This window comes from Gymnodraco acuticeps, unplaced genomic scaffold, assembly GCF_902827175.1.
Source record: "Gymnodraco acuticeps unplaced genomic scaffold, fGymAcu1.1, whole genome shotgun sequence".
Classification (NCBI taxonomy): domain Eukaryota; kingdom Metazoa; phylum Chordata; class Actinopteri; order Perciformes; family Bathydraconidae; genus Gymnodraco; species Gymnodraco acuticeps.
This window is the reverse complement of record NW_022990701.1, coordinates 303,639-364,586: the sequence shown is the minus strand read 5'-3', so window position 1 is coordinate 364,586 and position 60,948 is coordinate 303,639. Positions and strand designations below refer to the sequence as shown.

The 60,948-nt window shown below is 39.9% G+C and overlaps 4 protein-coding genes across 4 annotated transcripts; 3 read left to right on the top strand and 1 right to left on the bottom strand.

Moving 5' to 3' along the window:
• Nucleotides 1-1,465: 1,465 nt before the first annotated feature.
• On the top strand, nt 1,466-32,936 carry tbc1d9 (TBC1 domain family, member 9 (with GRAM domain)). Its single transcript, XM_034231398.1, has 21 exons — nt 1,466-2,193; nt 11,369-11,479; nt 15,097-15,215; nt 16,198-16,426; nt 17,352-17,613; nt 19,359-19,566; nt 20,590-20,796; nt 20,896-21,060; nt 21,638-21,788; nt 23,497-23,711; nt 23,804-23,921; nt 24,369-24,654; nt 24,812-24,941; nt 25,271-25,369; nt 25,621-25,689; nt 25,946-26,186; nt 27,321-27,386; nt 27,781-27,861; nt 29,429-29,497; nt 30,303-30,406; nt 31,187-32,936. Exons 1-21 carry the CDS (start codon nt 2,073-2,075, stop codon nt 31,976-31,978), a joined length of 3,843 nt encoding a protein of 1,280 aa, XP_034087289.1. The 5' UTR covers nt 1,466-2,072; the 3' UTR covers nt 31,979-32,936.
• Nucleotides 32,937-38,975: 6,039 nt separating this feature from the next.
• Nucleotides 38,976-43,983, top strand: ucp1 (uncoupling protein 1). Its single transcript, XM_034231463.1, has 7 exons — nt 38,976-39,136; nt 39,284-39,420; nt 40,252-40,450; nt 41,606-41,803; nt 42,414-42,515; nt 43,194-43,374; nt 43,662-43,983. The coding sequence occupies exons 2-7, from the start codon at nt 39,295-39,297 to the stop codon at nt 43,774-43,776; spliced, it is 921 nt and encodes a 306-aa protein (XP_034087354.1). The 5' UTR covers nt 38,976-39,136; nt 39,284-39,294; the 3' UTR covers nt 43,777-43,983.
• A 975-nt stretch (nt 43,984-44,958) lies between these two features.
• Nucleotides 44,959-51,355, bottom strand: elmod2 (ELMO/CED-12 domain containing 2). The gene is made up of 9 exons (XM_034231465.1): nt 51,216-51,355; nt 49,987-50,134; nt 49,870-49,898; nt 48,551-48,648; nt 48,306-48,435; nt 47,915-48,048; nt 46,099-46,167; nt 45,886-46,019; nt 44,959-45,741 (listed from the first exon to the last, which is right to left on the bottom strand). Exons 2-9 carry the CDS (start codon nt 50,129-50,131, stop codon nt 45,584-45,586), a joined length of 897 nt encoding a protein of 298 aa, XP_034087356.1. The 5' UTR covers nt 50,132-50,134; nt 51,216-51,355; the 3' UTR covers nt 44,959-45,583.
• Nucleotides 51,356-53,530: 2,175 nt separating this feature from the next.
• On the top strand, nt 53,531-58,913 carry gprin3 (GPRIN family member 3). The gene is made up of 2 exons (XM_034231501.1): nt 53,531-53,842; nt 55,702-58,913. The coding sequence occupies exon 2, from the start codon at nt 55,778-55,780 to the stop codon at nt 58,151-58,153; it is 2,376 nt and encodes a 791-aa protein (XP_034087392.1). The 5' UTR covers nt 53,531-53,842; nt 55,702-55,777; the 3' UTR covers nt 58,154-58,913.
• The last annotated feature ends 2,035 nt before the right edge of the window (nt 58,914-60,948 follow it).

Sequence of the window (60,948 nt, the reverse complement as noted above, 5' to 3'; positions counted from 1 at the left end):
GTGTGTTGATATTAACGTCATGTTATCCCCCACCCACCTATAGTACAATCTAAGCACAACCCCACAGAGGAAACCATACTGGAGTGAATGGAGTTACTGTAATGGTTCACCGCTCGCTTCTGTCTCCGTCTGCCATAACAAAGGGCTGCAGAGGAGTGCTGCCTGCAAGCTGCTGCAGCCTGTCGACTCGGAGCGGTTTACCGAGAGGGGAAAGTTTGTAAACAATCACCTGAAGCCACGTTTCGGTTGAGCTGAGTCAACACATGAATGCAGTGCTGCTCCCCCTCTCCCTGCATCCTGTTTTTGAGAGCCTACAAAGTGCAGGAAACCCAACTCTCTCTTCACAGCTCACAATCTCAATGTGTTCGTGTGGTTTTTAGAAGTCATATGATTATTTGTTCCTAATCTCTCATCGGATCCCTTGCCTATAGTAATACAATCATGTATATAAAAGGTATAGGCTCCATCCCTCCACGTTCTTATACAATTATAGGCCAATAATGTTGCTGTAGTGCTCTGAATTGAGGTTGTTGTTCAAAGTGAGATAGTTCCAAATAGCCCAAGGATGTTCATTTTATTTTTAACAGCCTAATATTACAAAATACCTCAAGGGGCTTTACAATCTGTACACCATAAGAAACCCTCTGTCCTCCTCGACTCTTGCTTTGCGTGGAGAAAAAATTGCACAAACAAAACCCCTTTAACAGAATTTATATTTAAAGATTCCTCACAAAGAGCAACTGGAGGGACGGAAAGACTTGCAATTAATTATGTGTGTTCAGAATAAACTACAAAATAACACAACGTGCACTGAATATGACAAAATGATGTGTGAACATGAAAAGGATTTATCAATATGGCAAAAACCTAGTGGTTTTGAACAAAATAGTTAGTTACACTTAAATCAAACTTTTGACTAAATTGTAAGGCCTTTTACTCAATACTCAGTAACTCAATAGCAAAATTATTTGGAAGCAATACTTGGCTGCACAGCATAAGCAATGACTGTCCTGTTAGTGGGTTTTAAACACATTATTGTGAAAGCTCTTTAAACAAACTGACATCTGAACGTGTTGTATTCCAGCACAAAAAAACAAGATAATCTTTTTTTAAATATTGGCAAAACGTGTTGGGGAAATGTTATTTAAAAGACTAAATGGATACAAAACAACAGGAAATCTTTATGTGGCATGAATTGTGTTTCCAACCACCATATTTATTACAGTAGCCCACGCACTTAGTGACATGATAGTGAAAATAGTGGGCAGACATCAAGTAAACAATCCACTCTATCCACTATGTTCTATTTTAACACAAACTCCAAATTCATAAATGTTTAAATCAAAATGGATAGTTCGAGTTTATTAAAGTTTTAACTAATTCATTACCTCATTATTTGCTCACGTGCCTCACCTCCTGCACGCTGACGTCGCGCGCTGGCCAGTGGGTGACGCGCTTGCTTTATTTTGCGTGCAGCAGAGGAGGAGGAGGCGGCGAAGCAGAAGAAAAGTGCTGCTGTTTGCGGGATCACTCACAAAGTCTCTCCTTTCTGCTTCACTGGCATCGCTGCTGGGAGAGCTAACAGACTGTTTACTGTTTATTTTAATCGGCAGTAACGAGGTCTTCTCTTCCAAACATCAACGCTAACCTCGCTATCGCACCTGCCTCGGAACATGGACAACAAAGACTGATCACACTACGCTTTGCGGCAACACACCGAGACAACCTTACCTAGGAAACCGCAGAGATATTCATTTATTTCAGAGGCTGGGCTGCACACGAGAGGCTGGTGCTGCAGAAGGGGGTTTATGTGCTCGACATTTGCTGGTGGACCTCCATATTGCAGGCCTATCGGAGCCTGGAGGGTTTAATTATAGCAACACTTGGATGCGCGCTCGGACATCCAGCAGGAGAGACATTTTCAAGGGTCGAGGCGGAGAATCTCAGGCCTACATCAGTGTTTTAATTATTTAACAATCCCTGCAGGACAGTACCAAGCATCCGACCATTTTTGATTGGTCTCCGTCTGCAATCCTGTGTGTTCAATGTTTCCTTAAAAACACAGGAGCATAATGTGGGTCATTCCCGAAGATGTGTTACTGGCGGGCGCATTGTGGATCACCGAGAGAGCCAATCCATATTTCATACTCCAGAAACGGAAGGGCCACGGGAATGGAGGCGGAGGACTGGCTGGTGAGTCCTGTTATTAAAGCCTACTGTCATAGATCAACAGCCAAAAAACTATTTATAGTTTTAAATCCAGATCATGAAATGGGGATTTGGTGTCAAGTGAAATGTTTGTTATGAGGAAACGCATGCACAGGACAACGTGAGGTGGATCACATGACCAATCAGCTGGCACAGGTGGCCTTTCACCTGGATGTGACGAGTTAAATGTTTAATTATTCTCAGGTGTTAATTTAAGGATAAACCTTGATAAAACAAGATTGCTGCCATCAAAGTCCACCACAGAAATAATGGTACACTATCTTGTCACTAACTGTCCCTGCAAGATAAATGCATATGTCAGCCATTACAACAATGCAAACGACTGTTCTTGTGCTAATAGCTGTGGAGTCTCAACAACAGTGAATCTATTTAAGACACGGTCTGTTTTGCTTGTTCATGCTGAATCATTCCCCTTCCTCCTTCTCTCACTCCTCCTCCTCCTCCTCCTCTCTCTCTTACTTATTCTATCCAAAATGGGTCAAGCAGCAGCAGCAGGAGAGGAGAAGGAGGAAGTTCAGGTTTTGGAAATGACTGGTTTGAGGTTCACAGTTGAACAGTCCACTGTCCTGGTTTCTCTGAATTTTAAATGTTGGCTCGTGTTTTGACGTTTGAATTCCGCTGGTTGTGTATTTCCCCACAAAGTATTGCACTTCCCCGTGTTTAAGAGGTGTGCTTTAGTTTAGCATCTTTGAGATATTAATTTATCATACTTGTTTAAGAACCTGAACACCTTTTTATGGGATTGTTTTGGTCCTGATTCTAACATTGACTATAATCTAATACAACCATTGGAAGGATTACTGGAGATTATGGGCCCCTCTAAACCCTTATTCTTTGTGTTATTTACAACACTGAACTATGACATGGCCCTATATGACCTGTTTTGTAGATTGTTTAAACAATGGTTTCATATAGGATTGGTTTTTGTTTAAAATAAATAAAATTTGAAGGTGGTTATGCTACATGTCCTCAAGATCAGTCATTAAGCAGGACAACATTGAAGGCCCTTGTTCCAAAATAAAGGACAATTCATTGTTCAAACCAATTACTGGTGATGTCCTTTAGGAAAACTGCCTATGGTAATCCAGTTTTAGGTTAAAACAATTCCTTTCCATGCTATATATGCAGTTAAGTGTTCCACATTGTGTCAATTAGGATTGTTTGAAGGCATTTTGATTTAAATCTAAAGAGGCAATGCTGCCATTACCATAGATTGATCCGTGTTTATTAGGGGTGCACCGAATGGGAAATTCTTGGCCGAAACCGATACCGAAAATAGGAAACAATTGGCCGAATGCCGAAAGGCCGAAAATGATTAATAGAAATATATATATATATAATGTATACATTTTTTACCAATGTTGTTCAGCTACCTGATTATGGAAATAGACATGATTATGGCAAAACTTAACTTAAATAATAATCACTATTATGGGTCCATAAAACATTTATTCAGCACTTTTGAATGCATACAGTACATTTATATATGTCATGTATTATTGCTAAAAAACATTATATCGCAGTCTTAGTGTCGCCAACTCGTTTCTAATATGCAAAGACAACAAATGCGTCTATGATGTATTTTCGATCAGAGGAGATCTCTCTCCCCCGTCTGTGTGCGAGGGGGCGGGGCAGTTTACACACACGCAGCTGCTACATGCAGCGGAGCACACTGCGGAGATGGCGGAGAGAACGCGCTCCGAGGTGTGGTTAAACGTTACCCGTCTCGATGTGGAGAATACTTGTTACCATAAGTGCAATAAGAGTTTAGCATGTAAGCAAGAGCAATTTGTCTAAACATTTAGCAAAAGTGCACCGCATGCAGACGGAGGAATGTACCGGGTTCGACCGTCTTTCTAGCAGCTCTGTAGCCCCATCCACGAGTAACGTTTCCACGTCAGGTGTTATGTATGCTAGCAGCAACACACGGAGTTAACTTCATGATACAAACATGGGTTAATGATTAGAGGTAACTGAGTTATTTAGTTTGTTAAAATGTCAGCTATTCTGTTTACAGTCTGTCATCAGATTATTTAATACGATTTGTTAAAGGCTCAGGGCAATCTCGATGACAAAGGTCAATGTTCCCCCCCCTGTGAGCCAGCCGCGAGCATGGTCGCCGCGTCTTTATTACGTCATCACAACAACACGTTAGATTACCAACGTAAGCCTGTTCTGACATTCGGTGATATTTTTTCGGTGCTAAAACCCTTTCGGCCGAAAGGGCCTTTTTAACCATTTTCGGCCGATAATTTTCGGTGGCCGAATATTCGGTGCATCCCTAGTGTTTATCAGCTCAGCGTCTGTTCCCTGCTGAGAGTTTCTCACTGTTAGTAAGTGACGATGATACCACCAGTAACTATATGATGGGAGTAACATCCCTGCCACTGAGGACCACTCTAACTGAGTCAGGAGTGGGCAATGTATATACAAATATAATATTATATCAATCGTTTAATATTATTATTATCATTTTGTGTATAATAATTCTGAATTTCTGTCATATCGGTGCTTGTGTCCTAATATTACTGACCAAAATGCCACCTAGACACTTTTGTCCTACTTTCAATACTGAAGTAGTCCTTACAACAAGAAACGGTGGTACTAAGAAGAGAATTGAGTGTGTTTCAACCAAAGAGTTTTCACTTATTTTGGACTCCTTTGGACGTTTTCATCCTACCTTTTATCTTTGACCGCCTCAATGAACTTTTTGGACGCCCTGGCTCGGGTTGTAAACCACTGAATCTTCATCATGTTGCAAAAGTCTTTTCAATCAAGGATTGGTATAAAGCAGCTACAGATTGAAAGGGATAGCATTGGGGGTATAAAGTAAATGGAATAGTTGATTCCCGTCTCCAAGTATTTTCATATTTCCTAACCTTAGTGTGATTTATAAAGACTTGAATTAAAAATGTTAAATTCAGCCCTGCAGTCTTTCTACAGTCTGTTGTGGCGCTAGGGGATGGCGTCATCATTGTTATGTAAATGCTCACCATGCTGACACCGTGCTGTGTGCCAGTTGGCGCTCGGCACCCACTGACACTGACACTGCCCACTGCGTCCAGGGGGAGGGGAAACCATTCGGCTGCACCATATTACAGGGATGGGCACAAATACACATGTTTAACTTGACTGGGCTTATGATGTTGGAGCTGCCAGAGACTAAATGAACTTGGCTTCACATGTGAACATTAGTTCAACCCGGAGAGACGTGATGTATGGAATACATATTTATTGTTACACGTCATATGAATGAAATGATTGCCATGATAATACAACAGGAGAATGTAATGGTGTTTGGCAATTAGGCCCCGGTTTGCAGGATAATCATTCAGGAGGGAAAGAACCGCTCCGATGAAATCCCCGGGGTCTAGACACTGGTGGTGGTGATAAGTAGGTGGGACCGGTCTGAAGAAGGAAGGTTTAGCTTTGTCCTGGAGGAGACGGGAGGCGAGAGGGGTGGAGGCGGGTTGCGTGTGGTCACCTGAAATGACAACTGACAGGAAGGAAGAGCAGGTATTTAAGGAATTGAACGTGTGCAGCAATTGGCTGCTGAGGGGTGACGCCCACGCATTTAAGGAGGGGGGAAGGGAGCAATAGAGTGACGTGTAAGTGACTCATTGTTAGGTCTTCCTTATTGAACTTGCGCTAAAGCTTTCATTACTGTAGCTGCATGAACAGTATTAATGCAGTTCCTCCAGAGATGAACTAAAAATATAAATTATTAGCCCTAGCATTAATTAGTAAGGGTCTGAGAAGTCAAAGAGACAATATTTTATGAATGATACATCTCCAAATACCTTTAACTACATATTTAAAGCAGTAGTTAACCTCATTTATCTGAGGTATCATTACACAGGGTTAATCTTGAGGAGCATGTAGAGCCCTTGACTATTATGGATTTCCTTAAATAATCAAAAGCATGTAATTAATGGGGTTTGTTAATAATATTTAGAGTATTGGCAGTGCTGTTATTTAAAGCTTCCTGTGGAGATCTTGTACCGTAGTGCTTTAACAATATTTTCACACAGGTCCCAGTTTTGTTTATTTTTGTTGCGCAAGTGACATGACACACATAACTATAACTGATCAACTGGTAGCAGAAATGTGGCAATAGATGCAGCAGTGTGCCGGCAGTGCAGGGAAGACGAAGATTTGAAGCTATCAAACATAAACAATACAGGTTTAAAACTATAAAGAAATCTTTGCTGATGGTTTATTTATATTTGTTTTGCACTCGGCACATTTGTTACAGCTACATCGGTCTGATAAACAGAATCGAGGTGGTCACACACCTTCAGTGGTCTCCTTTGTTGTGCGTTACCCCCAAGTTTCCTGCGTTAACCTCAACGCGTGGTAGGCTGCACCATGATGCTTTACATGCTGTAGAACAATAGTCGTAAATTAGCAGCTTGTCATGAATATCTAACCACAAGGCATCAAGTATGAGCATCGGGTACTCTCATTCGCTGCATCACTTCGGTGTTTTCTACTTAAACTATGTTGTGACACAAGGATAACTGCACATTAAAGCCTTCTCCGAGGTCAATGTGTAGGCAAGTGTTGAACTTTTAGGTTATGACTGTTTTTGAAACTTGGGATTTTCTTTTGAACAGGGGGAAGTTGTCTTCCCATACAACAGATGTTTGTTTGTCACAAAGGGACTTAACCAGAGTGTCATGCACAATTATCTCATTGTTTTCAGTGTCATTAAGACTCCACTTTGTTGTCTCCTTCAGCCCTGTGGAAACTGTTAAAGGGGCCCTGTTGTGCTTATTTTCAAGTTTCATAATTGTATTGTGTGCTTCTACTGTGACTGGCTTTAATGTTAAAAAAATTGCTTAATTTCTCATACGGCCTGTGCTGCAGCACCTCTTTTCACCCTCTGTCTGAAACCAGAGCCCAGTCTGCGCCGATTGGTTAGCTTGTCGACTCTGTTGTGATTTCATTATGTTTCTGAAGTAAACAAAGGAGTCTAATGGAGGCGTTTCAAGGCGGGGGGGGGGGGGGGGGAAGAGAGTGTGTGGAGAGAAACTCCCTCTGTAGGGAACCTATTGATTTGAGCCTTTACAGACCATTTACATTCACAAAAACCTTTATAACACTACAGGACAGGGAATCATCAAAAGCATAATAGTTCCCCTTTTTTAAAGTGGTAACAATTACAAAAGGGGTTTTTATTTCTAGAACAGGAGACGCATGCACAAATGGGTACTTACTGCAAATGAGTTTGTTTACAAGAAAACTCCTCAGGGATATTTGACCTTTCAATAAAGCTGAAAGTAGGCCTACATTAGAAGATATACCCGCTCAATTTTCTGTTAAATGTTATTTGAATAACACGCATTAAACCCGATAAGCTACATGCTTTTAACCGTCACTTACAGTCTTATCTAATGACCGAGTTTGCATGCCGTGTTTTGTGCGACTGTGCAGAGCTGGAGGGACATTTGAAAGGACGTCTTGTATCCTTTGTTGTCTATATGTAGACGCCATCATTATTCATCAGAGAGAAGGCAAAAAGAATAACTCAGAACAAAACCTGCATTCATCAGACTGTAAATAACCTCAGAATCAGGCCATCGTGTCAGTAGTTACACAACTAGACACTTGCGCATAAAACTACACAATAATTTGAGTCATTTTACAAAACCATATTTCACAATCCGGCTGGTGATCTCTTTATTTCATTTCTGACCTTTATTTATGCAGGTGAATCCCATTGAGATCATTGATCTCTTTTTCAAGGGTGACCTGCTGCAAGTAGGTTCCACATGAATACATATAAACTTAAAACATTCTTTATGTTTGGCTGTAAGTGTGTCAGATACTGACCTCGTCCTTATAGGCCACACAGCTGCTTTGACTGGCGAAGTAAAGGAGAAGCTGTAAAAATACATATCATTGCATAATAGCAGCAATGCAACTTGCATGTGATGGTGATGATTCACACTTGTCTCAGGTTTCTGTTATCTGAAGCAGCATTGATTTAGGCCCTAGCCACACGGAAACGGAAACGAAAGCAAACCAAATTCGATATCAAAAAAGTCTTCCATCCACACGCAATAGGCACCAGCAACGTGTCCTTCCACACAAGACCGCTCGATCCGCTGGAGACGCTGTAGTACATATGCCGGGCCTGTAAGTGGCGCTGTACTTCCACCACAAAATACGCCAAAAGCAGCGAAGAAGACTTCCCGAGCATGCATGGTTGCCATGGTTGCCCTTCTGTTTATTCTCCGTGTGGATTTAGCAGCAGAGCCAGAGGTGGGGAGAGGCAGGGGCCAGAACCTCTTTTTCTCCCTCCCCGAGGCAAGCGTTTGCTCCTGCTGTAAATCTCCCCGGTAGTCCACCAGCAGATGAAAAACACCCACCTCTCCGCCTCTTCCAAGGGACGAGGGAACCGTGCGGCAGAGTTTCCGTTAGAATTTGTTTCCGCCGGTCAACATGTCCGTTAAAGTTTAAATCTTCCGGACAAAATTAGAAAAGTGCCGGTCAAAGGTCTTCTTTGTTATTTATTGAGCTTTAAAACAAATGAATAACGACTCTATATAATAATATAAGAATAATACACGGAGCCTCTCTTTTCCTCCCCCTCTCCTGGCAGCCCAGCAGTATTTTCGTTATCAGGAAATGATCGTATAGGCAGGGCGTAATCATGGAGCCGCTTGGCCCCCCAGAGCGGTGCGCCCTCAGATCTACCCACCTTGGGACCCGTTATCGTGATCTGCGTTTCCCTGTCGGCCTCGTGTGGCCGAACCGTCTATAAGATGGAGAACTGTAGCGGATACGACCCGGTCCGTCACCGTGTGGCTAGGGCATTAAAGTGTCAGGGAGATTGTTTTTCTTTTGTTTGCTCAATGCAAACATCCCACACCAGCAGCTACCACATCAAGCTGTTTTTTGCTTAAAGAGGATAAAAACAAAATGGGTATTTTTTTCATATTGTTTGGTCTGCTGCTGTTTCACTGATTGAGAAACAGTAATGATTCAGAGAGGCTGATTTGTTTTGATCCAACAATAAGGAACTGTGCATCACATGATTTGTACTGTAGATAATGTAGGCTTGTTTTTCCACCCCTCAGAAATAACAGGCGGAACATGTAACCATTACAGCTGTCTTTGTGTTGTGTGCACCCACTCACTCGGCATGTGGAAGGAAATTATTTCCATTTGTTCCTACTCACACGTCTTCCTTTCATGGCCTTCAGTGTAATATCACAGACGGAGGCAAGTGATGGGTAAATAAATAACAACTCACGTTCAATCCACACTGGCTAGGAAACATCTGTCTGTTTCACTTTCCTCAGTCTTACTGACGAGGTGGTCGCACACCTTCAGTGATATCTTTTTTTCTTATTTTTAACCCCCAAGTTTCCTGCGTTAAACCTCAACTCACACGTCGCAGGCTGCACAATGCATTACATGCTAAAGAACAAAAGTCACATTTAGCAGCTTTTCATGAATTTTACACCATAGTGCTTTCCGAACACTTTCATTCGCTGCATTACTTGTTTTTCATTTTGAGATCTAAGGCTAACTGCACAAGTGTTAAACTTTTAAGTTATGACGGTTTTATCACCTTGTGACTTTTCACACAGGGGAAAGTTGTTTTGACACAGATGTTTGTTTGTCACCAAGAGACTTAACCAGAGCGTCATGCTTACTTATCTCAGTTGTTTCAGTGTCATTAAGACTCCATTTGAGCTTATTGACTTCAAACACAAGAGTATTTTATTGTTGTATTCATGGTAGTTCTCATGACAGGGCTCTGACATGTGACATTTGGCATGACGATCAATGTCGAACTGTATTGTATGTATGACAAAAAGGTGAGGTACTGATAAAGAGTAATGTAAATGAGGAAGTTAAAGATTTGTGAAGAAAGGACTTGATGTAGTCCAAGGTCTTGTAAACAATGGAGGGTCAGTGAGTTTAGAGCCCACAGATGTACTTGTTTTATTATTTCTGTCAGCTTCGCTCGCTTCTCTCCCCTTCCTCCCCCTCATCTTCTCTCTGTGTGACTCATGCTGTTTGTTCTGATGAGCGGCTGAACAAAAATAACCCATCTCAGTTCAATGTCTACCTATTCTGAACCCGGGAGAGAATCTACAGCTACCAGCAGCTCAGAAAATAATATCACAATAGCAAATTAGCCCACTGTAGGTTTCTAAATGTAAAGTCATTGTTGTACAGCTTTCTAATTAGGATCTTATATAAAAAAAGATTTTTAAGTTGATCCATTATTAAGAAAAGCTTCTTTGGTTTCCAGGTTGTGAAACTCTGGTTTGCATGCGAGTCATTAATAATCAAGTAATTAGTAAAGGCTGAACGGTTTCTAATCTCATAATGAGCCAGCAGCACCTTCCACAATCAAGAAAATACTCCAAATCCTTTTTGCATTATAGGAAAATTAGCAGCATGTATTTATTATGCAAGCTGATTAGTTGATTATACCCCAATTTGGGACCGGCCTCATGTTGTCCTTTCTGGCAGCAATCTTCCATACAAAGAAACACTGATATCTTTTAAAACCAGATGGCTCTTAATTTTTCCATTTGATTAGCCTATTCATCCTTTTCTCAGGTGACTTTTATCCGGTTTAGTTTCACACCAGTGCTTTCATATGAGGTGAGCAGAAAGCCTACACATCTTACATTGCAGATTGAAAACCCATCTGTTTTGACTTGGCCAATAAAATCAACTAAAAACAAAACCTCCTCATTTCTGTATGTAGCACTTAAAATGGTGTTATGGTTAATGGCTAATGTACTTGCTGGATTCTTGCCGTTGTATCCTTATTGTTGATTGCACTTATTGTTAATGGCTTTGGAAAAAAGCCTCGGATTAAGTAATGTATTAGTTGGCTTCAAAGAATAAAACACATTTAATTTGAACACATAGTGAAACATGTTAAGGGCATCTGTCTAACACTCCTCAGCAGTAAACAAATGCATTTGAATTTATGGCATAGTCGACGATAACAACAACAGGATGACATGTGCTCCAATCATGGGATTCATTTCAGATGATGATTTATGGTTGTATTATGTCTGTAAAGGCTTTTGTTTGTTTCACAGCTGAACATGTTTTTATTACGTTTTTTCTCCGTAATATCATGATTTTTGGTCTCTTGCAGGTTTGCTGGTCGGGACCCTGGATGTGGTTTTGGACTCCAGCGCTCGCATGGCCCCGTATAGGATCCTCTACCAGACCCCCGACTCTCTGATTTACTGGATCATCGCTCATGGTACGTGCCCTTTTTCTAAATGTTGGCTCAATGTTAGACTTGGGGTTAATGCATAAGTATACTTTGACAATTCCGTTTTCTGATTTACCTTATAAGCTTAATTCTGCATATTTAAGATGTACAGTTATGGATTTCAAATTCAAGTCATTATTACATTACTTGTTAGACGCTTTTATCCAAAGCGACTTACATACTCAATACTGTGGGCAATCACCACAGGAGCAATTTAGGGTGAAGTGTCTTGCCCAGGGACACAACGACATGCTGACTGCAGTGGGGTTTGAACCTGTGACCATCTGATAGCAGAACAAGGCTCTAACCACTGCGCCACACGCCTCCATTATTGTCATATGCTCCACAGCGCAACTATTGGAAATAAGTCCAAGGCTCATACAAGACAAAAATAGACACAGGATAGTGTAAGAAAACAGTGCAATGGACCAGTGTTGGAAAGTAACCAAGTATTTCTACTCAATTACTGTACTTAAGTAATATTTTGATGTTTACTTGAGTATTTACATGTAATCGTACTGCTTCTTTTACTCCACTGCAATTTGTGAGAAATATAGTACTTTATACTCGTACATTAGCTAATGAATTATAATGTATTTTCATATCTGATCATACCTGGCAGTAAAATAAGTCATTACATTTACCTCAAGCTTTACCAGCTGCTCAATTTGAGTCATTAACACATTAATGCATCACTCATCAAAATCTAGTCGCATAATATATCATTTTCTAAAGAAATGGCCATTGTACATAACAAGTACTTCTAGATGTTGTACTTTAAAGTATGTGTTGATGCTACAGTAATACTTAGCACTTTTTAACTGAGTAAAACAATAATGCAGGGATTTCTACACTGCTTTTACCCGACTACAATATCTGAGTACTTCTTCCCCCTCTGCAATTGACACGATGGTGCAAGTTAAAATACAGGAACACTCATAGGGTTATTCGAGTATAGACCCCTGTGTGTTTTTACATCCCTCCCCCAGCCACCACACTACCCATAATGCTCCAACATCCTGCCTTTTCCCATGTCAGCGGCTGGATGCCAAGCATTACATCATGCCCCAGCGGTTTTAAAGGGAAGGATTACAGGATCAGGTGCAGGAATCAATGCTCAAATACGAGTGGATGTTGTGTTTTTTTGCTAATCACTTGATGGGTTCTTTTATTTTGATTTCACGCCATCTGCTAGTGTCTCACAATAATGCAATCTGCATAATCTGTGTATGCAAAGCTTTACTTATTATCCCCAGTCAGACACATTCATCATGCAGAACAGCTGCCACACTCCACACTGATAAGAAGCAGCACTCTTCTTATCATTTTTTAAGCTATCATTGAATATGAAATCATCCAAGCTGTCTGTGTGATGAGGCGATTCACATTTCCAACACAAAACCATAGCTGCAAATAACAGTTATTTACTTTATGAATAAACTTGCTGATTACTTAGTCACTCAATCAACCAATAGTTTACTTGGCAGCAGTTTCCGTTGACGCACTCAAAATGCTTGTTTTCCCGGACCAATAGCCTGAAACCTAAAAAAGAAAGCAGTTTATTGTCAGAAAAGACAAAGAAAACCTGCAAATAATCGCATTTAAGAAGCTTTAACCAGCATTGCTTTATCACATCACTTTATGTGCATTAATGTGGGACTTTAGTGGCAATAAAATGCAACTAAACTAATTGGAAATGCATAATATAAATCAGGAAGATAAGATAAGATGGACCTTTATTAATCCCCGTGGGGAAATTCAGTTGTTCAAACAGCAACAGGGTAAGGGTGAACAAACGGTTTAATAACATCATAAGAAATGAATAAAAAAATAAATGAGCATATATACATATTGGGTCTTATAAACTATGAATGAAAATGGACCTATATACAAATTGGGTCTCATATATATATATATATATATATATATATATATTAACATGGGTGTGTGTGGAAACAGTGTGAATATGTCCAGTGATTGTTCACATTATTGACCCCTCCGAGGCACTTGGTGCTGTGTCATGGAGGGATGAGTCTGTGGCCGTTTCTCAATGTCGAGTACACATGCTGCAGAGCCACTATTTCAAGTATACTACGTCATCGAGTGACGCAGAATGCTGGGCATTTAACATGCATTTAAACAGTCCTTCGGCTCCACTCGATTACGTAGTATACTTGAAATAGTGGCTCTGCAGCAGGTTTACTCGACATTGAGAAACGGCCTGTGGCTGAACTGAATACATGATAAGATAATGATGTTTCTGTTTAAATGAAGATGGGTCACTACTGAGACATTTGCAGAGATGAGATTAACTTTTGGTATGTGTGCCACCATGTCTTTAATTCAGCTCTCCCTACCAAATGTTCATATGAACTGAGTAGCTGTTCGCCCTATCTTTCTGAAATGGAGGCCTACTTAAGACTAGCCTGGCTTCAAAATGGCAAAACTCTCCCAGTCCTTAATTCTTTCTCCCAGAGATGGAGGGGAGTGGAGCGGTCTGGCAGACGGGGATAATTCAGTGAATATGCACTCACTGAAGGCCTGTTTGCTGTGCTGAGGGATAATGGTCCTCAGGGGCTGCAGCCATTACTGCGATCACTTTCTCCTGCAGCCAAAAAAATCTGTTTTGACCTCACTGATAACAATGTAGTGTTGTTGTTTAAGGAAATAAATGTGTTTATTTTGAAACTTTGCTCTAACACTGATGCTTTAGACTTAATCAGCCCATCATCGAGTTAAAAGAAGATCTCCCAACTTATTGTTAGTATACAAAAATACCCTTTAATATCTTCCATTGTGATTTTCCCACATTTCATTTTTTTCCACTAATTAATTATTATTATTATTATTAATATTATTACAGACAATTGATAGTGTCAAGGTACGAGAACACAGAGTAAGCTGGAGGGCAGAAAGTTTAGCTTGTAAAGAAAGTGAGTTATCCAATTTCAATGTTTCTTGGTCAAAGATCTCAAATATTATGGCATAAGAACTACAATCTTTATTAAGATCAGAATTTATGTCGAAAAAATTACATTTAAGTGTGTATATACGTGTTTCAATTCTAAAGTAGACATTTAACATGGTAATTTACTGGTATTTCATTGGCTGAAATAATCATCATATAACCAGAAAATGAAAAGAAACAAGAAAGAGAGAAAAAACATGTGGGAAAAAATACTTTGCGAAAGGAAAGATATTGAAAGGTCTCTCTCTCTCTGTCTCTCTGTCTCTGTCTCTGTCTCTGTCTCTCTCTGTCTCTGTCTCTCTCTCTCTTCTCTTCTCTCTCTCCTATCTGTCTCTCTCTCTCTCCCTGTCTCTGTCTCTGTCTCTCTCTCTCTCTTCTCTCTGTCTCTCTCTCTGTCTCTCTCTCTCTCTCTCTCTCTGTCTCTCTCTCTCTCTGTCTCTGTTTCTCTCTCTCTCTCTCTCTGTCTCTCTCTCTGTCTCTCTCTCTCTCTCTTTCTCTCTCTCTCTGTCTCTCTCTCTGTCTCTCTCTCTGTCTCTGTTTCTCTCTCTCTCTCTCTCTCTCTCTCTTTCTCTCTCTCTCTGTCTCTCTCTCTCTCTCTCTCTCTGTCTCTGTCTCTCTCTCTCTCTCTCTCCTGCAGGAACGTCTCGTAAAGAGATCACGGAGCACTGGGAGTGGCTGGAGAACAACCTGCTGCAGACGCTCTCCATCTTTGAGAATGAGAACGACATTACCACCTTTGTCAAAGGAAAAGTCCAGGTACCTGCTCACTCTGTTCCCATCAAGATGTTGGTATAGATATCAGATATTCTGTGTGAAACTAAGTGGACACTGTGATTTATTTTCGTTACTTAACAAAGCCTATGACCTTTTATGGCATACCACACAACTTTTTTCTTTTTGTTTGAATTTTATTGGTGAATAATCATGATCCTCAAACTGTGCAATGTTGGGTCCAAGTCTTTGTGAGAGTCTTTCAAAGTGATTGCATTTTTATTTTAAGAAAATGTGGGAACCCTGCTTAACATAAATGTACATTTTGTCTTGCATATAATGTTGTTCCCATATCATGCATTCCTATAATGTTTTATATTTTATAGTAAAAAAAGTGGTACAAGACGAAAAGGAATCGTACAATAAAAAAAATCTACCCATGAAAAAATTGTTTGCCAGTTTACTGCTGGCATGGATCCTATGAAGTATTTAAACCAGATCGCGATCGACTGGTCGATTGCAAAGGTAGTGTGGGTAGATCGCATGGCATTTAAAAAAAAAAAGTTAGCCTATCATCCATCCTTACTATGGCATTTGCCACTTGATTGACGTACAGGTAAGCCAGTCTGAGTTGTATTGTGCCATACGGGTTCATGCCGTTATGAGGGGGCCTCACCTCCTCATCTGAAGCGCAAATGAGGCGCACTATTATGCACTTATGTGGCGCAATTAGTGTAAGCCACAGTTTATCCGCCGTTTAGTCCACTAGCACCGCTCGTGACACAGATGGTGCAGGGGCGGCCCTGTAGGTAGATCATTTGGGCTTGGTCATTTTAAAAGTAGCTCCCAAGCTGAAAAAGTGTGGGCACCCCTGATTTAAACTGTAGCAGCCTGTGCTAGCTGCATTAAACAATGTGGAATTTTAAATGTCAATCACTTAAACTTCTGCTGCTTTTCTTCAAATACCAACTCTATTGTTTCTCGTCCCTCCAGCTCATTACATCTTTCTGTCTCTGTCCATCTTCAGGGCATCATTGCTGAGTACAACAAGAACCACGACGTCAAAGAGGACGACGACACGGACAAGTTCAAGGAGGCGAGCGCTAAGTTTCGTAAACTGTTCGGGATGCCGGAGGAGGAGAAGCTGGTCAACTATTACTCCTGCAGCTACTGGAAGGGAAAAGTGCCGCGACAGGGCTGGCTCTACCTCAGCATCAACCACCTCTGCTTCTACTCGTACCTGCTGGGAAAAGAAGGTTAGAGAGACTCTGAACACAGTTATTTAGTATTTATGTTTCTTCTGTCTGTTTCTATCTATTATATTGTTTTATTGGCAAGACAATATTTAAATGACCTCTAGGTACTAAATCTTAGAGGTACAGTATTTAAATAATTAGCTTTTCCAGTATTTAACATTTTAGTTCCCATTTAATGGTGAGAATAACTTATTCTGTCTGAGTAAATACTGTGTTAATAAACACATTAAAATTAAAGATTATTTTGAGTAGCATTGTGGGGTATCTAGGTTAACCTTGACCTTTTACTTTTTGAGGTACAATTCAGATAATCATCTTTTGTTTTTCTGGCCACCAATTCCATGTTTTTATTTGTTTTTGTTTGTTTTAACAAGTAGCCAAAAGTGTTTTAAAGATATTAAAATGCGTCAACTTATTTGGGATTTGGCGGAGGCACAAAACAGCAATCTGCTTATGCTCCAAATATTTTCAATATCTTTTTGGCAACCATGCCAACATTGTGTAATTTAAAGGGCAAGATGAGATGAAAACAAGAAATCATTTCAACAAGGCTGCTTTGCTTCTGTCCCCTAAGACATGTTTACTTTGGAGCCACATCTATCGCGATTCTCTCTGATATTATTTCAAAGGAATCTCAGACCTGACCTTTTTTTTCTTTAAGGCTTCATTCTTTTGAGACCTCAAACTATTATTACAGGTTATGTTGCGTTTAGTTCTTGCACACTAATATCTAACCATACAGGTCTAACTACATGTCAAACTGTGCATTATCTTAATTTTCTTGCATGCTGTTCAAGCTAATACCTTTTTTGCAAGTCTTGACCAATATCCTGAGGGCAACAGTCAAATGTTAATGTTAATCTATTGTCTACTCTACTGTATGTATACTCGTGTATTTTCCTTAATGTGTTTTCCTTATTTTCAGCCAAACTGGTGATGCGTTGGGCAGATATCACTCAGCTGGAGAAGAGCGCCACCCTCCTGCTGCCCGACGGGATCAAAGTGAGCACCCGCCTCAGCGCGCACGTCTTCTCCGTCTTCCTGAACATCAACGAGACCTTCAAGCTGGCGGAGCAGCTGGCAAACATCGCCATGCGGCAGCTGCTGGACAACAAAGGCTTCGAGCAGGACCGCTCGCTGCCCAAGCTCAAGAAGAAATCCCCCACCAAGGTGTCGGCTCTCAAGAGGTGAGAAATAACCAAAGCTGAGCACTTATTTACGCTCATCAATAATTAAAGTATTAGCATGTTTTATGACATACAATCGATTGAACATTAATGTGTCGCGGTGGGTAGAGCAGCTGGTTATCTTAAAGGCACAGAGGATGAAAATCTTAAGCACTGTTGCAGGTTGAGGTCTTAAGGTTTAACTGCAAAAGCAAAACATGCATAATAGGAAATAAATAGTATACTATTGAAGGGTCTCTGCAAGCATCGAAGAACTTTCTTGAGATTCAAATGTTGCTTGGTCAACCCATTTTATTTTTTTAACTAAAATGAAAATTGAATATGGGAGTTTTTTGTATTTCTATGTATTGCAATTTTTTACTTGAGTAACATTGCTAATAGTTGTTAGAACCATGTTAATGCAAAGATGATTATTCAGGTTTAACCCATGCTGTTTGTCAGAAGAATGTCACTGGCTTGATCTTCAATAATCAGGATACATGTCTTCATTATCCTTGCAAGAATGGAAGTAGTCATCACATACACGAGGTTGCATGGGACAAAAGAGTGATATGCTTATATATAAGAGAGGGTCTTACAGTCAACAAGATGGAAGAATATCAGTTCGAAGCAGTATTCTGACATTAGTTAAGATTAGCTAAGGCCTGCGTAAGCAATAAACATGACAGTCAGATGTCTATCTCTGCGTCATCAGGCCACTCTTAGGAACATAGCTATCATAACTTCAACACAGTGTCTCATGAGCGTCATCCATGTAGTCATACATCCGGCTACTGTAGGAGCAAACACAATAGTGGTGGCTTAAAGCCCACCTCTGCTCCGCGCCGTCCTTTAGATGAGCCTGGTCAGATTTAATAAAAGAAGGAGTTCAAAACACCGGCATAAAAGTTATAACAATAATCTGATTTTAATACAGTAAAAAACACAATACGAAATACAGAGTGCCCTGAAACAGAGCACTCCGGGCTCCCCGCTCTACTGCCGTGCGATACAGATATCGGGACCAGCCAGTCAGTAACAGGGAGCATTTTGCATGAAGAAACAACAGTATATATGGACATATTTGGGGCGGAGATCCACTTCTTATCTTCCACCGGACCCAACTCCTTTAATTTCCCAGGGAAGGTTTCACACAAACTATTCTTTTCTAAACAATCAAACATTGTACACAGATATATTGGTATCAAACATTGTACACAGATATATTGGTATCAAACATTGTACACAGATATATTGGTGCTTGGGATTATATTGGCCCCAGAAAGAACCTTGAAAAAGAACATGTGTTAGTGAGGGGAAGTGTATGTGTGTGTGTGTGTGTGTGCTGATAAGCGGAGGCGTATGTGTGTGTGTTGCTGATATCTGGGTCAGGAAGTGTATGTGTGTGTGTTTGCTGATGGGAGGAAGTGTATGTGTGTGTGTCAGGGTCTCTGGGTCATGGAGTGTAAGTAAGAAGGTTTATATATATATATATATATATATATATATATATATAATTATATATTTATATATAATAAATAATACATGTTCACTTCAATACAGTTCAAGATAATACCTGTTTACTTTAATACAGTTTAGAACAATATCGGTTTGCTTTACTACGTACACAGCTACGTAGGGCCTCTGTTATCATGTGCTACTCTGATATAGAAGGAACATTCAGTATTTTCCCAACACTGTTATATTTTACATAAACACAAATCTGTCTGCTCATACAGTATGACTCTGCATTTTCCATCCTGCAGGGATTTGGATGCGAGAGCGAAGAGTGAGCGTTACCGAGCGCTCTTCCGTCTGCCCAAAGACGAGAAGCTGGACGGACACACAGACTGCACCCTGTGGACGCCCTTCAACAAGATGCACATCCTGGGACAGATGTTCGTTTCCACCAACTACATCTGCTTCACCAGCAAGGAGGAGACGCTGTGCAGCCTCATCATTCCCCTACGAGAGGCGAGTGCTTCTGTCTGACTTCTCAGTGTGTTTTATGTACAGCTTGCAATGTGGGAGATGTAATAATAACAGTGACATTAACTGGCAAAGATAATGTTGTTTTTTTCAGCACCTCAATAAAAAAGCAGTCATCAGAAGTAAACCGCTAAGATGACATGCGAATGTATTTAGTAATGTTGTCTTGTAGGGAATTATGACTGTAAATGGATGAACACAAAGTAATGCCGTTCATAATGGCAGCCTATTGCTCCTAACACTAGGATGGGTCAAATGCAGAGAAACCATTTTGTTACATAGTAAGTAGGCCTAACTGTGTAATGACAATAAAAGTACAAATAAATACTTGCTATTGTAAGTGTGCCAGTCTTTACAATTAAATGATTGCTAAATCTGAACAGATATCAGTAAACACTTAAAGGAATACTCCACCCCAAATTGACCATTTGTGTATCAATCAGTGGTGACCATGAATTCTTGAAGGAAACTCAATTTGTATTGCATGCGTCCATGATGAACAAAGAATTAAAAAATGACAGTATTCTTGATGAATTGAAGTAAATGGGTGCTTCTTTCAACAACAATAATATATATTAAAACATCTGTTAAACTGTCATGCAACTTGTGCAGTATGCAATGTGTTAAAAATAAATACCAAGGTAACACAGGGAGAGTAGTTGATGTACAAGGCCGGATCAGGGGAGCACTGGTTCAATCCCCACTGCAGTCGGCATGTCGTCGTGTCCCTAGGCAACACCCAAATTGCTCCTGTGGGGATTGCAGACAGTATTGATTGTTTGTAAGTTGCTTTGGGTAAAAGCGTCTAACAAGTGACGTGTGATATACAGATGATCATTGAAGGGGTTGAGTACTCCTTAATTATGACGTTTTTTTTACAAGTGGTCTAGATTTAGTCATCAAAAATATGTTTGCAAAATGAGAGCACCTGTTTCTGACATATTTCATGGATGTGTCTGCTTCTCATGTATTACTTTGTATTAACTGAGATTGTGAATGTTCCTCCAGGTGACCATCGTGGAGAAGGCAGACAGCTCCAACGTGCTGCCCAGCCCGCTCTCCATCAGCACCAAGAACAGAATGACATTCCTGTTTGCTAATCTGAAGGACCGGGACTTCCTGGTCCAGAGGATTTCTGACTTCCTGCAGCAGACCACCTCCAAGATCTACCTGGAGAGAGAGCTCACCGGCAGCCTGACCAGCTCCGATGACGAGGTACAAAAATTCAGTTTTTCAGACCTAGTTTAAAATGTGGTGGGGACTGTGTCCATTAAAAGCTCCAACCGTTAAACATGATGTCCGCCCCCCCCCCAGGTTTACTCCCAGCATGGGTCCCTGCTCTCCAGCAGCCCGCAGAACAGTGTGAGCTCAGAAGGCGAGCGCACGTTCAACCTGAACGACAGCAGCGTGCCTACAGCCACTCAAGCTCTCATGACCATGTACCGCCGCCGCTCACCTGAGGAGTTCAACCCCAAGCTGGTGAGTTAAAAGCACTCTGTCAAGTATAGTTAAAGGCACGACAACGGATGCCTTCAGTAATTATTTAATATGTTGTTTTATTTTCCCACTGACACCCAAGACTTGTTTCTGGAGCCGTAGTCTTTGAACTTTTCTGTGAGATTTAATATCCATGTTTACTTCATTTTCTCTTAATGGTTGTAGAACTATAAATAGAGGGTCCAAAGATGGTGTTAATGACACTCTGAATTTATCTGCTCCCATTAAAAGCTATTTGTAAACTAGTGAATACATTACTTGTCTTTCCATAATTGCCATTATTATACTGCACATATTTTAAGCTGCATGGAGGATTGCAGCTAAAATGTACATTGCAAGAATATTGTTCTTGTAAGACTATGTATGAATAAAGTCATAACTTTCCTTTAGCTAAATTCACTGGCACTGTGAATCTGCATTATTCAATATAACAATATTATTTTTTTGTGGACGTGTGCAAGAAAGCTATCTTACTATTCTTATATTATAATACATACTGTTTACAGATTTTTACTTATTTTGCTACTGCATCTTAATAAGGCTGTTTCCCTCTTTGCAGGCGAAGGAGTTCCTGAAGGAGCAGGCGTGGAAGAACCACTTCACAGAGTACGGGCAGGGAGTGTGTATGTACCGCACGGAGAAGACCAAGGAGCTGGTCCTCAAGGGGATTCCTGAGAGCATGAGAGGAGAGCTCTGGCTGCTCTTCTCTGGTGAGCAAACATGCAGAGAAACACAACACACACAGTGTATACAGAAAGCGGTAAAATGATTCATACACAGCACCTGAGGAGACCACACCCTGCATACTACATGCTCACACCTGATCATAACATGAAGCATATTTTACTCGGGTGTCACCTATCCATAGACACAATTACGCTGTGGAAGAAACAATTACTAATATTAAAATGTGAGATATTGATACTACTACTACGGCTATGCCTGTGTTGCATAGTGAAGATTAGTTTTCCACTGTATTTATTTCACAGTTTCAAAATAAATATTGGGTTATTCAAGAATGTTTTAATTTTTCCAACACTTAGTGCCGGCTCTAGCCAAGACGGTGCCTTAGGCCGGATCTAAAAGGAAAAAAAATATTTAAAAAGACAAGCAAATATTTATTTAAGACAAGTAGACAAGCAAATATTTATTTAAGACAAGTAGACAAGCAAATATGTATTCTTTCTCAGATTGTTTTACTTTAAATCAGAATCAAATCTACTTTATTCATCCCCGGGAGGCATCAGGTTTATGTTACAGCTGCTTTTAGTGTAGAATAGAATAACCATAGAAAACATATATAGACATAAAAAGAAAAAAGGAGGAAAATGTTTTTGGAACAGGAACGGCTTCATTCATAAAGATGCAGGTATTTTTTTTACATGAGTGCTTGAACACAGCATTTAAACCAAAGCCATTGAAGATTAAACCTCTGCAGACTCTACAGAGGACCTGTGCGTGTCATTCCACAACAGGTTGTTCATTCAGGTGTTCAACCTCACACATACTGCAGCTACTCTTCCTCACCTGAACAGAGCTCCTCTCTCTCCAGTGACTCACTTATTGCTCACCTGGCTGTTGTCATAGCTGCATTATGATGACCTTAGTTAACCTTACTTCCATCTTTTTAAATTAGTTTTGTTTATACTAAACTAATAAAAGAGAAGCTAGTTGTTAACTTAATTTGCGTGTGTAAAACCAGTTTGGTGAGCTTCTGAGCAGGTTACCTGAGGTATGTTGATAACTGAGAGAAGCCTGCTGGAACAATGACTAATGTGAAGAGACGTCCTCTAGGTTTACTTTAAAGTTAAAGTACAGCTAACCAGCATCAGATCTGTAACGCATCTAAATACCAATTACCAGCACCTTGGTGTTGCAGCACTAACATATTCCCTCAGTCCACTTTAGCTGTGACACGCTCCTCCATAGGTCACTGTTCATCGGCCGCAGCTGACATTTAGGTGGAGTCAAGTGTATAATAGGTGTAGGTGCATAATTGCGTTCATGCCCAAATGATTTTTTTAATTGCATAACATATTGTGACATTTTTATGACATACTATACAATAGCTTTTACCATGGCATACTATGCTTTACTAACTGACTTTTGATGTTTTCTCTGATTTGAATTTAATTCTAACTTGTGTTGACAGTTTGTAATGCTTCACTTGGAAATGGTAGATGTATATAGTGATATGTTATTTTAGTTTATTTTTTAATTACTACTAGTTGTGAAAAACACTTACTTCCAACATTGAGACATCACAAACCAAAGATAACACGAAGACTCACATCTTATGGGATCCAAATATTTTCTGACAGCCTTAAATGTGACCAACTTGGCATATCTGTTGAACTTCCTGGAAAAGATCTGAATGACTGACTGATAATTAAATCTCCTGTGGTTTTTTTTTTATAGGGACGATCAACGAGATGGCCACCCACCCCGGATACTACGAAGACCTGGTGGAGAAGTCGATGGGGAAATACAACCTGGCGACAGAGGAGATCGAGAGGGACCTGCACCGCTCGCTGCCCGAACACCCGGCCTTTCAGAACGAGATGGGCATCGCCGCGCTGCGCAGGGTCCTCACGGCCTACGCTTTCAGAAACCCCAACATCGGATACTGTCAGGTACACACGCCTGTTTTAGATTTTGACATACAGGAGACTTGCGGTCCTTGACAGTATTTTAATCTATATTCTTCTCTCCTTCGACACCACAGGCTATGAATATTGTGACCTCTGTGTTGCTGCTCTACGCCAAAGAAGAGGAGGCTTTCTGGCTGCTGGTGGCGCTCTGTGAGAGGATGCTGCCCGACTACTACAACACCAGGGTTGTAGGTCAGTGTGTACTTGTGTATTTTAAAGTGTTAGACTGTTTTTTATTTATTTAACATCCACTGTTTGTCACCTGTTCTCCATGTGAATTATTAAGATAATTCAATTGTAAATGTGTGTGTACAGTATTTCTTAAACATGACAGAATGAGACTATACTAATGATTATTGTGTATAAAAGGCCCCAGTATGTATGTATGTATGTATGTGTATATATATTATCTCAATTGCTATACCTTATTTGCTGCTTCTATGCATTTTAAACTTTCCATTTTGAATAGCAAATGTGCATTTACGGTGATATTGGTGGGTGGCAGATTTTGAAGTTTCTAGACTCAACAAATGGTCTATAATTTTGCACAGAAGTTAACAAAGCTCTCGGCCCATTTCATTTGTTCTTTTTTATACTTTAACTAAATAAACGCCTTTTTCCTGACCATGTGTTCCCCAGGAGCCCTGGTGGATCAGGGGGTGTTCGAGGAGCTGGCCCGTGAGTACGTCCCTCAGCTGTACGACTGCATGCAGGACCTCGGGGTCATCTCCACCATCTCTCTCTCCTGGTTCCTCACCCTCTTCCTGTCCGTCATGCCGTTTGAGAGCGCCGTGGTGGTGGTGGACTGCTTCTTCTACGACGGCATCAAGGTCATCTTTCAGCTGGCGCTCTCCGTGCTGCACGCCAACATCCACCAGCTGCTCAGCTGCAAGGACGATGGAGAGGCCATGACTGTTCTCGGCAGGTGAGGAGAGACAAAGATTACAAAAAAACTGTTTTCTAGTATTTAACAATATCCTCAATTCTCTCCAAAACCCTACAATTCCACTGTTTATCTTTTTATTTCATCCCATAAGCCTTAAAGATGATATTAATGTTGGTAAATCTATTGTTTATTGTAGATACTTGGACAGTGTGACCAATAAGGACAGCACCCTCCCTCCCATCCCCCACCTGCACTCCCTACTGACAGACAATGGAGAACCACATCCAGATGTCGACATCTTCAAACTGGTCCGCAGCTCCTACGAGGTATTTAAGCAGGATGATGAAGAATGATGATGATGATGGTGTGTGGAAAACTGTGTCCTCCACTGTGCTCTGTCTACAGACGTGCAGGGAAATGGTACAAATCTGACATTTATTATATTAAGTGCTTCCTAATATAATGTTCTTTCTCAGGGAAGCATAACATGCAGTATGCTTTCAGTCTATACGAGTTTAACCTAAGTTTACATACATTTTCAAAAGTTTCCCAGATGTCTCCTCACAATCACCAATGTGTCTCCAGCTGTCCTTTCACTGTGACAACTTTGAATAATGCCACACCTGGTTTACCCATTTGTCTTTCTTTGTGTCAGAACTTCGGTTCAATCCGTGCAGATGTGATTGAACAGATGCGTTTCAAACAGAGACTGAGGGTCATCCAAACCATTGAAGATACAACTAAACGCAACGTGGTAAGAACCCACCGACTGTTCCTCTTTGTTTGAATGGATCTGGACAAATGTCTGTAAAAGTGTTGGAGGTTTATTTACTACAATGTTCTTGCTTAACCGTGTGTGCAGATGGGCAGCTACAAAAGTTCTGCTGGCTAAATTAGATTTGTGTTTTGAAACCTAATAAACGACATTCTTGTTATAATTAGATACTCTGCTCTCTTCACGCCCTTTCTACTATTCATACTTAATGTCATTACATTATGTTTCAGGTCAGGACCATTGTAACAGAGACTGCCTTCAGCATTGATGAGCTGGAGGAGCTCTATGTGCTCTTTAAGGTGAGTGACCGCTTACATACTCGTCTAATAAAGCAATTAAGGATTAAGACAAATAGTAGGGGGATATTGCTAATTAAAAGCCAAGTGAAAAAAGTGTTTCAGCTGTCCTTGTCTACTGAAATGAAAATGTCTACTGAATTTACATCATAATATTTGTTCAACAGTTAGTGAGCATTGTAGATAAAAGGCACTTCCCCAGTTTTTTTTTATTTTCTCCTAACATTTCAGAGTCCTCACTTGCTTTTCCTCTCTCCAGGCGGAGCACCTGACCAGCTGTTACTGGGGCGGCAGCAGCAACCCCACGGAGCGCCACGACCCCAGCCTGCCGTACCTGGAGCAGTACCGCATGGACGTGGAGCAGTTCAGGGGGCTGTTCAACCTGCTGTTCCCCTGGGCCAATGGGGCGCACTCCGACCCCTTGGCCCTGCGCTTCTTCCGCATGCTCGACCAGAACGGAGACGCACTCATCAACTTCCGGGAGTTCATCAGCGGCCTGGGTAAGTACAGCGAGGTTGTGCATGACTTCATTGAACTACTATCCTCTGACATTTTTTTTTCAGACAGGCTATACTATTTCTTTTATCATGGCTTTATCATAACATACTATACTACGAATTATTTTGTCATACTATCCTCTGACTTTTTTTGTGATGTTTTTTTTGATTATCCATCATAACTTCCATCATGTTGTTGTTGACATCCTCGTGGATTCATCCTCTTATTACAGACACATGCATTTTCAAACATTTGGTCTACCTATGCTGTAAAATGTATTATCTCTTCGATTTACACACGGCATCTATTGCACGTCTGTCCGTCCTGGGAGAGGGATTCTTCCTCTGTTGCTCTCCCTGAGGTTTCTCCCATTTTTCCCTTTAAACTGTGGGTTTTCTCTGGAAGTTTTTCCTTGTACGATGTGAGGGTCTAAGGACAGAGGGTCTAAGGACAGAGGGTCTAAGGATAGAGGGTGTCGTTTTTCTCATACTGATATTCTGAACAATCTGTGCTGTTGTATTTGCTGTAAAGTGTCTCTACTGTAGGCTATTTTTATTATATGTACAGCACTTTGGCTCGACCAAAAATTTGTTTATAAATGTGCTATATAAATAAATTTTGATCATGGCATACTAAAATAAAATTAATGTATAACATTTGTCTACAATCTTATGATATTATTTATGGCTATATTCTGACTTTTTCATGACGTACTTTTTTGTAAAACATACTTTACTATGACATTTTGTATGGTAACACTATTACTTTTTATGATGCCTTGGTCTTTTTCTAACTTGTGTACACATTAATATGAAGACTAAAGGTTCAGCATGGAAAAAACAAACCTCCCTGAAGTAATTGATTCTATCAACAAAGAAATCTGTTTTTACTTTACAACTCTTTATCATGCGTACTTTTGGCTAAATGTTCAACATTTTATTGTAAAGTAGTACTGGGTATGTAGAATGAGGTTTTTTGTGTAAATATTATTTTGAAGTAGTGATTTGTAACACAGCGCATGTGTTGAAAGTCATAGTGGTGATTTTAATATAAGGTAGCATTGCCCACGCTGATGTGTCAGATATGAAAGTAGTTCAGGTGTGTCTGCTCTCTAACGCGTGTTGTTGTGATTTTAGGCATCTTGTGTTACGGGGAGCTCACCGAGAAGCTGAAGCTCCTCTACAAGCTGCACGTCATTCCTGGTGAGTTTGCATCAAAGTTTGTTGACACTACAGATTTAATTTCAGTGGAGCAGAATTATTAGCTGTACAGAGGGTCTGCTTGAAAAATGTTGATAAACAAAAATGCTCTTTTTCTCACTTAACAGGGCAACTCATTTCTCAGGATTAGTTTTGTATGCATGCTTTTTAAAATAAGAAAGCCGACAGAAATAAACACTTTTAAATTGTTTAATGTCCTCGACTGAATGACTTTGAGTTAAATTTTGACAATCTTAAGATCACGTCATTTTAAAATACAATTGTATAGGAATGATTGAAGAGGAACTATGGTTTTAATTTAATCTAAGTTGGTATAAAATGACAGTGGTTAACAAAAGGTTTAGCAATTAAAATGTTCCTGATCATTTTCTCCCAGAAATCCCTCGTGAGGAGCCTGACTCTGCGTTTGAGGCGACTCAGTACTTCTTTGAAGACATCGCTCCAGAAACATCCATCGGTAGGAACCTAAAATTTTCTTTTTGCATCCTTTACATAAGCACTAAAAGCATGTGAACCTCAATGATATAATTTTAAGCATTATCAATACAAACAAAATGTCAAACCTTATAACGTAAAAATAAAAGAATAAATTAATTGCTCACTGAGAGGATAGGGAAATGACTAAAGCAATAAATGGAACAACAAAATATCATTAAAACAGCTTTAAACCAAAGTCCATAGTAAATATACCCTTCATGCATTTACAAATAATCATTTCATTTATTTAGCAATCCGAGATTTCCCCCAAGTCATCTGTTGTGTGGTTACTCCTGATGATGTTGCTATTGAAGACATGAGACTGCCATTGTGATATTTGCACGAGTGAAATCTGTGTTTGTGGTCATGGGCATGTCATATGATTAACTGGGGAACGGGTGGTTGGATTAATCTCGAAACCACACACACCACGGGGGAGAAACCGCCTCAAACACTGATCTGAAAGCAGCTATTTGGACAATCCAGCTTTCAGAAGGCGCTGATGTTAAACTGTTGAATTATCGCCAATTTGTAACACTTCTTATCTTGGGCTATGCTATCTGACTAGAAGGATTCTGGGTTCTACTAGAGTGGGTAGACAGGCAAGTAATTAGACCAGTGACCAGGTGGTTTGAATAGAACAGCCGGCAATTTACTGACGAAATAGACAAAACATTAAACATAGACAATGAATATTTTCTGCAGTATAATCAGAGGTAAGTATTTCACCTTCCCTTGTTTTCTGATTTCTGTGACTTAGTAAATGGTATCCATACAGGATGAACAAAATAAAATAGCCCATTTGATTTTAGACCGGTCTACTAAGCATTATTTATAGGTTTTTCCTATTTTAATCTCTTCAATATCCTGAGTTAACTCTTTTTCTTCTCCCTTTTCACAGGTAAAATATATCTGATTCAATGAAAAAACACAATTGTAACATCAATGAAATCAAATGACAAATGAAAACCTAGAGTACAATATATAGTGTCTCTTTAAATCCAGTACCAACCTTATAATTTCTTCAATACTCCTACCACTCTGGCAGTGAGTTCACCTATTGTCTCTTGATAAACCAGCAAGTCCTGTCGCAGGGGTAGAAAAGTCAACCTTATGCAAGCTGTGTGGTTAAAAACCTGCTGTATGTAGATTGGAAGCAAGAATGTGTGTAATACAATGGGCTTGTTTTAAAAATGTAGGTAATACTGCTAAAAGATGGTCACTAAAAGTTCAGTCTAGTTATTGGAATTGGATCTGATCTAGAGTCAGTATGAACTATGAGGAACTTGCATGTTGACAAAAACAATGATTTGAACAAAAGCAAAACAAAAATGTTTAACAGTGAGTTTTGAAAAGGAATTGAAAGTGTGTTATGAATTTCATATTTTAAATACTTTTATAAAATGATTAACAAACTCGGGTATGAACACTAATCTTTGTTCAGTAATTTAATTATTTACGTTTTGAGTTGTTGAATGTAGTTATTTTGGTCATTTTTAACTTTAACTATTTTGATTAAACAAAATGTTGATGTTTGCTCTCTTCAGGTCACGACTCAAAGAGCAGCAGTGAGAAGGATGATGGTTTTGTCAGAGTTACATTTAAGACTGAAAAAGGTGAGTAATGTGAAACACACTACATAATCCTGTTTGTCTAAACTGATCATTAGTTATAATCAAATGGAAAACCATGCCCGTTTTAACTTAACTGTTTTGAGGCTAAATGTGATTGGTTCAAAATATGGGTGTGGTTTTCATGGACTAAAAATTATTCATAAAGTCAGCAATTCAATGGAAAATTAAAACTCTTTCTTCCAGAATTTTGAAATAAATATGTGGATGAAGGTATGCATCCAGGGTGAGAACAACATTAGGTATTTGGTTAAGTTACATTAAATAGCCAGTTCTGTAATCCTGATACATAAACCAGCAGGCATTAGTTGCACTTTCATGCTTTTTTTAAATCAAATTTAAGAGTAAATAAAACATTTTTGTGTTCAATCACTGAATGGTTTAGGCCCAAAATACATTTCTGATCTCTCAGGTCTTCAGGGACTGGTCAGCTTTCTGTCCCCAGAGTCAGAACTAAACATGGAGAAGCAGCGTTCAGTTATTATGCTCCAAATATCTGGAACAAACTCCCAGAAACCTGCAGGTCCGCTGCAACTCTGACTACTTTTAAATCCAGGCTGAAGACTTTTCTTTTTGTCGCTGCTTTTAATTGAACTATTCATATCTTAAACTGCACTGTAACTTTTATCCATGTATTTTTTCTTTTAATGTTTATTTTATTAGCTTTTCTTTTTAATGACTGATTTTAAATGCCATTTTCTTAATGTCTTTCATTTTTTGTAAAGCACTTTGAATTGCCTTGTGTTGAAAAGTGCTATATAAATAAACTTGCCTTGCCTTCATCTCCCAGTGAAGAAACTGAAAACTCCTGAATGTCGCAATTACCTGAAACTGTGGAACCAGGAGACAAAATCTAAACTGGAAAACACAAAGGATCTCCCCAAGCTGAGTCAGGTGAGACCTCCTTGATATGTTGGTATAGACCAGGGGTTCCCAACCTTTTTTCCCAAGAGCCCCCCCAAATGACTCCTGTTGGAAGTTGTTTAAAAGTCTCAAAAATGCTACAATTACTGTCACAAACTGGATGAATGTGAAGTATTTTGTTAAAGGAGGATGAAAGCGTAATTAAGGAGCACTATTGGAGTGACTTTGATGGTTATTGGACTCAGGATTCATTCATTTGGATTCCCGCTGTATGAAGAAATTAAAGGACTGCGCGGAAGTGGAAACAATTCACAAAGGGATTAAACTGTTTAAAACACATGCTCAAAGTAAGCCGGATTTTGCCGATGTGTTTATGTGGATTCAAAAGTCGTAAATAATCTACAAAATGGAGGAGACCGATCTGATCGGAGCAACTGTGACAAATAATCTGAAACCGGCATGGACAATGACTATGTTTTAAAAATGCGCTTATCCAGAAAAGCCTGGTTTGGACACTTTACGCGCAGAAGAAACATTTTTATTAAAAAAAGAATTATACATTTCTGTCTTTTTATGCCTTTAATACTAACTTGAATTGTTATTCAAATTAATCAATTATTTTTTATTGTAATGTAGAGACAAGGCTTTTAGTGACAATCATGTATTGCGTTACAATTATATGTAAAAACATTTACATATTTTTTTAAAAGTCTAAATATCATATTTGGGAACCACTGGTATAGACGGTACATGCAGAAGAAGGTTGCTAACACTTGTTAAAACTGACCTCTTGTGTTTTATTTCCTCCAGAGCCAGTTTATCGAGCTGTGCAAGACCCTCTACAGCATGTTCAGTGAGGACGCTGCGGAGCAGGAGCTGTATCACGCCACCGCCACCGTCACCAGCCTGCTGCTGGAGATGGGAGAGGTGGGGAAGCTGTTCTCTCCTGGCAGGAAGGATCACAACATGGAGGGTAAACCAGAGCCAGATGTGTGTACCAGAGACGCCACAGAGCCCAAAACAAACCAAGAGGCCGTGCCTGCGTTCCGGCAGCGAGTCCAGGATGATGATTTTGCCCCTGAAGGTGTAGAGAGCAAGCAAAGCCCCTGTGAGGATGGGAAGCAGGAGGAAGGGAGTGAGCAGCTGCCTCCAATGCAAGACATCAAGCTGGAGGACTCGTCCCCCAAAGACACGGGCACTTCCTCCGCCATGCTGATCTCTGATGACGAGACCAAAGATGACACCTCGATGTCGTCTTACTCGGTGCTGAGCGCGGGCTCCCACGAGCTGGACGAGAAGCTGCAGTGCGAGGACATAGCAGACGACACGGTGCTGGTGCGCAGCGACCCCGGGGGGGAGAGGGGGAGCGCTCCCCACAGCGGGGGGGCCTACGACAGAGGGATGCCTCACAGCACCAGCATCGATAAAGACTGGACCATCACGTTTGAGCAGTTCCTGGCCTCTGTTCTCACTGAGCAGGCCCTGGTGATTTATTTCGAGAAGCCGGTGGAGGTGGCGGCTCGTATAACTAACGCCAAAAATGTGCGTAAAGTGGGGCGCTCGCTGTCTTCAAGTGACTATGATATCTCGCTATCTGGCTGAGATTCCACACACAGACTTTTTAAAAGGGAAGCATGGTCATTGTGTATAAAAAGTCTCGGTGAGTTTCAGAGGACAATGAAGGTCAGTGTATGATAGTTGAATGAATGTGACCAGAACTGGCTCTTAGCGATGTATTATACGAGATGTGAAAGACTTTTATTATAACAATCACTAGATTCTGTCCAGCGGAGAGCGATGGGACATTAATATTAAGGTTTGCTCAAATGAAATTGGTGTCTATGTAGTAGCTGTACTTTATAAGACATTATGCATAAGTGTTGATATTGTAATCTGTAGTTACTCTAGTACTCTTAGGCTACGTAGATGTACATGTCCACAGAAACAGTACAGTGCTAAACTGGTCTACATACGATCACCCTAACATTATATCTGGTCAAACTGTCGCTGCATTACTTTACATTTGCTGTTAATCATGAAACGATTTTTTGTTTCTCTTCAAATGACTATATGGTAAAAATGCAAAACGAAGCTGTGAAAATTCAACGATATACTGAATTTTCATGAATAATGTCTCACTTAAACTGTTGACTGAAGCTATTGTCTTTTCACACACACAATATACGACATCCTAAACATTCACTCCCTAACATAATATTCCCATTAATTGCTTCGATGGGTTTTCTCCGGTTATTTATTGGTAATATCAAACCATAAGAAAATGACTAACACCTGATATTTAAGGATTCTGTGTGTCTTTAGACACAAAAAAATGCTGTTGAATGAAAAAGTTGCACTTTCTTTATGTGATCCACTAAGATATTAAGGCCTTTTTTTAAAGAACCTGTTTTAACCTTTGTGCTCTGTACATTTTTACTTTGCTGTTTTTATGTAAATATGTTTTTTTATTTTAATTGTCCTGGTGGTTTTACTCTGGATGATGATGCATTGTATCACTCCATCTTATTAAAGTTACGGTATGATTCGATGCTGCACAGTTCAACGTCTCGAGACTTTTTATTGACTTCATCAGAGTGATATGTTACGACCCAGCACACAGACCAGTACTGCCATCTAGTGGAAGAGCCTTCATGCTACCAATCACTCATTTACATAAGACATGAGTTTTACCCATAAAATATGATTCCAGAGATAAATACATTGAATTATCATGTGTTTTTATTTGAACACGTTTAACCTAATATTGATAAAACTTCAAATTGCTGCTCAATTATTTAATGGCACATATTTATAAGTGTAATGTTCACCTTCATGTCTATTTTAAATCAAATTTTAAGAGTAAATAAAACATTTGTTGTACATCTCCCAGTGAAGAAACTGAACACTCCTGAATGTCGCCATTACCTGAAACTGTGGAACCAGCAGTGGCGGCCGGCCCATAGGGGCGCTAGGGGAGCCGCCCCACCTCTTCCCACATACAAAAAAATATATTGAAAAAAATATTAAATAAAAAAAATATATATTTTATATTTTTATTTTTAATGAACAAGGTAAATATCATACAATTGGTATCAGTAAAATGTATAATCTACAATAAAATCTCGTTCAAAATTGTGTTACGATGTCTAAAGTTACTGATAAGTCACATGTTTCCTGCCTGGCCTTGCCCGTGGCATTAGGTGAATTCACTCAATTCACCATGGCATTACCGGGCGGAGCTCCCGAGCCAAACAGCAGCAACCAGCACGTTGCAAAAGTCTCAATAGTAAACTGTGCCGCCGAAACATAATTTCAGCCAATCAGCGCCGTCAAATATTTTGGTCACGAGGGTGCTCACGTTGGCGCTTACGTGCGTTGACGTGAGTTGCTTTTTAGACTCGTGAGTGACCAAGGTGACGTAGTAGTTGGATGAGAATGGTGTGCAGGTGGAGTCGCCGGACCTCGGTCCGCACCCAAACAGGTAAATGCTATCTTTTGTTTCCCATGCTTGCTCTTCAAACAGCCGGGGACAGATACGATCTGTTCAGAAACTAGACAAAAGTTAAACAAGTACAAACCACAGACTGTCTGTGTCATGGAGAATACAGTCGCTGGTTTATTTATGTCTGTATAGGCCGTTGTTGTGAGTGTGGACGGTCGGAGCATAACGTTAGCTTAGCCAAGCTCCATTCAGAAAACAAGCATTCTAAAAGGTTTTTCGCCTGCCGTCTGTCTGCAGACTTGTCAAAGCATTAATTCATGGTTGTTACTAACCGGTATCAGTATGTTGTTACGTCGGCATCATTTAGAAACGTGTATTACAATTTAATCACGGTAAAATATGTTCATTTTGTTGTAGTTGTAGCTCCCGAGCCAGCGCGTCTTGTTTGAATGATGCGAGTAAACACAGCTGGCAGCCGCGGTGAAACTCGAGCGACTAGCGCAGTGCTTCTCAAAGTGTGGTCCGCGGACCACTGGTGGTCCGTGAGCGCCCCCTAGTGGTCCGTGAGTATATTGGTAACATTTCACATTTGAAATTAATTAATCAATTTAAGTTTTCCGCACTCTCGTGGGAATATCTCCGCAATGGAGCAAGGTTAAGTTTCACTTTTGATTGCAAGATATAGCCCAGCGCAACACCTTCATCACACATGTTGCCACTTGTTTGTACCATTTTCAGGCGATTTGTAATCTGTTCTAGAAAAACGATGTGGTTTTTGATATTTGTGGAGTTAGGTGGTCCGCGAGTGTTTTTTTATTGGTTAAGTGGTCCTTGGTATGAAAAAGTTTGAGAAACACTGGACTAGAGCGATGCGATAGGAGCGTTTAGAGCGAAGTGAATATTTGCATCGCGTCCGGTCTGAACGCAGCATTAAAGCGAGCTCCGCACTGCACTGGAAACGCGCCATTACATCACCAGAAGTCCTAATTTAAGGGGTCATTTCTCCCCAAAAAAATGTGTTTTACTCACTATATCAACAGCCCCACCAAAAATATGTTCCACCAGCCGCCACTGGGAACCAGGAAACAAGAACCAAGCTCAACCAGGTGAGACCTCCTTGATATGTTGCTATACACAGTACATGCAGAAGAAGATTCATTTACAAAATACCTGAGTTTTACCCATAGAATATGACTCCAGAGATAAATACATTGAATTATCATGTGTCAAATATTTAATGGCACATATTTACAAGTGTAACGGATAGCTGGGGCTAACGCGGAAACTAAATGGCGAGCCAAAAGCAACGACCTGTTTTTTTTTTTTTACTACCGTCATGCAAAAGGACACTACATAATAAAATACGTTTTCTGTTTAAATGGCAGCCGTTTTCAGCCTTAAATTAAAACAAGGTGAACAATCCACTAGGTTTAGTTTGAATTCACTTTTGACAAGTTGCATATTAAAGATATAAACACATACACATTGTATACTAAGATGTTTAATATTGTATATGATTATTTTTAAATTATTAAAGCATTTTTCCAAAATCTTGATTTCAATATTGTTAAAAGGGTGACATAAAAATCTCTAATTTGAAATGTTTAATACTTGCCAAAAAGAATGTTGATACCGGAATTCATGACTTTAAACCACATGTGTCAAACTCAAGGCCCGTGGTGAATTTACTGATTATTTAATGTTGTTTTTATAGGCAATAATTTAAGCTTTGTTAGTTCCAGGTTTAATATGTGCAATAAGTTCATTTCAATAAGTTCTGCAATAAACATTGAACCAGTCCGGCCCTCGACTAGTACCCATTTTTTTATTTTGGCCCACTGTGTATTTGAGTTTGACACCCCTGCTTTAAACCAACCATAACTTTTTCCCTTCTCACATTATTTTACTGTTTAGGTGCAAATGGGTTTTAAAGGATCTCTTTACATGTTCATTGTAAAAGCACATGCACTTCCAGCTTAAGATATGATAACCATTTAATGATCCACAAAGCGAAGCGGAGGTCCCCATGAGGGGAATCATTAATTTTATGGTGAAGACTTGGTTAGGTTTAGGGTTAGGCATGTGTTGATTATGGTTAAGGTTAGGATAAGTCTCCAGGAAATGCATGTAAGTCAATGTAATGTCCCCTGAAGTGGTGTGTGTGTGTGTGTGTGTGTGTCAAACGCACAGGGTTGTGTCTCAGGTTAACCAATCACAGCAAAGTTGGCACACGTCAAACTGGACCTTCTGCAGATTGAACGGAGGCTTCCCCTCTGACATAACTGTACACTGTAAATGTTTAATTCATCAGGAATGACGTTTCATTAGAACAGGAAAGATCGAGTATTGCTTTTATCACTGGTGGCCTTTGAGATATTAGTCTGTTTCAATTTTGATGTCTAATAGTTACTGATTACATTCATAGGGAAAGAGGCATTAGAAAAATGTATGGGGAAAATTGGAAGCTTAATTCTGGCCTATTATGTGCTTTCAATCCTGTTAACCATCTCAACCATAAACGTATTGATTCCTGAATGTTCAGCATTGTTATGTGTCTTTAAAACAAAGAAAGTGTCATTATACACTTAGCCTATTCACTTGCATACATTGAATTCAGTCTTATACAACAGGACTGCAAAAATCCTACCTCCATGAAGGTTATAATCTTCAGTTGTTGTTGAAATGACTGAAGATAGTGACACAACATTTAAGACTTCACTTGATGTGGCTTTTAATCTGTATTGCAACATCCTAAGAGGTGACTTTCTGTTATATCTAGCTCATTGGTATACAGTAAATTGGATGGGCAACATATTGGAAACACTTCTCAATGTCATGTGATAATACTCAACAGATACAAAAATACAGCATAAAAAATTATCAGACGGTTACAATTACATCTCTAGTACAAGTTTGTAGAAAACCGTTGAAATGTACAACCTTTGAGTGAAGCATTAATTGAATAACAGTTGCATTAACTAGTTGTAACTATTATAAAAACCATAGTAAAACGGCAGCATTGACTGACATTTTCCCAGAATTCCTTGCTATTTGAGAAGCTGCAGGGGTTAGTTTGAGGGCAAGGTATTATGAAACAGGCTCCTTCACTGCCAAACTGCTGAATGATTGAACTCTGTGTGACGTAAAGTCTTTATCTGATCCGTGGTGAACTTCAGACGCCAGTGCACGTCACTACTCTCCCCACAACCCAACTTGTTAAGCCCCGAGCCTGTTTTTCAGGTCTCAGGCTCGAAAATGACATTCCCAGAACAAATGACCATCTCTTCCCTTCTAAAAGGGTTAAATTAATAATATTTTTTCTCAAAGCAAGGTTACATCTGTGAGTTGGATGTAGAAGTGTCAGAATCAATATAGATGTTTATATTTTAAAGTAAATTCAGATTGAACACAGTAATAACATTTAAATGATTGTGTCCGTCCAAAAAAAAAATATTACTTATAGTGAAAACCACCCTTGCCTTGAATGATGGGTTAGTAGATTAAAAGCTTTAGGAATCCAAACTACAACATATAATAAGTACCCTGTATCAAGATTGATGCAAAACAAGTGATATTTGACCTTTTTAGAGAGATTTAGCACCAAAAAAACACTTCTGGGGTAATTTGGGTGGATTTTCCATATCTCTGGCCCCCCTTGCTCGATTTTGCTGATTGACATGTCTTTCTAACCGTCAGAGCCAATGGAATCGAGGGGAACTCCTACATTGTGTGTGTGTGTGTGTGTGTGTGTGTGTGTGTGTGTGTGTGTGTGTGTGTGTGTGTGTGTGTGTGTGTGTGTGTGTGTGTGTGTGTGTGTGTGTGTGTGTGTGTGTGTGTGTGTGTGTGTGTGTGTGTGTGTGTGTCAAGACCGGAAGCTGCGATAACTCTGGTGGCTACCATTAGCAGCTAACTTTTACTCTCTGAGTTTTACATAAAAATTGAATTATAAATAATTTTTTTCAAATCCACAGAAACATTATCAACCTATGGATCAACCGATTCAGCTGCGTTTCTTTCTCGTTTTAATGCCATTGAACACGTCTTTTGATCAGATTGACAGCTACGGTGAGACGATCTCCCGTAAAAGCTCCGTAAAGGTACGTGTTGCGATGTCTGTTTGCTTCCCCTGTCGCGAGTCCGGATCACTCAGTGATGATACTATACCTAAATAATCTGTGGAACCTCAGCTTTAATCGGATATCTTGTATGTGCAGCTACGACAAGTAATAAGGGTATCTTTTATCTTGAATTCTGTGCAAAAGTGCGTTAGCATTTTTCGCTCAGGGGTCATTTAGATGCTTCTTATGAGACTTGTGTTTTGTTTTGGTAAAAATGGTTTGTATCGTCAGTTAGCTGAGATTATTTCCGTTAATCTGGTATAACACATTAATAGGTTCTTAAATATTAAGATGCCCTGAGACGCAGTGTCGTGAAAAAAAAGCCCCCGCCGAGGGGGGCTTTGGGGTTTAACAGGTTTTAAAACAAACTGGTGCCCTCTTTAACAAAAATAAGAGTATCTGTTATTAGGAAATCATAAATGAACAAGAGGATAATGTGTTTATTAAGCAAGACATAAGCAAATGCTGTATGATACTATAATGCTTCTACAAAAGTGAAAGGGTAACATGATGTGAGGCTATAAAGATTTGTAGCCAATCAGCTTCAAATACTTTCTCTGTCCGCTGTTCTGTCATTGGCTGTCATCCGAGTGCATATTATGACGGTTGTTTAGTGCAGACACTTGTTCTTACGAAGTCAATAATTACTTAATATGTAGTGACAGATTAAAAAAAACATACTGTACTGAATTTGTTTGTTTTTTGCACAATAAATAAAAGTAGCCGAAACACAACAACATGCAAAGACGCAATGTGTGCAGATTTTTAAAACCCTGGAGGCTTGTTTTAAATATTAACAAGGCATTGACTTTATTCGAAGGCAAGACAATAACATCACAAACTATAACAGATAAACCTCAGTTCGGATGAAAGATACTGGTGTTAAAGTTCCAGAACGGGGGGGAAGTAAAAGAGTTGTTTTTCCGAAAGGTTCCTGCGGTAAATTGAACATTGACTTTCTGACAGTCGGTGGACTTTGATTTGACCTGTGTGTATAGGAGTACACAGTAACGCCTCGGTAACGCCTCTCTGGCGATGTCATAAAAAAGCCGGGCAGATGATATATAAATACAGAGCTGAAGATGCATCTTCAATTTCTGCAGAGCGGCACCCTTTATGGATTATAATCTGGCCAATCAAATCCTGTCTGGTAACCAAATACTGAGGATCAAAAGGAACCTTACATTTAAACCAAACAAGGTATTTTTTATGTTTTATCATCAATCATAAAAGATTCAGCAACCTTTCATTTGGAAATATGAATGATTAATGTACGAGGTCAATGTTTGCATGGTGTTTTACTCCTTAGTAATCTGTTTTAATTGTGCATTTCTTCTGTAACCCCAGTGTTAGGAAACATGGTGGGACTCAAACCCTCAGATGTTCCTCCTCCACTGGGGGTGAAGATGGCGAGTGCCGGGGCTGCAGCCTGTGTGGCCGACCTGATCACGTTCCCTCTGGACACGGCCAAAGTCAGACTGCAGGTATCTGTTCAGAGACACTGGCAAAGAGAATTTTAGCAACATGTTAGGCTGTGGCTCAGTGGATAGTGTGCTGGACTTTAAATCAGGGGGTAGCAAGTTTGAGTCCCACTGCAGTCAGCATGTCGTTGTGTCCCTGAGACACTTCACCCCAAATTGCTCCAGTGGGGATTGTCCACAGTACTGAATGTATGACGCTTTGGATAAAAGCGTCTAACAAATGACATGTAATGATACTACCTGTGTGATAATGAGCCACAGCTTCTTATTTTGCTCTGTGATACTTTGGAAAATAGTTTGATATTGGCAGTAGCGTAATATACATTTACAAAAGTACCTTATTTAATTAGATTTGTGAGGTACTTGTAATTTACTTTAGTTTTTATATGTTATGATTCTTCATACTCCACTACAATTTGGAAACAAAGTAATTAAGTCATTTGAACTCAGTACACTAATGCATGTTGATGTACTAATATGGATTAAGATATCTGGCAGTATAATAAAAAGTAATTAAAGTTATCACCACACAAATTATAATATCAAAATCTAAAGGATTTATATAAATATATTTATGCTAATATTATTGTGCTTTGACTTAAGTACAATTTTGAATGGCAGACCTTTACTTGTTAGAGTATTTCTACACACTGGTATTATAACTTTTATAACTGTTAAAGGTTGGAGTACTTCCACCTCTGCATATTTGCTGTTATTGACTGAGCCGCTTGACTTGATGAATAAATCTATTGCACTCATCAATACTGTTGCTGCACTGTTTAGCCTAAATATTCTGGTTTTAGCCTTGAGTTCAATCTGAATCTGTGACCCCAGATTCAGGGAGAGAAGAAGGGAGTGGAGGGGATCCGCTACAGAGGGGTGTTCGGGACGATCAGCACCATGGTCCGGACCGAGGGGCCGCGGTCTCTGTACAACGGGCTGGTGGCCGGGCTGCAGAGGCAGACCTGCTTCGCCTCCATCAGGATCGGCCTCTACGACAACGTCAAAAACTTCTACACTGGTGGCACAGACCGTAAGTGGTTAATTTAAAGAACATGTAGGTTTTCTTCATTCTTTTAAACAGGATTTAAACATCATCTTCTCATTTTCAGATTCATATTTGTATTTGTGCCTCTGTGACATGTCTCCATGTTTTAACGTTCAAAAAGCTCTTTATTTTTCTCATACTGCCTGTGCTGCAGCACCTCTTTTCACCCTCTGTCTGAAACCAGAGCACAGTCTGCTCTGATTGGTTAGCTGGCTGGCTCTGTTGTGATTGGTCAACCGCTTAGAGATCTGCCGCCCCCCTTAGCCTATACCATGTTTAATGTGCTGGGACGCTAGCCAATAGAAGTGTGATTAAGATAAGATAACACTTGTTTGATCCCAATTTGGGAAATGTTTGATTGTTACATAGTGAAGCATTTCAGTCAGGGGGGGAGTGAGTGGGAGAGAAACTCCCTCTGGACTTTGGGATTTTAGCCTTTGCAGACCATTTACATGCACACAAACATATATAACACATTTAAGGAAAGGGAAAACCCCAAGAAGCAAACCAGGATCTCTTAATTATACATGTCCAAATTGATTACTATACCTCTTTGTTCCAAGACTTAACTCAACCCTAAAATCCCTAATAAGTCTCAGGGGGCTTCAGACCTTCAAAATCTATTTCCAAAGAGTGTTCTTTGAAAGAAAACAAAGCCAGTGACCCCCCAAGTTCAGAGGTCATACATTGTGCTGTCCAGATAGTATTGATGTCATGATGTAACACCAAATAATTCAGTAAACCTCAATTGCTTTTTAGAACCTATGATAATGCTGAAAAGTGAGTAATGTAACTAATGAACACTTTGACCAAAACAGAGGTCCAACAGTTTCAAAAAAGAGTTTTCATATATAATATAAAGTGTAAATGTGATGTAAAAATGACCTGTTATATGTGCATCTGTCTTTCTTCACAAAAAGTAAAACTATATATTCTTAAAGTAATGTCACAATCATCACAACGATAAGAGTTTATAGCAATTCATTGACGTTTAAATTGAGAATTAGGACTCAGTTTATTAACAGCAGAGGTCAAAATACCTCCCAAATGTTTTGACAAAGTAAATAACTACTTAATTACAGTCATATAGTACATTAATTTACATTTCACCTCTGGTTGTTCCTGTCCATCCCTCTCCAGAGGCCAGTATTTTGGTGCGGATCCTGGCCGGCTGCACCACAGGCGCCATGGCGGTGTCGTTTGCTCAACCCACCGATGTGGTGAAGGTTCGGTTCCAGGCGCAGATGAACCTGGACGGCGTGGCCCGGCGCTACACGGGCACCATGCAGGCCTACAAACACATCTTCCAGAACGAGGGCATGCGGGGACTCTGGAAAGGTGAAGCTTTAGTAAACATAGTACAAAATAACGCATATTTATAGTTTACCTATACATGTAAACTGTCAATATGAGCTGGGTTCAAACAATTTTGTTGTTGTAATGGCTAAAGGCTCGTCACTTGTTTTTCTCATGTGTTTATTTATCGTTTTGTACCATGGAAAATCTAATCAATATCAGTGTATGACCTTATTTTGGCGATGATAATGTCTGTTAGTGTGTGTGTGTGTGTGTGTGTGTGTGTGTGTGTGTGTGTGTGTGTGTGTGTGTGTGTGTGTGTGTGTGTGTGTGTGTGTGTGTGTGTGTGTGTGTGTGTGTGTGTGTGTGTGTGTGTGTGTGTGTGTGTGTGTGTGTGTGTTGTGTGTGTGTGTGTGTGTGTGTGTGTGTGTGTCAGATGGATGTCATTGGGATGTATCGTTGTGAATACCTTTAACAATGTCTGTGATTTTTACTTTGTCTAAAAATTACATTGCAAATTGTGTATCTTACATTAAGGTAATATGCTTCATGAAAAGATGTTCGCATTCCCTTGCAAAGTATATACTGTCCTTTTAAAAATATATGTGTGTGAATAAAGAATTAGACAAACAATACCTTTCTGTTTTCGCAGGCACACTACCCAACATCACCAGAAATGCGTTAGTGAACTGCACGGAGCTGGTTACATATGACCTGATCAAAGAGGCCATCCTCAAACACAGCCTGCTGTCAGGTGAGAGACAGAGACATGCATGTGCAGTGTCCTGAAGGTTAGCACTTTAATAGCTAACAGATTAAAAGCTACACCTGTAAACCCCTAACCCTATGTTACTTCATCAAAGTAATACAATTTACACTTCATTACTTTTTATAATAAAAACTTGCAAATAAAGCTGAAAAGTCGAATAACCATCAACTAGACTTTGTAAATCTCAACACTGACAATTCTGTCAAACTTTTAATCAAGTTTATCTTAAATTCAGATTGAATCAGACCATAACAAATAAAGTTTGATTCTGCATTACATGAGCCAACGAAAAAGTATTCAGAAAAAGCTCTTAATAATTGTAGCACTTATTGTAAGTCGCCTGAAATAAAAGGTGACATAACAGTTTCATGTAACCAGTTACTCTTCAATACACACAGACACACACTACTCAGAGAGACAGCCGATTGGCTAAGACACCACACACCCTCTCTCACAGCTGATAACGGTGCTGATAGAGGACATGGTGTATTTTCCCCTCAGTGCAGTAAATACAGTAGTTAAAACCACATTTATCTCAATCATTCATCGTGCCCATTCACAAAGGTTATATAATCTGCTGAGTTGAGTTTCTGCTCCGCTCAGGACAAAGGCCTCTCATTCACACTCTTTATTGTCTTGTTCACTATCTCTCTCTCTCCACAGATAATCTGCCCTGCCACTTTGTTTCTGCGTTTGGTGCCGGCTTTGTCACCACAGTGATCGCCTCCCCTGTAGATGTGGTGAAAACCAGATATATGAACTCACCTCCAGGCCTGTACAAGAGCGCCATCAACTGTTCCTGGATCATGATGACTAAAGAGGGGCCGTCGGCTTTCTATAAAGGGTGAGTTTCCCCTGTCTCACACTCATATCATTGGTTTAGGAATATGCAGGAACACTTGAGGTCATTGAATAGAACATTTTATAAGAAGTGTTGCATTTGTGGACCTATTTGACCTTATATTTACCTCGCAAGTTTAGTTATAGGCCAACCATAGTTCATTCTTTAACAGTTGTCACACCTATACTAGTTCTACATACCTCTTACTTGATTTAACGGTCTTTATTTGTACTAATTTCTGTCTTTTCTCTTGTAACACCTGCATTTTCTTTTTCATTTGTTCTCTGTAGATTTGTGCCCTCATTTCTGAGGCTGGGATCGTGGAACGTAGTAATGTTTGTCACATTCGAGCAAATCAAGAGAGCTATGATGGTCACGAAGAAGCGGTACGAGGAAGGAAATTGAGGTTCCTGTGAAAAGTTTGAAATTCGGAAAATGACTTGGAACATCGATGAAGATTCTTTTGTCTTTTGGTGACAAAGAAGAAAATCCTTTGTTGAAAAAGGAATATTTGACTTCATGTTGAACTGATGTATAAACAAAATGCAGTTCCATCTTTATATTTATAATTTTCCAAATGAACCCATTTGAAATTAAATGGGAGTAAATGGGGCTGAAGGTTGTGTTAACTCCCCTTTAAGAAGTTTACACTTTAAAACCCTCCTGTTGTCTTTGGGTCAAATCTGACCGATTTACTACTTTCATCAATCATAACTTATTTGTTTTACATTCGATTGCATTAAGGCTTCATGATATCCTTCACAGTAGACATTTGAACATACAAAATGCTGATCACCACTTTCATTGAATTGTGGATGATTTAGTCAACTTTGTAACGCCCATGGTGTTCCCGGACAAAAATGACCGCCATAAAGAAATGGAATTAGTAACCATCCGGATCAACACACACACACGTACACGTATACATCACTTCAGGGGACATTACATTGACTTACATGCATTTCCTGGAGACTTATCCTAACCTTAACATGCCTAACCTTACCCTAACCCTAAACCTAACCAAGACTTCACCCTAAAATTAATGATTCCCCTCATGGGGACCTCCATTTTGTCCCCATAAGGGAGGCGAGTCCCCACACGTGACTGTGTAAACAGATGTAGGTCCCCACAAGTATAGTAATGCTAGGACACACACACACCCCCCCCCCCCCCCCCCCCTCCCTCCTTATGTGCCCATCCCCCCACATGGATCACACCTGGCACACGCAATACATGTTCAGTGTCTATTCTTTGTATATTTACTGCAGTGCTTCATGTATACCAGTAGTCTGATACAATATTTACAGTTTGAAAGGGTGTTAAATGAAATTTGGTGATTAATGGTTTTTGTGTTAATGTAATAGCAGTTAAAACAGGGCCGGTCCAATTTGACCGCGAACACCAAAGTAAGGGGGGGAAACGAAGACAATAGGAGGGTTAAGTAAATCAGAATCGGTTAATTATATATTTTAGGCAGCTTACACCAGTGCATCATAACATGTCCAACAGGTTTATGTGAACCTTAAATATATATGTGTTGTTTTACAGACCCTGTGCTTGCTTAATAACTTATTTCATCACACGAAATACATTTTAAAACATTACAACATGTATTTATTCACTTTGAGTCAGATGTTTGAACTATTACATACTTTCCTCAAAAGAAAGTCACAGCAAAACACAAATTATTACAGGTAATAAAAATGCAGTTTTGAAAACAACCATTTTGAGTTTACCTATATTATAGAATACAGTTGCCATCAACATTAAAACATGCACCAAGTTAGGACATACGAATCCACTTCCTGAGCGGGACAACTGAGAACAAACTGTCTTGTTTACTTGAATACAAACAAGAAAGCTACAAATATGGTAGTTAATCACCATTTGTTAAATAACCGTCTTTACCGGAAGAGTTTGACTGAAAATGCATTACATCCTCATGAAGACAGCCCTGTTACCTCTACAGTCTGAAGAAGCTCTTATTTTCCATTTATAAATGTGAGTTCATCTCAGGAATGGATATTTGTGAGGTGAAGGCGTTGGATTTGTGCTGTATTTTAAGACTTATGAACCACAAAACCAACTATAAAGGAGATTCATGTTTTTGTGAGAGCTACCAGATTTTTGTCTTCCTCATCTCCTTTAAATATCGTCAGGGGCCACGGACAGGTGAGGGAATATTTCCAAATAACTTGTTTGGATTAATACATTACTTTTTAGAGCAGGCAGTCAATGTGAGGTTTACATCAGGGTCCTGTAGATTGGTCTTAACTATGGTGTGGAATTTCTCTCTGTACTGATTGAACTGCATGATGCTTTCTGGTTCTTCTGCCACCCAGAATTTATCAAATTCATACGCCAGATAACCTGGAAGAAAAACACACAGATTTTAGAGAAATCCTTTAAAAAAGTGACACTTCTTACAAAGATTACATATTGTATTTTTCTAGCAAATGGAAATAATCAGAGAGGTTGAAAAATAGAAGAGTTATTTGATGAATTTGTACTCACAGTATAGCTGATGGAATTGCCGGAGCTCAGGAGTTCCCGGTACTGTGTTGTAGAAATGAGGTTTCAATTCACCGCTCTTCAGGAGGCTGTACGCCATCTCCGTCAAGTTGATCCCAACAATGGCATAGGAATACCTGAAATAAGAGATAAGGCCTTTGACACACAACTGAAAACAAAACTGCAGATATTAATAAATGTATGAATGTCTCTTACCCTAGTTTAGGATGGTTTGCGTGAGACAACACCTGACGAGCCTCCTCTGTGTAGTTTTCACTGAAAAAACTGAAACAAAAACAATTCATTATAGTAATTATTGCAAAAGTGATGGAAAACATGTGGGCTAAAGAGTTTGGAAAGAAAAAAATCTTGGAACGTGGAGTCAGAAAGTAGCGATCTTTCATGACCTCTATGTGATGAACTCATCTCTGCTTGTGGCTACATTACCGGCTACATTAGCGGGACACCTGAAGTCAAGTGCAATACCTTTTCCATACATTTTAAGACCTCATCGCCACTTTGAGTTCTAGCCGGTTACATTGGCGACACACTTTACTATATGCCGTATTGATTGTCCTTCCTCCTTATCTTCCAACCAGTTGGACGCAAACTTGAATTTCCCCATAACGATGTTGCTTAACAACCGGCGTAAACGGACCTTCGCGCGCTATCAAGCAGTGAGCGTGCGATGTCCTGTTCAGATGACGTCAAATCCAACGGGGTGCCATAAATAAACTACACAGAATCACACTACACACCTACGCAATGATTACATTCAGGCAGACTGTAGTATACGACCTCTTTGGACAATTTATATACTCATTGAAAACAAGCTACAAAATGTAATACCTTGGAAAACGCCGTTTAATACTTTTTAAGACCCCGCGGACACCCTGTAACACCTGAATCACTGAGCAGTATTCTGCCACAGCTTCCATTTATTAGAATAATGACAGTATGTTACAGTACAGGCTACTAGACTGAGGTGTGGACACACATGCATGACTCCACACAGATGAATCATTAACAGGGATCTGTGAAGACTCACTGTCTACAGTATGTGCTCAGTTTTAGACAATGTTCAAAAACACAGCTTTTTCCAAGAATATGGCTTTAAACATGAAACTTGTGTACATAATTTAAACAAAGAAAATATATAATGATGTGAATTTGTATTTGGAAACACAATAATATGTTAATAATATATGTATAATAACATTTGCAGCAGTTTTGAGTTGGTTTTATGGAGGGTATAAATGTGAAATGGAGCTGCAGCTGGATTTAGGATTGAACTTCCAGGTTTATATTTATAGATGAGAGTAACACCTACGTCACTAACGGGCGAAAATTACGGCCCCGCCCACTTTTGGATTTTTGGATCTTCAAAGAGCCCGATTACGATGGCCAGTCAGGCAAACAATTACATTAAATCATTTGAAATTGATGATCGGGCTTGATATTTGGTTAAATTAAAATCAGTAGGCGTGTAATTTTCGCCAGCTGTTACTCTCATGAGCGAGGCGGAACATAATAGTTTTATCATGCCAACAAGCTGCTGTGTCGTTTATTGCTCAAACATTAAAACAAATCCATAATTCAGTGTTTCTGTACTTCTTCCAAGAAGAAAGGACAGCAACAGAAGAGCTCTGTGGCTTCAGGCTCGATCGCCATTCAAGTGACAGCTTTGTTTCCCCCAAAAGTGGGCAGGGCCGTACTTTTTGCCCGGAAGTGTTACTCATCTATAGATAGCTTAAAAATAAGTTTGGTGTGCTTGGGCAGCTTTCTTAAATCAGTTTTTACTGTGCTTTGAAACAAGGTTAGTTAGCCACGACTGCACAGAAGAAGCCTACGTTTATAAAACGGTATATGTGACAAAATATGTTATACTAACAATAACACATCTTTATGTTATTGTGTCTTAATGTTAAAGAGGTGATAGTTTACAGAGAACAGTAGATGTGGCAGTACTGATGTGTTGTTATTCATTACAAAGTTAATAAATGTCTAATTGTAATTAGTTTAAGGGACTTACACAAGGTTGATAAGGCCGAGCAGTCCCATTCCTCTGAAGTCAGTTTTTGGATCGTCGCCCTGAAATCCGATGTCTCCCCACTGTTTGGTTATCCTCGAATCCAGTTTAACCGTCGGCATCAGCAGGTCCCACAGCTGAGAGGAAAATGATTCTGGGGTTAAGTATTTCAGGTCAAATTCATTTGTATTCAAAATGTTGGAACAATAATCACATTTTTCTATACTTTGATCAAAACCATGCCGTTTCATTGTGCCGTCTTTCCCTAATTATATAAATAGTTTCTCCTTTTAAAGCCTCAACTGCGTCGATGCAGACAGGGCATGTTAGTTCAAGATAGTATCCTAATTATAAAAACACATGTAGAACTGAATCCAGAAGCAGGAACACACACCTTTAGGAGCATGGCCTCATGTTCTTGGTTCTCTGAGCTGAACACTTCCTTTCTCATGTTTTCCACAGATACGTACAGGCTGCTGTTTCCTGTTATCTGTAACAGACAGATGTGCAGGCTTTCCTTGAACCTAAACAGGAAGAGAGTTCAAATAAATAATTAAAAGTTTACAAAATGAAACTTAGTATGATGCAGAAATGAATTGCTGGTGACAAGAAGCCTGAAAGTATCAGATAAGAACTTACAGCGGATCTTTCTGGGGTTTGACATTTTTCTCTTTCATAATTTGGTCCGCACATTTTTCTAACTGATCCTTGCTGGCTTCCAAAGCTCCTCTTAAAACCTACAAGGGATGAAAGCACAGGCGAGTAGGTTACAGAGAAGAAAACATACAGGGAGTGACCACACAGTGGCAGCTGTATAATCTAAGCGTCAGCCACGAGAAAAAAAACAAACAACCTTTCAAAGTCGACCTCAAAAACAAAGAAAAAGATGACAAAGCACTTCTGTCTCGTCATTGAATGGACTGTTGGTCGGAAAATGCTTATCCAGCTACCAATGATAAGTAGAGTCAATGCATCTAAGCTGGGCAAGTGTTTTGAAAGATAAGAACTGATTAAGAGCACAGGATATGACTTTACATGAGTTCACATACCAGATGACTAACAGCTCTGTTGCTAAACATGACGTGTATTCTTTTCACTCCTCTGTAGGCTTACATAGTTTAGACATCAATTTAAGTGAGATTATTATCCAGATCTAAAAAAAAAAAAAATCAGATAAACCCAATCCAGCGACTTTCTATTGGCTCCCTACACACACTGTTTGTGTCAAAAGCACCAAATGGGTTGCTCATATAATGTTTCTGAAATTCTGACCCTATTAACATTGTTAAGGGCCTCAGGTAGGGCTGCTCAATTAATCGTATTTTAATCGCGATTTAATCGAAATAAAACGATAATTTTTTTAATTATTACTTTTTTTTTTTTTGTTGAATTATACTTAAAGTTCAGGGTAACTGTTAAAAACATACGGTTCAAATTGTTTTTCTCCAATAAATGGATGTTTTCAAAGTCAATGAATAATCGCAATTACAATTATTAACCCTCAGCCTCAGGTCAACCCAACAAAGATTTCCAGCCATCCAATAGTTTACACTCAAACACTCATGACAATGGAGACTCGAAAACATGTATATGGCAGTTCCATTCAAACCTTCTTTTAAGAAAGTGGGTTCATCATTTAGTTAATACAATTCCAACAATGTATAACGCTAACCAAATTTAAAAAAAACTTCAAGAGCCCAAAGTAATATTTTCAAAACAAAAAACGATTATCGGTAGTTTTTCTGTTTTTCATCAAGTCCGTGCAAAAGAGGGGAGTTTGTTTTTCAGCTATACAAAAGGAAACTTCAACTTGAGCATAAAACAATACAAATATTTATAATAAAATATATTCCTAAAACACAAATACTGGAAATGAACCAGGAGCAATCTTTTGTACATAAAGAAAATATCCCTGTAACACATTATCTAACAGAAACACACAGTGAACATTGTATTACCTTGTTCTTTGATGAGCGGAGAGAATATTCTGCAACAAGACACGACAAGACACAGATTAAAATAATTGAGTAAACTATGCAGTAAAAGTAAACAAGATTTGGAGTGAATTCACTGACCTGCTTTGGATGTCCTTGTTGCCCCAGGCTTGTTTCCGGAGCATATTCGCTGCAGCTCACATGTCCCTGTGGCCTGCCGGATGAACCACTTCAGCCAATATCTCAGGAAGGACGTGTAGACATACTGCCAGATATACCCAAGCATCTTCTATAACATGGACAGAGAATAGAAAGAACAATATGACAAGAAGCAGAACAATTGAAATCCTGCATCAGAGTAGCACCCCTTCAACTGTTCAAGAGTGCACTAAATGTCACTGCAAGCTGTGGTTAAGCCCTGGTCCAGCTGGAGCTGAACTAATGAATAGAATGACTAGCAGCTTTTTTTGTTGGTGTTATCCATTGATCTTTGTCATAAAATAATAGAAAACACACTTCAAAACAAACCACTAAAATAGTCCATTTACTAAAGCCGACAGCAAGAAAGGAAAACATTAAACTCACATATGAGAAATTGGAACCATCAATCATTTGGCATGTTTCAATCTACTTATCAAATAATTTACTAGCTTAAAACTTTTTTATACAAATGGAAACGTTGAACTTTAAAATGCACACTTTGACAAGCAACATTCATCTGAAAGTAAAAATGGCAATAGTCAACTATATCTACCTCCCAAACGTATTTAAGTTCAGTGTTGTTTGAGTGTCTGCACTTTTCCACCAATGCCTAACGAGACATCAGCATGAATGGGACACACTGGTGACTGTCATCATGACAATGGCCACAGTTCAGAGTTGTGGACAAAATATTCTGCGTTTCAAACCAGGTAAGAGTCCATGATAACATGTATGAGAGTCAACTGAACATTCACATCTACAAAACTACAAATATATAATTTACAATAAAACTGGATTATGTGAAATTATCCTTTAACCGAACAGGCAAATTCCATTGTGGTAGCTAGCATTAGCGCTAAAGCTAACTTTATTCAAACGAACCTATTCCGTTTATGTTAAGCTACAAACATACGGCGAGTTTAGTTGCGCTTTAGAAACACTCCACCTACGTGTTAGCAAACTGAGAGCTAGTTACCTGTGACTCTAATAAACTAATTGAGCTAACTAGCTGAACAACTCCTAGATGACAGGTTCACACAACAGGTTGTCATTGTATTCGCCAAACTGTTAGCACACGTTAGCTGTGTTATCCTAGATTAGGTTGCGTCAGATGCATTGTTGTTATTGTATAGTATACATGACGAACAAAAGGCAGAAGTTAATCTTACCCTTTCTGCCGAAGAGACCAATATATATCCAAACTTGTCTCCACTTGCTGCTGTTAGCTGAGGGGCTGGTGAGTAAATGTTAGCTTCGTTTCTCTTGACAACAATCTGGCTCTGATGCGTTCAGGCTCTGCCCAGACATACGGCTGTTCACACGCAAGCATTACACGCAGTTGGGAAATTGACGATATTTGAATGACAAGTATACTCAGAATTTAACATGACATACTTGTTTTCTTTTTATGGGTACCGGTGTTTTGCAAAATGTGTATAAATAGCGGAAACGCTTCGAGAAACTTGGGTTGACGTTTTCCTTGTATGCTACTTTTCTTGATTTCTTTGAACACACCACACGCCACGACAGCCTTTCAGTGACACAACGCTGCAGTGCCATCTACTGTCCAAACTGATGTGTGCACCAAAGCTAAAGAGAAATACAACCTTTCATGTTATGTATTCCAAGCATTATCTCGAAAGTAAATCCAGATAAATGGAGTGTTAACAGGAACAATCTTACAATCTGTTCTAAAGCTTCAACGTGATAAGCTTTACAATACTGACCTGCGAACTCCATATACTACACACAGGTCACCAGGTCAACCTAGCAACTTAATAGAGGTGGCAGAGTGTATTCTGTTGCAGCTGGCGTTCTCTGCATTGTGCTGTTCCACAATTGCAAATGTTTGATGAAGTACCCAACCTTTTTTTGATTATTTTTAGTTTTGAATGTGGCTCCCCAAAGGATTTTGTCAAATCATCTTAAGTTATTGTCTTCTTACTGCTTTTGAATCTGTTGTGTAAAGCAATTTGGGTCAAATCTTGTTGTTTTCAAATGTGCTTTTTCCCCCAGCTTGACTAAAAGTCATTATTTCAGACATACCAAAGCTCACTGTAGTTGTGTTGAAATTATTGTCTGCATAAAGTCGGTTTCAGCTAATAGAACCAGTCTAGCCAATCATTTGCCTTTCCAAATTCAACCACAAGATGATGCTAGATCCACCAATTGACTGTGTCAGGATTAAGTTAATAGTCTACTAAAAAATAGACCAATTATTTGCCTTTATGTCTCCAGTATTCCACACAGATTCCATTAATAGGGAGTTTTGCACATTTTGTATCATCATATCTTGGCCATATACAAAATGGTTGCAGACATATTGCCTTATCAATAAATTACATTTCTTCTCACCAACTGTGTCCTATATTCCAAACAGGCTGTCGTCAGCCTGAAGCAGCAAGTCTGGCCTCTCAGCATTTCCTACAGTATGTCCTGAGTCGCTCACCAATGGTGCACTCCACTGTAATTAATTCAGAGTATACCTTCTCACCTAATCAGTCCCTCTGGGCTTTTTAAACGCAAGAGGTCTATCCCATACAATTACTGCATTTCAAGAGGAGCTCCTATCTCAGGTCCAGGCTATTTTTAAACATTAAGGAACAAAGTAACCACTTATAATAAGAGCCTGGGTCCAAGGTAGCCAGTAATGCTGATATTGATATCAGTTAATAAAGCACTGATGACCGCAGGGACTCGTCCTTTGGGTGCCACCAGGATGACGTGGTTGACAGGAGGACCAAACAAACAGAAAACCAATGCAGGTGTTCTTTTGTACAAGTATGTCAAATGTAGTCTCAATCACTCACACTGCAAACCTGATGAGAAACCATTACTTTCCAGGATATGGTAGAAAGTGATGATAGAGAGAACACGGTTGTTATTTTTTGACACACTTTCTTTGGTTTGGTAAAAAAGGAAATTCAAATGTAATATTCCACTGAAACTTATCTACAACAGGATTTAAAGTCATTACCAGATTTGTTTTGGGAATTAAATATTGAAACCTGTTTATTTTATCATCTTGGTTAAATGTATTTTTACAATCTTTTTATCCTCATAAAACCTTTTTCAAAGTGTTGTCATCCACAAAGGAAAACAATCCAAATATGTGTTTCAAATAAACTTAGTCCAGTGTCTTCAATCTGTTTACACACAATACAACTTTACACTTTCAAACTCACTGCAGTGCAGAGTGATGTTATTTATACGCAGATTGAAGAGAATGAGTTGCAAATTCATATAGGAATAATTCAAAAAGACACAAAAAAACATATCCTCTGTCTATATAATATAGCAGGCTGCCTTAGCAACAAAACCATGCTGCCTGGATCTAAGAGTAATCCATTTCAAGTGCAAGTGACGCTGGATGCCTGCGGCTGATACAGCACTGCCTCCACCCTCACACCCCCCCCCCCCCCCCCCCCCCCCCCCCCCCCTCCATTCATCCATTCATAGGTTCACTCTGCTGCACCACGTCTCCTGCGCTGGACCTCTTCAGTCACACACCATGAGAGGTCCATTTTGAAAAGGGTGCACTTTTCCCCCCACGCAACAAGAGCATCCCTCGGTCGGACGGCGGTGACTCATTGCGCGCGGGCAGATAGGGGGGTGCATTTTTACGCTTCGGTGTGGAAGATCGATACATCTAATATCGTGGTGGAAGGCGTGGCTTGGTGTCACCGACAACAGAGCTGCTTTTCCATATTCATTTTTAGGGTTTTGGTTTTGCTTCATCTCACTGGCACGGACGCACCCCCAAAAGGAGCGAGCGGGACATACAGCGTCTCTCAAGGTAAGAAGCCCCCCTCCTCTTCTCATTACACGGGTTTCATGCGTATCAGATGTAGAAATTGTCCGCAAGGTCATATCATATCAGCAGATATCAGTGGCCTCTATAATATTGGGCTGGGACAGGACTCTAGATGTGGGCTACAGTACATGACATAGATCTTAATTGTCCCGAGTGGTCGTGTGCAGCACTTTAAATTATGTTCCTCGATTTCACATTCAGCACACACTTTCTGTTATTCCTAAACTGCTGCAGGCTAAATACACCGGGGCGTTTTAACTGTTGAATAAACACACTGGATTTATGCTCCCCACAAATATTTGCACTTTGAAAACAGACATGCAGATGCATAGTGAGAGCACTAATGAGCTACACCTGCACAGGACCCAGCACAGCAGGTGTTTTATTCAAGTTACAAATTATTATTTTCCGTACATCAAGAGATATATTTTTTGTTATTATTTGGTAATCTAGACATGAATGTGACCAGATCTGGAAATACATAATGTTTGTTGTAGTGTAGACTTGTGACGATGCTTGTTTTTGTGAGTATAGGAATAACCTAAAAGACAAGGCTGGGTTTAACCTTACTTCCACTGAGATGAGTTTCACATTATGCAGATCATCATCAGTAATGTCACTGAAATGGAGATAGCCAACTTGCTCCCTGTGGAACAGTGAATTATCAATGGTGGTTCTTTCTCCTTTTGTATGAAGCCTATTGATGGTTTTGTAAGATTAAAGGAATCCTTGCAATTATTTTTGCCTGACTCCAAACTATCGGATACTTCAGATGTTTGCTGAGCGCTGGCACATCAGTTGAAGTGCTCAGATGCTTTTACACTTTAGGAGACGGACTGAGCTGAAGTCACGCATCAGGTGTGGGATCAAGAGATTTGTGAAAGTCAAATGTTTAGTAATATATTAATTATAAGATCAAATACACATTATTCTAAGCGTTCAAACCATTTCTGTTTATGCTTCAGTTAATGTGACCTGAGAGAAAAGAGGAGTTAAACTGCAGCAACACTTTAGGTGTGTCTAAATTCTCATATCATTTCAAATAATCATTGATTTACACTTGATGCTAACAGGGCTATGCAATCTATAAAAGAACACAGTAGTGAACAATTTAACTGTAACAACAAGATGACAGGACTCCCTTCTGTGAGCATAAAGAAGGGTTTTGACCAGCTTTGTTATACTGACACTCCTTGTACTGTAACACTGATTATTATCTGTATTTATTAAATATTTAGATGAGAACTGTGTGATAAGCAAACGCATCAATTATGAATTTAGGAATAAGATAAGATAAGAGAGATAAGATTTTCTGCACACTTCTTCAGGATAACCCCAAGTAATTATGTGTTGTATTAGTTGTACAATTGGCTTTCTGGCTTTTACAGTAAACCACTTATAAGAGCCTCAAATAAAAGAGTTATTGACAGGGAATGCTGTCCATTTATTGTTTCAATTGAACCCATGGATTTCTGCAGTAAATGCAAGAAAATAAATCTCCAATTTCAGTGTATAAGACATTCAAACTAAAATGGTTTATATAATCATTTGAATCATGCTTTGATTGAAGTTCACAAGCAACTTTAAGGGGAAAAACACACTACAGTACATTCTTCTTACTTCCAAGCAGTAGTTGAATTAGAGACATTGATTGTTCTGGTCCTTTTCCTTTATTCAAACTGATTATTTGAATGTGTGTTAATGGACCTGGGACCTGGACTGCATTTGACCTAATGCTTACATAATCTTGGCCTGGACTTCCATGTGAGTCTGGTCTGATATGTTTTTTATCTCAAACATTTAAAATCAAAACTAAGCCAATTTCTATTTTCCTCCTTTAGGGACTCACACAAAGGCCCCATCTGTTTTCATCTTTGGATTACAACAATATTTAAAGACTGAAACAGTGAATCCAGCATGGGAACCAACCCAAAAAGGACAGTGACAGTCCAGATGGTGCCTCAGCTGGCTGTGATAGACACGCTGGGCAATAAGGAGCCGAATGCCAACTGGGCGAACGAGCCCAGCCTCCAACTCTCTCAGGTTTGTCCAAAAACAACCCTCACATCTCCCGATCACACACAGGATAACTCATCTCTGACTGCCGCTCCCGATATCACACAAATCCCCAACACTGCTTCAAAGGGAGGAGAACCAGTCTGCAGCACTGTGTCAGACAAACCAGTACCGACTAATGGAAACCAGACAAAGACAGAACCTGTGACAGGAGGAGATCAACAGATGCAAGACCCGTCTCTAACAAGCCAAAGTGTGGATGAAGCAGGACGAGACCAGAGGGATTCAAACGCTAATATTAAAATGATTAGCCAGGCTGATAAAAAGGATATCTGTAAGGCAGATACAGCTCTAACAGCCTTAAAGATCGACATGCAGAACAATGATTGCAGAATAAAAGGGCCGAGTGCAGCAGAGGAGGAATGTGCAAAGTTGGCATCCTCCTCACGAGAAGACAGTAATAAAAATGTACCTGCAAGTAATACAAATCTCAACAACCCCTGTGAATTAAGGCATACATCATCTGAACCACAACACGATAATAAAGAGAGCAGTACAGCTCCAAAAAATAAGGACACAGCTGTACCACAAAAACTTCAAGAGCTGGATCATATGTGTAGCAGCTCACAAAGCTCTGTCAGTGCGAAAGAGACTCCCAAAGCTCAACAACGCATAGAAACTACTGCAGCTTCTCATTGCTCAACTACACCTCCGTCTAAGAGCAATGATGTAGAGGTTAGGTGTACTGATACGACTTCAAGTTCATCACATCCAGAGAAAGACATGCCACCAGTAAAGAAAGCACAAGTCTCTTCAGATAAACAACAACCAGCGTCTTCTCAGAAGGACTTATCCACGCTGGATGATCCCAAGGAGACTCCCAAAGCTAAACAAAGCATAGAAACTACTGCAGCTTCTCATTGCTCAACTACACCTCAGTCTAAGAGCAAGGATGCAGAGCTTAGGTGTACTGATACGACTTCAAGTTCAACACATCCAGAGAACATGCCTCCAGAAAAGAAACCTCATGTCTCCTCAGATAAACATCATCCAGCATCTTCACAGAAGGACTCCTCCACTCTGCCCCAGGCGTCACAAATCATGAAGGCAGATGCGTCGGAGGAAGCCACCCAGATCAACACATCTGTCTCTGAAGGGCAGCAGCAGCTCGGCAAGCTGTTCAAGGAGGCTTCAACGATGACTTTATCCCCGTTCCCCACCCCAGTCAAGCAGCTTCATGATATGGAGGTTCAGGCGGTTGCAAACACGTGCAGCAAGGCCGTGTCCACAAGTCCCAGCCTGCTGCCTTTCACTGTGCCTCGCAACGGTGGAGCGGTCCCCAGGGAGGCGGCGCAGAGCCTGGCTGTCGTCTACCAGGCCGACGGGGGTGTGGGAATACATCAGATCAGCATGAGTCCTCTACCTACTGATCCAAGGTCAGAGAGACTCACGGTTGAGGCGGAGATGTGCCCCAACCAAAACGTCGGTGTGGTTTTTCCTTTAGAAACGTTGTCCCAGCAGCAGAACAAAAGGCTCGGAGCAAAGCCTAAAGACTCGGCTCTCTGCAACACACAGCCAGTTTATCAGATCAATATTGAACACAGCAACCCCAAGGAGCAAGGAGAGACCGGTAACTCCCAGAATACAACAAGTGTTCAGAAATCTACAGCAAAAACAGCCACTGCTGAGGCTCCCACTCTTATATCAGGAAAAACCCAAGAGACAGCCGGTGCTTCCAAGGCTGGATCTGCTGACAGTAACAAAGCTGTGCTGTCTCAGGCTGCTGTTAACACCAAGCCAACTCAGGCCCCGCCAACAGCAACAAAAACAGCATCCAAGCCAGAACCAAGGAAAGTAAAAGCTGCAAGTCCGAAACAGAAGGCTAAAGCTGGCGGTAAAGCCTCGAAGAAGGAGACAAAGTCAAGCAAACAGAAGATGGAACAAGAGAGGAAGAAAGAAGAGGACGAGCTGAGGGAAAAGGGCATCCATGATGTCGTCTGGGATGAACAGGGCATGACCTGGGAGGTCTACGGGGCGTCGGTGGACCCAGAATCCCTTGGCTTTGCCATTCAGAGCCACTTGCAGTGCAAAATCAAGGAGCAAGAGAGGAAACTGGTGGTGCAGACCTCCATCAGGAAGTCGGACTCTGGTGCGGACTCGCCGGCCCACGGCAAGAAGAACAAAAGGAGGCAGCAGAACATTTTCAGGTCAATGCTGCAAAATGTCAGACGGCCAAACTGCTGCGTGAATCCCCCTTCCTCCGCCGTCCTCGAGTAGCAAAGCGCCAGAGGTAGCCAATGTCAAACTCTTCCCTTTTTCCTAGAGGTCAAAATGTTTGTCCTCCGTCGACATGATTGCGAGATACAAGTGAGAGCATTAATGAGGCGACGAGTAAGTAAGTCAGTGAGTAAGTAGATTGGACTGTTGTAGCATAAAAAGTCAAACTATTTGTGATGTTTGTGAAGAAGGTAGAAAATAGAAATATACTATGAACAACCCAAGATTTATTTTATAGACATAGATATGATAAAAAGAGAGAACTTTAACTAACAGAGGCAATAATAGAGGAACGCATGTAAAAAATAGGATTGTGTGACCCAAAGTGAAGTGCAGACCTTCACAGGGGAAGGCACTGAGCGCAGGGTAGACATATTACTAAATATTTGTGCAACTATAACCAACATCTCATTGCATTTGGTGCATTTGGTATATGTTTTTGAGGTGTTTCTTTGGGGCCCTATATTTATAAGATTGTTGTATTTTCCTTTGCACATTTATCTTTAGTAAGTGATTATGTTGTGCAAAAAAGGGACTGTATGCAAACATGCGCTGTTTAATCTCTTTTCTTCTTTGGTTTTCTATTAAAACAACACAAAACTAAGTTGAGCTTTGCATACTCTTCATTTAGCACCAATGTCCTGATTGTTGTCGAGCTTAAATTAAACTTCAAAAGAAACTAAAACAGAATAAAATCAAGATAAATCAAGAACATCAATAACTGGAGGTGTGTGTGTGTGTGTGTGTGTGTGTGTGTGTGTGTGTGTGTGTGTGTGTGTGTGTGTGTGTGTGTGTGTGTGTGTGTGTGTGTGTGTGTGTGTGTGGTGTGTGTGTGTAGTGTGTGTGTGTGTGTGTGTGGTGTGTGTGTGTGTGTGTGTGTGTGGTGTGTGTGTGTGTGTGTGTGTGTGTGTGTGTGTGTGTGTGTGTGTGTGTGTGTGTGTGTGTGTGTGTGTGTGTGTGTGTGTGTGTGTGTGTGTGTGTGTGTGTGTGTGTGTGTGTGTGTGTGTGTGTGTGTGTGTGTGTGTGTGTGTGTGTGTGTGTGTGTGTGTGTGTGTGTGGTAGGTAATAGAGTGACAGACTGCAGCTGAGTGAAGAGGTACCGTATGTTTTAGAAAGCGCTTGATAAATTAATGTCAAACTTCATGAGCCAGTTTGTGATCCCCATCGAGGGCATGAAGTCTGTTCAAAGGATAGTTTGCTCCTAACTATTTCCCTTTTGATTTACACCAAGATATGCGTGCAAGTCTAGACCGAACACTTTTTCTTTTAAGTTTAAATCCACCATTTAGCATTGCCTTCTTGTTTGTGAACAGAAGATGTACAGGGTTCAGTCAGCCAGAGAAGACTTTTCTGCAGAAGTGTTTTATAGGTCAGAGAAGGACAGCAGGGACTAGATCTTTCTAAGAACAAGATGTATTGCTTTGTCCTGCTGTAAGTCTGAATTTAAGATAAGATTATGAGCATATCATTTGGAAGCAGTGCGTAGTCAGAGAGGGAGAAGAGGCCTGAGAATCGGTTATTTTATGCCTAAAGTCTGAAATGGGCAGTTTTATCTGCATTGAACAGAATAATTGTCTTTTGCCCATTTTGCAAAGCTGCAGAGGGAAACAGACACACTGTATTATATGCAGTCATATATACATTTTATAGTGCTTCGAACAAAGGTGGAATACAAATAAAGGTGCAATTAGAGCTGAAACAATTTGATCAATAAGTCAATCGGCCCAAAACAAACAGCATCTATTTCGACACATGATTAATCCTTAGGCACATTTTCAATGATGGTTACAATACAAAAAATGTAAATGTGTTTTTTTTGTGCTTGTCATTAGATGATAGTAAATGTAATATTTTATGTTTAGACTATTTTACAAAACACGACATTTGATAATTTAAAATTGAGTAGGAAAATGTGATGAACCATTTTCTGATGTTGCATCCTCCAAACAATAAATGTATTCATCAAAGAAAGAAAATCAACAGATGATTTGCTAATAAAATGTCACTTGAATCCCCAGACCCAATACAAATGTAATTGAACATAATCTCAGTCTGAGCTCATCTAATTTAATTAAAGTTTCCAGGTTAGTACTAGGGCTCTTGTCATGGGATTTCCAGCCGCCATTGTTCACTGTAACAGTATGATGATTACATTGTAATGTTATATCATCGTTTTCATATAGCTTTGCTTTGACTGAGTCACTTCATATTTTGAGGAATATTTCCAGAAACCCTTTTTCTTTTATGGTACACTTCCTTTCAGAGTAAATGTACTCTTCTGTTCGGTGAAACGCTGATTTCAAGCGACTGCAGTTATTGTCTTAACAAGCATGTCACTTCCTGTTAGTATCAGGATGTGATAGCATGGGAGAAAAGTCCTCTGTATTCGTAGTCACTGGGTGTTTCTCAATCTCGAGGAAGGCTGCTCCAGAGCCACTATTTCAAGCATACTACGTCATCGAGTGCCGCCGAAGGCCTGTTCCAATTTCCAGCATACTTGGAATTCTACCGAGGCCGGTGTCAGTACCAGATATGTTCGGCCTACCAAATATGTTCGGGTGTATTTCCGTCGCATCCGTCATCCGTCATATCCGTCATATACTCACCTCCCTCTGCTCCCAGCGCTATGCTGCCACACACCGGCCGTCTGCGGAACTGCAGCCGGAGGAACTCGGTACAGCTTGTTATGTGTGTGTACTTAATTATTTACAATTAAAAAATATATATATTCTGCGTTACTTTAGCCAACACTTTTATAATATATAAGCCTGATCATGTCGTTGAAAGCAAGTACA

What these genes read in the sequence shown, in the direction of transcription:
- tbc1d9 (XM_034231398.1), top strand. Translation starts at nt 2,073, where the DNA reads ATGTGGGTCATTCCCGAAGATGTGTTACTGGCGGGCGCATTGTGGATC. An exon ending in TTGTCAAAGGAAAAGTCCAG is followed by an intron (nt 15,216 to 16,197) that starts GTACCTGCTCAC and finishes GTCCATCTTCAG; the next exon opens with GGCATCATTGCTGAGTACAA. An exon ending in TGGTCCGCAGCTCCTACGAG is followed by an intron (nt 24,942 to 25,270) that starts GTATTTAAGCAG and finishes TCTTTGTGTCAG; the next exon opens with AACTTCGGTTCAATCCGTGC.
- ucp1 (XM_034231463.1), top strand. Translation starts at nt 39,295, where the DNA reads ATGGTGGGACTCAAACCCTCAGATGTTCCTCCTCCACTGGGGGTGAAG. An exon ending in CATGCGGGGACTCTGGAAAG is followed by an intron (nt 41,804 to 42,413) that starts GTGAAGCTTTAG and finishes CTGTTTTCGCAG; the next exon opens with GCACACTACCCAACATCACC. An exon ending in CCGTCGGCTTTCTATAAAGG is followed by an intron (nt 43,375 to 43,661) that starts GTGAGTTTCCCC and finishes TGTTCTCTGTAG; the next exon opens with ATTTGTGCCCTCATTTCTGA.
- elmod2 (XM_034231465.1), bottom strand. Translation starts at nt 50,131, where the DNA reads ATGCTTGGGTATATCTGGCAGTATGTCTACACGTCCTTCCTGAGATAT. An exon ending in AAACCCCAGAAAGATCCGCT is followed by an intron (nt 48,436 to 48,550) that starts GTAAGTTCTTAT and finishes CTTCCTGTTTAG; the next exon opens with GTTCAAGGAAAGCCTGCACA. An exon ending in ATGAGGCCATGCTCCTAAAG is followed by an intron (nt 48,049 to 48,305) that starts GTGTGTGTTCCT and finishes TTTTCCTCTCAG; the next exon opens with CTGTGGGACCTGCTGATGCC.
- gprin3 (XM_034231501.1), top strand. Translation starts at nt 55,778, where the DNA reads ATGGGAACCAACCCAAAAAGGACAGTGACAGTCCAGATGGTGCCTCAG.